The sequence below is a fragment of the Phaseolus vulgaris genome, chromosome 3 (assembly GCF_051622355.1).
Source record: "Phaseolus vulgaris cultivar YP4 chromosome 3, ASM5162235v1, whole genome shotgun sequence".
In the NCBI taxonomy this organism is placed as follows: Eukaryota; Viridiplantae; Streptophyta; class Magnoliopsida; order Fabales; family Fabaceae; genus Phaseolus; species Phaseolus vulgaris.
The window spans coordinates 5,580,997-5,632,778 of NC_143500.1; the positions used below are offsets into that span (position 1 = coordinate 5,580,997).

The following is a 51,782-nucleotide window of genomic DNA, read 5'->3' on the forward strand; positions in this document are numbered from 1 at the left end:
TTCAACTAATTAAAAAGTTATTTTCATATTAAAAAAATAAAAATTGTATTAGATTGTCTAATCTTATAAAGTCTATTATGAACTGTAGTTTCATACAACATTTGTTAGAATATTAAAATGATTATCAGTGACTCATAAAACATCGAACACTTAAAAATATTTTATTATCATTAAAACTAGAGGGATGTAGATCGTCTATATGATCTTAGACTATTTGGAATTCAATAATTTCCATTTCTAATGACAAAATCCTATAAGCATGTGTAAAACAAACTATGAAAGAAATGATGATGCATGAGGGATATTAGTTTAAAAAGAGAAACTATTGCAAGATGGAAACGCATACAGACACTGATGCGATATGGACACAGAGATACGTATAATCTCTAAAATGTAGGACACGGGAACACGAATCTATATATTATATATTTATGAATTATATAAATTGACAATAAAGATTTATGTGCACAAGTATGTTCCAGATTATTTTTTGGAGCAGAAATATATTTTTCATGACTGGTTCAAAATAATTTATTTATTATTTTTATAATCATAATTAAAACGTATACAATAAGTTTGAGTTTTTAAAAATTAATGTATATTTCCTTTTTAAAATTAGGTTAGAACCGTACTAGAATTGTCAGAAATCCAACAAATACTTTTTGAATTGTAAACTTTACGAATACGTGTCCTACAAGTGTCATACAAGTGTCGGTGTCCGATACGAGTATCCGACACTGACACACCATTTAAGAGGAGTGTCCGAAGTTCATATATATTCAATTTTTTTTCAATGATAGTTTTATTTTGTATTACTTTCTACTAAATTTTACTTTTTAGTTAAGTATTTTTCATGCAACATTAAATTTTAAAAGTTTCAAAATAGTTTATGTTTTTTAAAGTTTATTTTAGCTTTTTTAATTAAAACATTAAATAAGTTAATAAAATTCATTGACATGTTCCGTAATAAATTTTTAAAAATTTCAGTTTGATATTCTAAGTTTTTTTCTTAAGTTTGATTTTGATATTTTATGTTTGAAAAAAATTAGTTATAGTTCTTCGGTTAAATAGATTAACAAGAACATAATGTAACCTTGATAACAAAAATAAAAAAAAAACATAAAAGACTTAATAGTAATATTAGCATATTTATTAATTTTATTGATGATTACTTCATTATATTAATTATTTTAATATATATATATATATATATATATATATATTTATACTCCAAAAGAATTATATTCTATAGAATAGATAATCAAGATTAATTTGTCTAGTATCTTTTATGTTATAGAATAGATAATCAAGATTAATTTGTCTAGTATCTTTTATGTTTGTGTTTCTCTTTTCATGTTATTGTCACGCTTTTTACCATGAAATAATTATATAAGGATGATGATGTATTTTGAGATTTGCACCCTAGGTCTTCTTCCTCCTTCGGTCGGGCAAGTTGCTGGGTGTTTGTTTGGGATCCTTCTCGTCTTCGTGTTTCTCCTTCGGCTCTCGATCTCAGTCTGCGAAGGCACTCCAACGCTCAAGTCAGTAAAGCGGGTGATCAGTATTCGGGTAGGTGCACAGTAATAAATGACATACCTTTCTCCTTGGGATTTGTGTTATTTATATTATTTTAATAGGCTTACCTTATAGGGCCTTATGAATGAATCTCACTTATGCGTGTATTACCTAATCCTTAATGACAGATTAACTTCACTGACCTTGGTTTGAACGTTAATGGATTTATGTATCGGTCGATCAGGCCGTCCGTAGTTGTTTCCCTTGTCTCGACCGGGTTCCCTTGTCTCGACCAGGTTTCCCTTGTCTCGACCAGGTTCTCTGGTCTCAGCAGAATTCCCTTATCTCGGTCAGGTAAATCACATTTCGATCAGACAGATCCATAAATTTAAATCCGTTAAAGCAGTTTCTCTAAAATATTCCATGCATACTTCCTCTTATATGTGAATTTTGGATGATATTTTAGGTGGGTAGGGGTAATGATGGTTGTTAAAAAGGGTTGAGTTGTTGCACTTTCCTGCATCACTCATCTGCCTCCTATCTTTGTACGTTTGCTTGTTTTTTTCTTTTTCCTTCACACTTGTTTCTCATGTGGTGCTGTTTTTAGGATTGATTCCATAACTTCAAACAAACTCAATTATATTTAGTTTCTCTCTCCAAATAAACAAAGTTATACCAAATGATCACGTGGAAGTCAAAACACAATCCACGTTGGCACTATATTTGCCATGTAAACAAAAGTTAACACAGTCTGTTTCCATTTTAATTATTTTCATATTACAAACATCTCATGATTAAAGTTTGGAACAAGGATAAAATTCAATTTTGTATTATGACAAAAAAAACATATTTAACCATTTTTGGAATCGTTGTCATTCCCTAATAGTATATGCATGCACACCCCAATGTCATTCCAGATTTGCAATTCCACAAACATTCCGAATTACCATTATAGGAAGCCAAAAAAAAAACTTACCTTTTTTTTCCAACGACCAGTGCTTCTAAAACTAATCGTAACCATCATAATGCCACAAAAAAGCACAAAGGTCTACCTCACTTGCTTTCCACAGTGCCAAAGTATATCACAAAAAACGAGGGAGGTTTGTGTTGGCCTAGGGTTTTTAAAATGTCAGTTAATTTTATCAAGTCACAGTAATGTAAGGGAGCAGGAAAATATAGCCTAGAAAATGAAGCCACGACATTGCACAAACACTTTTTAAGTGCAAAGCGCTTCTGTAAGTCTAAAATCACTTGTGTTTTATCTCAAACTAGCATTTTAAAATACAACCAAGGACTTAAAGAACCTCTCAACCCAAAAGTAACATAAGACTTGTTAAATGACATCACCATTAGTTACAATCCTAAGTGAAATGATCCATTATTAAATAACAGAACCATTAATTACAATTCTAAGAAAAATGATCCATTTTGATAGCAGTTAAACTTTAGAAATGAGGATAGTTAATAATTTGTTGTAACGATTGGCAGGTTCATTTTTAATCGAGCAGTGTTTCAATTTATACATAAGAGGACAGATATACCACAGTTTGAGAAAAATCACTCAATCTCGCAGGAACAAAATTAAATGTACTTCTTGAGTCTTGTTTTCTCCTGAAAAGAAAGGGGTTATTACAATGTGGGGAGAGAAAGAGAGAAATCATTACTGGAACCAATGGTTAACTCTAGACTGCAATAGTTTTTCAACAGCAAAAATATAAGCAGTTTTCTAACAGGGAATCGTAACAGTTTTCTAAAGGGAATAGTAACAAGCAGGAACCAATACAATTGAATTTTGCACCATTATGCTACCAACTGAAGTTTCTTCCTTTTCTTGAATAATCAACAAAATTGGTATACAAACAATATTTGGTCAATTATAGATGGGCAGAAACCAACTAAAAACAAAACATCACTAATACATACAATAACACATTCAATACAAAATTCAATAGACAAAAACGGGGGAACACTGCAGCAGAGGGAAAACACCTTTCAGAATTGCAGACCACCCCAACCTCAATATGGGAAAAATATTGGTTTCCAACCATATCTTTGTTTGATTCTTTGTAGTACTATCAACCCATCTTTGAGACAGCACACTTGATGATTACACACTAAATTTTCATCTCTTCAGTACCATTTGAATGGCATTTTGTTGAGACTGAGTCAAACTCTGCAGTGCAAGCCATGATAAATTACCGAAGTTAAGCAACAATCGTCTATACTACAAGGTGAACTAAATGAAAATTATTACTGTGATAACCTCGCAGATGTGATCTAAGAGCTGTCTGTCAGATTGAGAAAAGCTAACAAAGAAATCAACAAGGTAATTTGCCAGATTTATCTGTCACTTGCAACCATAATTGTAAATTGTTAACAAATACATATGCAAGTTAGAGCATCACATTGAATAAATAAAACAGACTCTGGATCACAGACCTGATTGAGAGGATCAGCAACACTAAAAAGGTTATCCTCATACTGATCATCTCGATCCTTGTAATTGTGAAACAAGTTTAGCCAAATAAAATAAGAATATATCAAAAATCAGTATAAAACTACAATATAAGTGCATAGTACAGAAATTAAGATAGGTGACAACTGCTGTAACTCAACCAAACCTCATTAAATACTTTTGCCATTGCTTCAAGATGTTCATCAGTAGCTTTTCCCGAAGGTGAAGACACCGAATAAAGAAAATCTCTATCATTTTCAATACCATCTGCTTTAACTTCTTCCCAGTCACTATCCTGAACAAATTTTATACATTAGGTAACAACTTTACTAATTAGTGTATAATTAGAGTACACATCAATATGCATTAAATACCACATCATCAGCTTCCAAAACTTGTTCTTGTATTTCAGTTAATGCATCCGCCAACAAAGCGACTATCTGCAAGATATTCAAAAAAGAGAAAACATACTCAGTTTATGATACAATATCAATACATTCAACTTACAAATAATCTCGTTTTACAGCTAACCATAAATTTTAATCAGGATGTTAACACAGTAACATTGTTGCAATTCATCGTAGAAACTGCACTGAGTTTTAAAAAATAATTTTGATACAAGTGCAAGAGAAGTAATATGAAACCATTCCTGTATTTTTACCTAATAATAAGCATTGGAATAGTTGACCTAGGGTGCGTTTGGGTAAGCATCTTAAGGGAAAAGAGAATAAACTTTGGGATAGTTGACCTAATACTATTGAATAAGGATCTGTTTAGATAAATCTGTGCAGAAGCACTTAAAGGAGTTCAATATAGTATGCACTACCATGAGAACTCAAGGTCTGTCTGAAGATCACATGAAGCTCAAAGCATTTTTATTTTCTCTACATGAGAACAAAGGATTGGCTGTACTATTTTCCATCCTGTTCCATTACTGGTTAGGAGGCTTGAAGAGTTTGTTCTTGGAGAAATACTTTCAGCCTCAAAAAGCCACTCCACTTCATAAGAAAATATTTTTCATTTTCTTATGGACTGGTTGTCTGTATCACATATAGGTCAAAGCATTTTCATTTTCTCAACATGGGAGCAGAGGATTGGTTGTACTATTTTCCATCCGGTTCCATTACTGGTTGGGAGAGATTGAAGAGGTTGTTCTTGGAGAAATATTTTCCAGCCTCAAAATGCCACTTCATAAGAAAATAAATTTGTGCCATTAGGCAACTTGATACAGAGACTCTTTGTGAGTACTGGGAGAGGTTTAAAAGATTGTTTGCAAGTTGCCCCCACCATGAAATTAGTAAGCAGTTCCTAATCCAATATTTCTGAGGGATTAACCATTATGGATGGGAGTATGATAGATGCAACAAGTGGTGCTCTTGTGAACAAAACCCCAACTTTGGCAAGGAATTTGATAGACCCTTTATTAATGTGTATTCCCATAGGCCCAAACCAACAAAGACTAAAGAGGCTAGATAGGAATGTGGTAGTGGAAGTTTGTTAGAGGATGGAGAATTGGGAAATAGAAATGGAAGTCTGATTTTGGGCAATTACTACATGAATTGAATTCAGGTTTATATGGTTGCTTCTCTTATGTTTAATTCATGACTGTAGATAGAATTGATATGATGAATCAATTCTAACTAGTTAATTGGAATAAGAATGTTTACAAATAAAGTTAGAAATCAATAATATTTCATAGAACTTTAATTGTACTGTTCTGCTAGTAATTGGAACTCCAAAATCATGTAAAATCCCTCAAACCTGATTCTGAAATTGTGATATTAAAATTAGAATAATGATCAATGTTCCTTGTCAACATGACTTAGGTTAAACCCCAGTTACATGTTTTTCATGAATTTGTTTATGTGTTTAAGCGGAAAAGCATTCATCACTAAGCAATTCATTGTGAAGTACATCCTTAGCCTATGTCAGTGACCTGATCTCTTATCTAAACTCCTTTTCATCCTACTAGATTTTCATTTCTCAGGGATAAAGCTTAAGTTGGTTGATTAACCAGTTGTCTGTCACCCACCTTTATCTTGAGGAGGGTGTTAGAGATAGATATTTCTCTTGAATATTTTCTTTGTTAGTTTGCTTGCACTCCTGTTTGTCAGTTATAACTATTGAACAGTATAACTAGTAGACATCTATAACTGACATCTGCCAGTAATGATCCTCTGACCTATACATAGATCTGTTGTAGCTTGATCATAATTTTTGTTCAGATATTGATCGATAAAACTTTGGTTCAGTATTCTCTGCAGTCAATTCTTAATATAATTTGACGTCAACATAACATGTGCAAACAACTATATATAAAGAAAAAGAATTACCTTGGTAGGAAGTGGCAACATTACCCATTGATTCGGAGCAGATTTAGATTTTGATCTTGTGGTTATTCCCTCGCCAGACTTCATGAAGCAATAAGCTTGGGAAATCAGCAAAAGTACTCCCATCCTCCCGGGTGAAGAAAAAAGAGAGCAAATAGATAAATCATATAACAGTAATACCTTAATTAGATGGCCTTGGACATGTATTTTTCCCAATTCATTGTGCCTACTGGTTAGCAACAAGGCCAGGGCACTTGTGGTTACTTTTATTTGATATGCTCCCTGTATCTCGCCTGCAATCATATATCACATGGAAGAAAATTGATTTTGTTTATGCACATCTCAGCATTCCTTTTTGATCATTCTCATGTTTGACAGAAATAAAAGTTACATAAACATGAGTTTCACCCAAAAAAAAGTAAAGACTATTCACACGCACTAGGAAGGGGGAAGGAGTTAGCATGGTTAGATATTAGAATTTTTAGTCAGTGACAAACAAAATCTTTCAACAATTCATGCAAGATATTAGAATTTTTAGTCAGTTACAGACACATCTTTCAGTTCTATGGACAAACTACATGACAAACTCATAATTTGCAAAATGGAAAATACCAAATAAATCACATTCCTAAATATTTAACAAACAGAATAGTAGAAGGATGATCACCTTGCTGCTTGGTCCATTCTGAAATTACATAAGCAAAGGAATTACTATGTCCTTCCGCAGGAATTGAGATCAGCAAATCAATAAATTGTCCAACATTAGGAACGCTCATGTGTACCTGAATTTTAAGTAATACTTTGGAAAATTATCCATGTGGACAAAGGAAAAGCAACAGACATTAGAATAATTCATTTGACTGTCTCTAGAACTTTTTGCTTTCAACCTCCGAAGTTATTTATAAAAAATAGAGAGATTTGACCGTTAACCATTACCAACAAAAAACTGACAAAAGAATCATTCAAATTCAATCAGAAAAATTGGCTATATTACCAATCTAGCAAAAACAATAAGCAATGAGCTTTGCAGGAGAGCGTTTTCAGCAGACTGCATACGTTTGACAAGTGCTGCAACCAAGTCTCGAATATGTACCGCCATCTGTGATGGTAAATGCAAAATAAGTTGAAGAATGTAACTCCCAACAAAGAGAGACCCAGAGCTTTCCAATTTCGGGTCTAGTAGTCTGTTCCAAAATAAAAGAAATCACATAACAAATCAGAAACAGAAATTAAGATATACACCCACATGCACACATAAGCAGAAAACCTAAAAATGTTCCTACTTGTTACTGTAATGGAGGTTGGAGAGTTCAGATGAACAAGATGTAGTAAAGAGAATATCTTACAATTTAGACTTGGAACCTAACTCGATGCCATAACTTACTTATAAGGTGACTTGCCCAAGATTTATAAGTTCTATTCGTTGAGATATAACACATTTCTGTTATGATATGTCGCGGATTTGGGAGATATGATCTAACTTGAGATAAATGAAAAGACAATGTTATTTTGAGAGCTTAATTTTCCTCTCATAGGTTTTGATATTTATACTGACTGTAACTGTATGAGAAGAGCAAAGAGTAAAAAACAAGTAAAGGCATATCAAGGATCCTAGGTAGAGATATATGTACAGCACAAAACAGCATTTTAATGAAGCCTATTTAAGGCCTATTCTAACCATGCTATTCACATTGCTTTCAATCCTATATTTCATGAGAAAACCAAACATATAGAGATTGATTGTCATTTTGTTCAAGAGAAGTTGTCCAAGGAATTTTTAACGAAACTTGTCAACTCCAATGTTCAACTTCCAAATATTTAAACCAAGTCCTTGCACGTTTCCAACTTGGGGAGTTTTAGACTTGTTTAACTTATTTGAATGGTTGGTTAACTTGTTAAAATAGGTTAACTTATCTTTTTTATTTCCTAGATGTTACCTATGTGTAGGTTGCTCATACCTTTTTTTTTAGTATCTCTAATTTAAGGGTCATCCTTAAAAATATACGAATCAGCTAGATGCAATATCTCTTAAGCATTCTTTCTATTTACACTATCAAATCTAGGAAAGTGGGTTGAATTGGGGACCTATAGGAACATATCACATGATTTTGCTTAATCATTTCCTCTTTTAGCCTATATTGCATCTATATATTTTAATATCCTTTTTACAAAACGAATCAATAAGAAATAAACATTCGTTCAGTCCTGTCCCTTGATTTCAACTATTAAATTCGTGTCTTTAGTCAATGTGCAACTAAACACCACCCTTGAGGCTTCAGTTATGGAAACTCCCAAAGAGGATGTAATAAAGGTAGGTTTCTGGGTAATCTCATCTAAAGCCATTTTCCAAAACACCTCTTTATGCCCAAGGCTATCAGCCTAGAGCATGGCGATGCAAATGGTCCAACAATTGATCTAAGATAAACTTTGATAGCATCTTGGAATTGGGACTTAGGAGACCTAATTCAACCAGAGAAAACTAACTTGTAAGGTGAGAATTAACCAAAGTTTACAAACATTATTTGTAACATCAATCTAGACTAGTCAATGTGAGACTAAACACCTCTCTTGAAGTTGCACCTAATGCAGTCCCCAATGAGGCTGCAATTAAGGTAGGATAGGGTTTACCGCAACTAAATTAAGAAGGTTTGCAACAGAATGGACAATAGCAAAGCAATAGGACAGAACAAAATACTAAATGAGTTACTGAATGGTCTAGAAGAGAGATATTAGTGTCAAAAAGTTGTTTAATTAGATTGTATAATGGAAGAAGTTGGATGAGTAGAGAAGCACATTAATCCCTCCCATCAAGAACAAAGGAAATATACAAAACTGCACAAACACTAGGGTATGAATAAATGATCCACACTATGAAGCCATAGATTCAACTTGAAACTGGACATATGGCCAGTCCGATCAAGCTGTTCCATCAATAAACTAAGACCAGTGATGACATCTCAAAACCAACTAGAAACCATTATAAACTTGATAGAACCAGTAAAATTGACTCACCAACTCTGAACAGTCACCACGCTTTCATATATTTAATATACTAAATCGAGTGATTCAATTCAACTAACGACTTAAAAGTTTAACTATTGACCAGTTGACCAGCAATAGTAGAGCTGATGACCAGTTCAGTTTTAATAATACTAGTGTGAACAGACAATAAGGGCATAGCAGATTTGCCTATTGGTATAGAGATAAATAAGGATCAATTTAACCCTTATCTTTATATCATGATACATGATGTGCTTACTAAAGCATAATCAAGGCTCTAGGTTATGCATGTCTTTCGTTGATGATATAGTTCATTAGCGATTTTCCAGAGGAACAAAATTAGAAGCTAGAAATATGAAAGGTAGCTTTAGAAGTTCAAGTTTTCAATTTGAGCAGAAGATGGAGTATAAGATTGTAAGTATAACAGGAGATAATAATCCTAGTTTAGTGTTCAATCTTGGAAACCATACCTTACCACAAGTCACACAGTTTTACTATCATGGGTCGTTGGTACAAAATGACACTGAAACAAGCGATGATGTAAACCATAGACTTCAGGTTGGGTAAGTCAAATGAAAGAGTGCCTTGGGTTTGTCTTTAAGTATGATCCATAATAGTACATTCGATCCAAGCAGCCAACTCTACCCGGAGGGTGGGAGGCTTAGTTTGTTTGTTTTTATTGTGGTTGAATCTTTCACTCGTTGTTAGCCACATAAATGGTATACACAATCATTTCAAATGATAGGTAACAATAAAATAAACTGAACGTTTTTCATAAAGCTATGTATAAACTCAGGGAACAGGTTGATTTTGCAGAAAATATAGAAACAGAAGTGACTGTCAGATCCATTTCCCATACTGGTTTTCTCCTTTTCCATATTCTAGAGGAAGGTTTAAAAGCAAAAACTTCAAGAAAAAACAAAATGAATAAAAAATTGTTTGAACTATTGTTGAAAGGTGCTTGAAGCAAAATGGTAGCCAATTTACTTAGAAATGTGAAAAAATTGCCAACTACCTTGAAACTATATCAAGTAAACTTCTCATAGTTGATCCAGAATCAGGTCCCCACGCAAGAATGTCTTGTCTTCCCCCAGATATAAATGCAGATAAACATTCCGTAGCATTCTGCTCATATGAAGTCAATGCATATATTTTAATTCTATGCTCCAATCAGAAATAGTTTAAAATATAAATAACAAAATAGGATGTGTATCTATAAAAAACCTGAATTTCACTATGGTCATCACTTTGAAGGATTATTTTGATAACAGCATTAAAAGAGACATCATATATTGCTTTCACTACATCAGCAGGGGCATTCTGCATATAGCTATAACGAACTGAGCTGAGAAAGTCAAAAGATAAAGTGCTCAAAGGTCAAGGATGACATGTTTCTAACTATACTTGCCTTCAGTAACATTGTTACCAAATCTAATGATCCAGCTACCAAGCCTTCAGTTTGCTCTTGGGGCTACAAGAACATTTACATGGTGTGTAAGTAACAGGTATTGTTCTAATATCACTAACCACTGACACTTGGTTAACTTTGAATAGTCATACTTTATTCAAAATTGGTCCAACATATGGCAAAATTCTGGAAACCAAAGGATGTATGCATCCAGGAATGCTTTTGATAGTCTGGAAAAAAGAATAAATATAATAAGATGACAAAAGAAATTATTTATAAGCAAGCATTAAAATAATTGTTTCCAAAGTCCACAGCAATTATGAACCTAGGAATCTATATATAGAGCTTGACAAATGATAGGTTCGGGCTAAATAACATCATAGAGAATAGCACATACATAAAGTACCAACATATATGTGTATTTCTGAGCATATATACAACAGAGCCTCTCAATCCATGTCAAATAACACCCAGCACACAATTAACTTCATACGCGTGTTTACTACTGAAAATTGCAGCATTTCCCTATGTTCAGGCCATCACAATGAAATGAAGGTATAAGATCACATACCACTCCCATTTCAGTTGTCCAACAATTTTTTGTTACTTTTACAATTTAACCCATATTCATCGCAACCAAGAGAGAAATGAGAATGTTATGTTACCAATGTTGGAAGCGGCAATCAAGGTGGAAGACTCAAAGTAAGGAACAAACTCAAATGGAGACATCAGCAAAAATAAAATACAGTTGCAAAACAGGAGAGAACTAAGGATAACTCTTCTTCCCCATTTTTAAACACTAAAACCCATTGGGAGAATTTTGGTTGTAGTTCCTAAACACTAAATTTGAGAGACTAAAAAGATCTCTTCAAACTATTTTGGCTAAAATACCTATTTGGTCCTATTATTTATTATTTTGTTCAATTTGGTCTCTCTATTAATAAAAGATTCAATAGTCCCTCAATTTTAAAAATGCAACAATGTGACCCTCTCAAAGTTCAATAAAATCCCTCAACTTTTAAAAATGCAACAATGTGACTATGAAGTTGTTACCTATTTGGATGCAACAACAAAAAAAATAGCTGTTACATAAGAATAAGAATCTATGAAGTTGAAAGGGAAAAAAATTGCTGGGAAATAATCATAAACTACACTTTTCATATTCATGATAAATAACTTAGTTTTAAGGGAAAAGGTTTTCTATTAAATTTCAAGTGATGTCCCAAACATCCAGTTTATTTAATTAACATATTTTTCATAAAAAATAGCTTATGGGAAGAAAAAAACTTTTTTCAAAAGATGCTCTTAAATAATAATAATAATAATAATATGTTACATAAAGCATAACACAAAATATAATAAATAATAATTGTAAAAAATAGCATAATGTATCCTGAGTTCTGCTATGCTATCCCTCTTTAGTGGTTTTGGGATTGACCACTACAAACCCCTACCTAAGATTAAAACAAAACTGATTTTTTATATAAACTTTGGCCTGTAATTGGTTGGATAGAACATTCCACGTTAAAACCTCTTGTTTTAGAGTCCTACCTCAAGGTAATGTTTGACAACATCAGTCATGACTAATGTAAGATGCTAAGAAAAACAACCAAGTAACTCTGAAGATAATAATATATACAAAAATAAAACCATTACCTCAAGAATTTCAAGTGCATCAATACTGATAAAAGGATCCGAAACATGTGATGCCCACACATTAAGGATTACAGGAGCAATCATGTTTTCAACTACTGTTGATGATTCACGACCTATTATAAGCAACGATGAGGGAATAAATACATTTGAAATGGAAACGATATAGATTTAAGTAAAAACTTGTTTGAAAAAACTTCTCAGCCCAATGATTAATAAATTATAATACATATTCTGCACAGGCGAATCTAATAAAACAAGAGTACGGCATATGTACCTATTATAAATATGAAAATATAATTAAGCTAGTATCAAGAAATACATTATATACACACACTTGTGTGTTTGTGTGTGTCTGTCAATATCTGAGCAATATACAACCTAACCTGCTTTTACTGCAGCAAGTAATGTATCAAGTACCATGTGCAAGGTTTCCTCAGAGGCCTGGAAATCATATTTTGGTAATTATTACATGCAACAATAGTAGAAGATATATAGTAAAAGATATATAACAAAAAGGATTTATATTGTGGGGTACATGATTAAGAAGATCAGTGAGGGATGAAAATAAACCCAACAACTGCGATTGGACAATTTCATTTGTTGCTTCAGGAAGGAGGCTAGAAAGTGCTCTGCAGGCACCTACTTTTACAGGTGGGGGCCTGTTATATTCAAAGTTAGACGAGTATATTTTAGAAAGATTAAAAACTGAGACAACTGTTCTTACACATCAATTGTAACTGCCTTCATTGCTAAATAGAGATAATGCTCTAGTAAGCCACTGCTTATCTGTAAAATATTAAAGATACAAGTTAAGAGAGAGAGAGGGAGAGAGAAATGAAATCTAAAAAGTTCGGACAGGATCATTCACCAAAGAGGAAAATTTAGCAACTGAAGTAAAAATGCGGGCATATAAAAAAGGACATTCAAGAGGACCTGGCACAAAAGTCAAAAAATAAGATAAAAAATATGTATCACAGACACAGCTGCATTCATTGATTCAGAATGGAAGCTTAAAAGAGGCAAGGGAAGAGTTGAAATCAACCTATTAGAGAGTCGACTGCAAAAATCTTCTCAACCAGGTGCTTCAAGTCGCGTGTATAAACCCCGGTTTCCTGTATCAATAACAAGATATATCATAGTCCACCCAACTTCAAAATGAAAACAAAAGTTACTGAGGCTGGAAATGAAAACTTCTAATTCAACATATCAGAATTCACAACTGAAATAGGATTCCCGAACCTCTGTCTCAAATAGTTGTTCTGAAAGAGATGATAGGGCAAAAAGAGTAGCTTCTCTTATCTGCCAAAAATTAACAGTTTAGACTTCACAACAGAGAAATAAAATGGAAGCAATCAATGCATAAGAAAACTCTTACGAAATAATCAATGCATAAGAAAACTCTTAGGAAATAATCAATGCATAAGAAAAAGGCTGCATTTGTGTATATATGCTCTCAGGCTATACATGTGCAGGTTCTCCTAGTCTGAACATGTCCATTCTTCCTTTTTTTCTAGTACTCATTTTGTTCCTTTACACTACAGTTGAGTGAACTCAAGTAATTCAAGCGAATCCTAATGCTTAGTTTCTGAACATGGTAGAGTGGGTTCAGTCCCACTCTATTGTCTCCAGTTAAGTCGTCACCAGCCACCACTGCTTGTCAATGACAATGGTTCAAAGTGCCAACAGAGTTTATAATTTGAGTGGCTTCCGTGAGCACAACCAAACCCACAAGTCTCAAAAGGCAGAAATCTCTAGATCCAAGAAGAATAGAAATTTTGTATTTACCCTCCACCAGCTTGCATTGCCAGCTGCCTTTCTGGTTTCAGACTCATTGAACCATTGCTTTGTACCATCTATGATGGCCGAAATTCCTTCATCATCAAAAGAATTTACAACCTCTTCCAGGAAAAGCACACCTAACAAAAAGCATTTTCTGATGAAGCATTTGAAAATATGTAAAAAGAAACAAACTCAATTGAAAAAATAACTGAAGAATTGAAATCTGTCAGCAATCATATTTTATTAGACCGTGGTTGACTCTGCATTCCACATGTCTCCTCTCAAGACAACTTTGCACATCTTCTAACAATGGGAATGAATAGCAACAACTCCGAAAGGATTGTTTCAAGGAATGGAAAATGCATATTCACCAGCTTTACAGGCATCAGCAATCATATTTTATTATTCCATATTTAGCATATTATAATGGGTAAATATATAACAAGAATTAACATATTTTAGTTTTAGTACAATAAGAAAAAAGTTACAGTTTTAGTACAACTTCAACTCCGTTAATTTTGTTTGAATTCCGTTAATGTTTTAACATAATTGAACATGTACGTTTGTTTATTAAAGGGAAAACTACCGTTAATGTGCAATTGAAACCTTTCCCCTTTGCCTTTTGCTTTGTAATTTAAAATCTCTAGTGGTTCCTTTAAGATTAATTGCATATTAACATTAATGTTCCTTTTAACAAACACATAGGACAATTATTAAAGACCAAATGCATGTTCATTTGATTGTACTAACCATTTAGTTCAATAAAAAACTAACAGAATTAAAATTGTGCTAAGACTATAATTTTTTTCTTATTGTACTAAAAACAAAATATGTCAATATTTGTTGTACTAGACCAACTATTTATCCTAATATAATTAAAGTTTATAGGAAATATCCCTGAATCATAGGGATCTGATTATATCCCTGAATCATAGCTATCTGATTACAATAAGTGTTGTTATTATATTTCCTAGATTGGTTTAATATATATCTGATGTACTGCTAATATTTGAGAAAATCATACAAAAGCAAGGGTGGCAATTGGATCCATTCAGTTAGCCCATCCACATATATGTCTAGTTCAGTCACACAATTATAACAATAAATTTAATCAAATAGATAGCTAATGTATTATCAAGTTTTAATGTATGGTTAATAAACCAACAAAAATATCTTACAAATAAAAAATGGAGATTGTTAGCGCATGCTAAATGCACTGATGGATTACAAATATCCATCCATAGTGATCCAATCCAAAATCCCTCCAGTCCATCCTTTTGAAAACATGATAGAGTGATATGTTGTTTAGCATTCTTCAAGGATAAAACACATCAAAATTTAAAAGTGTTATTATAAGGACAAGAATTAAAATCATTATCTTAATAAGCACCAAAATAATTAAGATGAAGGAAAGTAACTCAACATAGGAAACTATCAGCCAATGTGAAATAAATTATCAGTCAAAGTTAAATTGGGAAATAAAATCTCAAGAAGTGAAGTATAGAAGGTTTACAGTTGCAATCACTTTAGTATTTGTTGTAACTAACTGTAGTCAGCAAACTCAGCTGTCCGTTAGTTAGATGAATTGTAGTCTACTCAGCTCAGCTTGCTATGCAAATTATTCTGCTAGTTAGTTACACTAAGTTGTAGTCTAGTCAGCGTAGCTTACGGTGCAAGCTACTTAGTTTGTATGAATTCCTGTTTTAGTACTTCAACATTAGTAATGCAAATTCATTTTCAGTTTACGGAAACCTCTCTCTCAGCTTAGTTCTAGTTTCTTCAAGGGAGATACTGACCAGAGATGCGGCAGCTATAAGTGGCATCCTCTTCATCAGCAATGAACTGGTTAGCGTCTGCAGACCATGTATGAACCTAAAAATAGAATGCACAATTCTTGGTAATAAAAATAGTAAAATAATTCAATTGCAGGAAATTATGAGGAAAAAGGAGACAGGTAGATCATCAAAGGCACTTCAATAGATTGTCCTATTTGCACTAATATAAGACACACGGCCAAATACATCTTCTAGACAAAACCACAATGAAAATTGATCGCATATGCTTATTTTATATTTAAATAATATCTTCTAAGATTTTACAAATGTCATATTTTGAATAGAAAAAAAATAAAATCCTTAAAGTAATAGTATGGTTGCTACATGGTTATCAAACTCGCAAGTTGACAAGTAAACTCGTTTTTTCAAGCAAACTAGGTAGACTCACAAACAAACTCGGTGAACTCAGCCAAACTCGCGAGTCTACAACAAAGTTGGTGAGAGTCTAGAGGGATTTTTTTTAAACTTAAATGATGTTGTTTGCTTTGCGAAAATTAGAAAAACCCACTCGATTCGTGCTTCTCCTCCAATGCTATGCATGAGGGTTTCATCTTCATCGTTGATGGTCACTGACTGTCATTTTCCGCATCGTGGTCATCTCTACTTTCCACGCCATCATTCTTGTTGTTCATCGATCTTTGTTGTTGGTTGTGTGACGTCTTGCGGTGTCGTCCGTCCCGCGACATTATTGTTATTGTGTGATGTGATTCCAGTAGTTCACTGCGCCACTATGTGGTGGTGCATCGTCGTCTACGACGATGGTTTGTGTTGTCGTCGTTGTGTTGTCATCCAGTAGGGAATATGAATTTTTTTATTATGACAAAATTAGGGCAAGAAGGGGATTAAATTAGGGTTTTTGAATTCTAGTTTTGATTACAAAAAAAAATATTTTTTAAAAACATGTTTTTGTTAGATATGTCTATGAGTGGATCAAATTCAATTGAGCACAATCCATGTGCATTCTTATCTATTAAAATTAGAAGTAAAGATGGTCCAGCAACTCAAATTGGATGGTAAAAAAATGAAATGTAACTATTGTTCAAAGATTGTGAGTGGATGTATATTTAGATTCAAGCATCATCTTGCTAGTATAAAAAAAAAATTCACATAAAGTAAACTCTTACAAGTTTACAAGTCGAGTTAATGGAGCTCCCACAAGTTTACGTAGATTCTCAAGTTTGATAACCTTAGTTGCTAGGTTGGGACCTGATTAACACAGGTTATAATCATGCAAACAACCTCTCTAACTATCAGGTTATGGCTTCATATATATGATACATTGCAGGTCCACAGTCATGGGAACCTCATCAATTGAGTAAACCTTTTTTCATATTATGGAATCAAGGTATTTGAGTTGGTTATTTTCTTTGAGACTCATAATGTTGATAAAAAACTAATATTTGCCATTCTTACGCAAAACTCAAAATTTCCAACAATGCAAAATCTTGAAAAAAAAATAAACAAAGAATTTCATTAACAAGATATAAATACAAAATTAGAATATGTCACTGACAGAAAACACAAAGCCTCAACCACTTGCAACATCGCAACAAATTTTAAATTCCAAAAAAAATGTAGGAAATGGAATATATTTCAATCACTATGTCACAAATAACTTGAAATTCTGACCTTTATGTTGTAATATAACTTCAATGATATACAAATCATGCTTGAACCTCTAGTGGATAGCTTAAGCTAGAGAAGATTAACTAGTGAATCACTCCATGACATTGGTAAAATGGGTTCATGCGGGTAAAAAGTAGTGACAAAAACTTCCAAAGAAAAATGTAAAAATCCAAAATCCATTGGTGCAACACCAAGCATGATTAGGGATGGCAAATAAAACTGTACACATAAGTATTGTTTGAACCCGTCCCAACACTTACAAGGAAAACCCAGATTGACCAAGCATGGGTATGAGTATAATGAATATAAATTAATGAATGGGGATGGGTATGTATTAGCTCCAACACTGTCCTTGTCTCCATACTTTTTCCCGTTTTAAATTACTAACACACCATTAGTTTATTTAATACTCTATTTTGAAATTTTTACAATTACAATTTACTCATTATTATTTGGCAATGAAGAGAAGAAAAAATAAGTATTCTTTTGGTATTGAATTCTTGATAATTTCATGTTTCCTTTGATTTTACTTTTATTTTTGGTAAAAAATTATTTAATAAACATTTGAACAGGTACAAGCAACGGTACATGTATACCCATTACACAACGGGGATAAGGATAAGATACAAATTTCATACCCATTTGGGTATCAAGGATAGGGATAATTATGGGCTTTTACTTTGGGAGGGGGCAGGGACGAGGACGAGTATAGTCAAACCCACACTCACCTCGCCCGTCGTCATCCCTATGCAGGATGGAATACATGAGAAGACTCCAATACACCATTTCCTTTCCTTCTATCTAACATAAACATGCACATGTGCTGTAAAGTGATATATGAAGCAGTAAGGAATTGGCATTCATTTTATGCCTGATATAACAAAATAAAAATAATAAATGGGTACAGAAAATATCCACCTGCACCCATCTCAAGTAAGCTACAGTTTTTCATTCAAATGAGAAGCACCACATTTAAATAGCATACGAAATTAGAAAGTGAATCTGCAGAAAGCCAATAGATGCTACTAAGCAAAATGAGGGCAAATATGAACAAGTGCAATGAGAATAGTAAAAATGTTATACCTGCTGTTCTGTCATTTGAAGAAAAGCAATAGTATAGTACACCAATTCTCTGATATTAGCCACAACCATCTATAGAAGTGCAAACCACAGATCAAAGCAATGGTATAATAGAACACAATCAGCAATAAAAGATAGCAAGAATAGTCTGAACCAAACCTTTCTCAGTCTTGAATTACCCACAATGGTCAACATGAGTTCAAAGAGCTGTAAATAAAATAAAATAGATGAAAATAATAATTCAAAAGTTAGGCTGATTCTCCCTGCACCATTCAATTCAAATCCGCATCAAACACACTAACGTGAAATGTCCGTTTTGCCCTTAGTGATTTAAAAAATTCTGCCTTCCAGATATCCATATCCGTAAGTCAAATCACAAAGTTCCGGATCTACAAATCCAGAACTAATATGTCACTTCCGAATTTCGCCATCTGGAAGTTTACTTGGACAGCATAAATGACCTTCCGGATGTCAAGATCCAGGAGCAAACATAAATGAGTTCCGAATCTCGATCCTCATCACCATTTACAGCATACTATTCCAGATATGAAAATCCAGAACTCATAACTCACTTCCGAATATAGTCATCCGGAAACTTAAATGAAGTACGAAAATGACCTTCTGGATATCGAAATCTGGGATATATAACAATCACTTCCGGATTTCTACATCCGTAAGCAAAAATTAAGCCAAGAGCAATGTTGGGTTTTAAATTTTGTATTGGGTGCATGTCTTAAATGATATGGTGCATGGAGAAATTGCCCAAAAGTTATTATAAAAAATCACTATGCTTATTGCAAACAAACTAACAGAAAATAAATTTTATACTGATTATTCTGAGGTATACATGTTATGAGCTTCTGTTTACAGGAGCCATATATAGACTATTGAAGTTCATTCAGTTGAGTGGATTATTTATAACAACTTGGCAGTGACAGCTGTATGAAACTACTCTAACAGAATACAACTATAATGATGGTTGTAACTGACTAACAATGCAAACCTCAGCCAGCTGATTACTTAAAAGTCTATAATTATAACTTTTGACATTTTCCATACAATTCAGCAAAAAATATAAAACACTCATAAAAGGTATAAATCAAACAAAGAGGTTCCTTTACGTTTTACGTTAATAAGCTAATGAAGCCACAATATTAAATAATGAAAAAAGGTTTCCATTGCAGTGGCTGCTGTATCCACTTTGGAGTTTGACCAATTTAATAAAGGGTATCCTCCTTGCCAAATAACAAGCTAAAGGAGACCATCCAAAGTCAGTAAGTTAACTCTGACATTGAAATATGTCAAACAGAATAATATCATTTTATGCAATATAAAATTATCCACATGAAAAACTGGGCTGCTATCATCACCTGGATAACAAATGAATCAAGGCTTTTCTCTGACCCATCAGAATCGTATCTTCCATCATATGAATCTTCAGTTGCTTCAATAGATGCTTTCTCATAAACTCTCAAAGAAGAGACAAATGTATTCCACAGAGGTCCTAATATAACTACAGTGGAAAGCCTTTTGTAAACAAATAAATCAAAGAACTAAACAAAAGCCTAGAAGCTCAACTTGGGGAGAAGAAAACATACCCTCAAATTCACTTTTAAAGAGACCTGAAAAATTCTGAATGAACTGATTCAAGCACTTCATAACCTTGACAAAGAAAAATGCAACATCATGTTACTACATGGGAAAGATATACATGTACGTGTGCTTGTATAGTATACATGACACATGAATATAACTATATATAAACACACATAGATAGACTAACCTCCATTTTGATACTCCAATCATCAGGATTTTCAGATTGAACTGGAATTGCTAGAATAGAAGAGAATTGGTCCATCCATGGTTTAAGCAAAGGAGCTATCAAAGAACTTGTTTCTGCCTAAACAGAATATCTTGATCTGTTAATAGTTTAAAAGAAAACACACTAACCTAACAATCCACTCGAACAGTTTGTAGTCACTTAGTGACAAATACCTTGTAGACACCACTCATTGTCCCCAGCATAGATGTACAGGAATAGATTATTGAAAGGGCCTTTGATCGAATGTATGGGTCATATATCTGAATGGCAATAAGACAATAGGAAATATGTTCTAGGTGAGACAAAAGAGACTCAGTTCACCATATATAAACAAAAAAGTGGTAAATTTCCATTATTTTCTTCATTTTTTCATTGAAGAATTTAGAGATTTTAGAAAAGTATTTAAATGAATTATCAAAAAAGTTACAGTATTTCAATTTTACTTCAAAAACATGCACTAACAAAATGGAAAAATCTCTTTACAATGAAAATCGACAACTAATATGCAAAATGCAGGTAGACAGAAAGGACTTGTGAATTCCTATAATATGCTCTCTTCCTTTCTGAAGTTGAAAGTTAAGACTACGCCATAATAGAGATAATGTAGGGGTAAAGAAATAATGTAAATTTTTGATAATGAATAAATCCTCTCCAGACTTTTTGTGTAGCTAATTTAGTTCAGAAAGATATACAAAATACAACCTGAGGAGATGATACAATTGTCAGCAAACTCGGGAACAGAGCAGGTATTAATGTTGGAACCATTTTATCGTCCAAGTCCGCAGAGAGAAGAACCAAGCATCTCATAGCTCCATGCCCTAGAATAAAATTATTAAAGATAAACAAAATAATAAATCTCATTAACATATTGAAATTCCATAAACATTACAAACCCCAAAACGGTGCAATTATTGATAATAAGATTATTTCCAGAAAACCTAATAGAGAATGTAAATGAATCAACTAGTAGCCAGCATGAAAGGAAAACATCAAGCAATCCATTTACAATTCAGGGATATAAAACTGATCATACCATACCATAAATGTTTGGTCTCTACTCTATAAAATGGAGCGCTTGGTACAGTGAAGGCTTTTTCTCAATCATTCACACATAGAAAATCCCAAAAATCACCAACTCAAACAAAAATGCTTACCTCCATTCAAGTTGGCTTGGTTATTGATCAAATTTAGGAGAAATGGTAACAAATCTGGCCATAACTCTGGCCAGTCATGCACTGCAATAGATGCAACAGCCATACCAATGGCCGTGCAAATTTTCCTATGAGGGTCATCCAATGTCAATAGAAGCATTCTTCGGATGACTTCCTGAAAATGTAACAAACTTTAGTTAGCATCAAAAAAGTGACTTTAGTAATCAGTTTAATTCAATGGCCTTTTACAAAAGGAAAAACAATTAAGATTGACACGGAACTACAAAAGACTAATCAGTAGTGTAAACCTATCATTTAATATTCCAGAAATTAAGATTCAGAAAACTAATATTATTTTCCATATATGAGATCCACGAGCAAGACTTTGAACCCATTGTAATTAAGTCAAAAGGCATAGAAACCTTATCCAATAAAAGAGAAATCCATCAGACCTAAAGCTCAATGGAGAGAAGATAAAGCAGCACACGGACAGCTTTGACAACAGATGTTTTTATGATAGTTTTTAGAGCTTATTTATACTACTCTTTCTTACTAATCAGACAAAAAACAATAGAAATTGGTTTCTGCTGCTTTTCATATTTAAAAAAAAAATTGTCCAATTATCTTAATCTTTTACTTTCTTATTTAAAAAGATATTTTCTATATATAAAAGCCAATGAACAATTCATCCAGTAAAATGCCAAGACAGCAGCAGTCTAGACCCCTGGAAGAAGGTTAATACCAAATAAATTGGTATTATCATATACTAGAAACACTCTTCTGCAAATAATTAAATGCAAGGAAATATATGGCATTGATAACAGCAACTGACGAAACTAAATTAGTCCAATTTCAGCACCATATTATACGTTGTGATTTCAGGGCATCCAATGACTGGCTAAATTAGTATATATATATATAAACCAAAGGTGAGGTACCTAAACCACAAATCACAATCAAATACAAGTTAGGATTCCAGCCAGCAAGATCACAGTGAAATATTATATAGTGGCCCATAGTAATCAATAGCAAACAGAGCAACAACCCTCCAAAACCACTATAGCAGGATAGCAGCAGCAGAATGGTCATTTTGGCAATTGGGTTCACTCCTTTGGGTTCGTCATTCTGATTGGCAACTCAGTTTGCTTCCTCTGGATTGCTCATTCTCCTCTACGAAGAGGTAAAGCTCTTTGTGGGTTCTTCGAGGGAAGACACCAAGGAGATTTAGCATTAATAAGTCATGAACCAGTGAGTACAAGGAAGAGTAAAGATCAAAAGTAGAGCCCTTGGTACAACTCATAGGTATAGCATATAACAGTTTTCCAATACAACTACTTCCTACCTATATTTAATACCTACTCTAACACTTCCCCTCAAGCTGGAGCATACACTTGTATATACCAAGCTTGGAACAAATAAATTCAATTTTAGGTCCCCTAAAGGATTTTGTTAACACATCTGCAAGTTGATCATTGGATCCAAAAAACTCAGTACAAATTTCCTTAGACAACAACTTTTCCCGAACAAAGTCGCAGTCAATTTCTATGTGTTTAGTCCTCTCATGGAACACTGGATAGAGACAGTGTCTTGGTTATCACAATACATCTTAATTCACTGAATCTCATAGGAATTCAATTCTTGAAGGAATTGTTTCACCCATACAAAATCACAAGTAAGAGACGTCATTGCCCTATATTCTGCTTCAGCTATTAATTGTGCAACTACATTATGTTTCTTACTTTTCCAAGAAATAAAATTTCCTCTAAAGAAAACACAATATACTATAGTAGAGGGTCTATCCTACCCATCGGCATCACAATACCCAGATTTGAGTATTCCCTTTATCTTCATATAGCAAACCTTGTAGTAGGCTTTTTTTTAGATATCTTAGAATACAGATAAAGCATTCCAATGGTCAATACAAGGAGCCTGCATGAACTAACTAACAACACCAACTACAAAAAATAGATCAAGTCAAGTAGTGGTAAGATAAATAAGTTTTCCAACCAATTTTCTATATCTTACAATATCAAAAAAATATTCACCTTGTACTATCATTAATTTCTGATTTGGGTCCATATGACTATCTACTGGTCTACAATCTATCATATCTGTCTCTTTTACGATATCTAAAGCATATTTCCTTTGAGAGATTACAAAACCATTTGTTTGAGCTACTTCAATGGGGACTTGGTTGGTTTGGTTCTATTCTTTTGTTTTTGATCATGCAAGTTGGACTTGGTTTGGTTCTATTCATTCTTTTCCAGTCCCAAAGTTGGACTTGGTTTCATTCCATTTTACTTCAAAAATTTATCTCTTAAAACTTGTGTTTATACCTGTACCATGTTCAGTTCCTGAAAATTTAAAATGTGTGGAAGGTGGGATGGTGATGAAGATGATTATAGTGGTAGTGGAGATGATGTCATTAGAGGATTAAAAATAAACTTTTTCTTAGTTATTTAATTTTTATCCCTTTTAGCAACTTATGTTTTGTAATTGAACTTATTTATTGGTGTAGTTTGAACTTATAAAGTAGTTATGCACCACTAAACTTAAAATTTAGTATTGTGGAATTATAGTTTGATTACTTTGCTTAATCATGGTGTTTAACTATTGAATTGGTATTGTTATTTATGAGTTTAACATATGAAGTAGACTCTGACGAATCTACAAGTTGAGTCCCACGAGTTTTTGTAGACTCAAATTTGATAACCTTGGGTACAGCAGGAAGCTAGTTACAGTTGGTTATAACTGCCAGTTTGTTTTCTTATCCTTGTGTTGTTATAAATAGTTGAGTCTTACTATAGAAATGTAAGTCTTTGTGCTCTTTCAATATAATGAAAGCAATTTTTTCTTCTACTCTTTTTTCTAATACAACCTGGGCCCTAAATGGTACCACAACTACTAGGACGGGAAGGCGCTATGTTCCTTAGGAGCAGCAAGGTCTGCAATGCTACCCCATGATTACGTGCAATTGACTACTATGTAGCTCTAGCACAATGGTAAATTGTACCTTGACCAATTTAGTCATGTGTTTGAATCACGAATCAGCCTATTTGCAACATGCAAGTGTAATATTGCATAACCATTTCATAGTGAGAAGCCATCTGGCATGGCACCGGTGTACAACAAATAATATTTTATTAAAACAATGAAAAATTGTCTGAGTTAGACTTTTCAATATACAATAAACAAAGAAAGTACGGATTGTAGAAAATATAAAGGAAAATGCAGAGTAGCTATGAAATGCTATCTCTTGCTCAACCCAATCCAAGCTTTCTAGTCTCTAACTCATAACAACCTCCAACTTTGCGCACCTCCTTCTAGACCTCACTCACACGTCCACATGGCATAACAGCCTCTCCTTCTGTTTCTTCTTCACAAATCCCTCTTTTACCTTTTCTGGAATACACCTTTCATATTTCAAGACCATGGCATAACTACCACACTACTGGGTCCATTATATTGGGTTCAAAGGTGTCTTCAGTTTCTGTATATTTAACTCTTAACTAAAACAGCTCAGAAGCACTTATCAATAATATTCAATAGAAACAAAAGCATATTTACCTTTTCATCACTAGAGACAACAGGAGGTTCAAAAGTGTCGTCATCCTCCTGCCAATGCTTTTTAACAAACTGCTTAAGAAGGACAGCAGCTAAGTACGAGAAGGTTAAGTTATCCAAGTTCCCAATAAATGGAAGAAAGAAAATAAATAATTTCCTGGCACAAACATTGGAATTATAATCCTAGTATAATTTTTCAGATGTGAATGGAAAAAAGGAACACATAAGAAAGCATAAAACATGTTTTATCCAAAAGGAAAAAAGGGGGCATTTAGTAAGAGAAAACTTTTTTCCTATTTTTACTTTTACTAACAAAAAATGTCATCATCTTCACTTTGTCTCCTGTTTTCAAAAGTTCGATTACAAAACATGAAGATGATAAAACGTTGTTGTCACTATTTCATATACAAATATTTTACATCAGGAAACAGATAGAAAACAGAAAACATTTCCTTTAACCAAATGACCCAAAAAATATCTAAAGGATGGAAAAAACACAGCGCAAGTGTCCTTGTCAGATTACTCAAAAGATTAGATGATTTGATGACAAGGAAAAATTCAACTCTAGCATTATTGCATATAACAGCAAATGTCACAAAATCTTTATTTCTTTAAGAAAAACAATGAAAGATAGCAGGAAATATTTTGGTTCTCAATAAAAATTCAGAATATGTGATCATTATGAAATAGGATATCTGACGCAGTCCCACCGTGACCTCCTTGTTTGCAGAAACTTTTGATAATGCACTGCCAAAACCTTCAGGGCAATTCAACATTCAAAAATAACATAAAAAATCATGATTGAGCGGTATTGAGAAATTTAGTCAAATGAAAACAGTAGTGAATGAGCACTCCAAGTTATGTTCTTCATCTCCATAGCCAAGCTAAAGGAATATACACATTACAGAAGAAGATAAAGCCAAACAGCAAACATGCTTCACTAAAATAAATGAAGCATATAAGCCCCATTCAAGTATGAAAATACAACTTCCAATTACAAATGACAACTTTCAAGCCAACACAAGACTGAGGCATAACATCATTGTCACATATTCACGCTCAGCAAGCTGCCACTCCACTGAACATCCTCATTTCCTAGTTACATGCTATTGCACATGCCCCCACCTCCTAAATACCATAAACCACTCCCCCTCTCGTCTTTTTAGTCACACAATAAAAACAAAAAAACAACAGCATTATCGAACAAACTCAATTTTCCAAACCCATTACCCCCTCAAGTCCTCAACTGCAAAACACTCACTCCCACGCTACCACCACACCACATAAACAGCAAGCATAACGTCTAACAAACCAGCCAAAACAAGCGTTAATTTGGCTCGGCCACCACAATCGCTCGTCTTCGAGAAGAAAAGAAAACAAAAACAGTCCAAGCCAGACACTCTACAAGGTTTTAACATCACAGAGCAAAATCCACATTCAATTAGGTTTCCGGCGATGAAAATTGAAATGATAAACAAAACCTGGTTGGCGAGAGGCCTGATCGAGGGAAGCTTCGGCGAAACAGCGAACCTCTGGATTGGGATCGAGTGTGGCAGACAAGCAATTGAGTAGCCATTGCTGATCTTGATCCATTAACGTAAAACCCTAAACCACGATGGAACGGCGACGTTAGAGGTTTGTCGCTGCTTGGCACTTCAATGGAGCTGCTTTTTCCCGCTCAGCTGAAGAAGAAGGATATATATAGAAAGAGATGGGAGAGAAGAGTATTGAGCAGTGGCAGAAATGAAATTTTGTTCACGTGTATATATTTTAATAAATGGAATTAATATAAAATATTAAATTTTTATATATGAAAGTGGCAGAAATTAAATTTTTTTAATTGTTGCTTTGTGAATATGCTATTCTTTCATTTCATTTATTGCTAACATTTTAATTAATTTAAACAAAGGAATTTCATTTCATTTTGAGTTAAATGTTTTGTATATTAATAATTATTTTCTGGTATATATTATTTTAATAAATTAAAACAATATAAGATATTAAATTCCAAATAATAAACTATTTTAAGATTCAGTAATAATGTATTATAAAACATTTTTCCACTATTTTATCACATAAAAATGTTAATATATCATGTTAAAGTCAAGATACACAAATCTCCTCCCTTGGAACATTATTAAAAAAAAAACATGAAAATAATCATATAGAATATCATATGCTAGAGAAAAGACAACATTTATACAAACAAATTTGGAAAAATAGGTTATGTCATGAAGAAAAGTTGTGGTACCAAAATAAATCATTCTATGAAATAATCGATTAATATTTACTTCTGGTAAAAACATTACAAAATGAATAAATATGTGCATTTAATCATTATTTGACTGTTTAATTCATTATATCATCAAACTAATAGATTTTTCTTATTTTAACATATTATTAAAATATAAAGTATATGAAAAAATAACATTAAAATTGAGAATCATACAAACACAAATGTTCCTATCACTCCAATATCATCTGGACTCATCTCTTACTTTCTCTTTAGTTATCCAACCTCAAGTGGTGATGGAAGTTTTGGAGTTGTAGGAACATTTCCTCTCTTCATAGCAACATTTGATTATTTATTTTTTTTGTTGAGAAGAAGTTGTTGAAAGGGAGTTGGTGAGAGTGCAAAGGAGATGAATATGGATCAAAAATATTTCAATCTATCAAATAGTGAAGATTTATTTAACCTTTTGAAAATATATTTATGAGTAAAAATATAGCCATTTTGAACAAATAAAAATGAAGTTATCTCAATCAAAATAACTAGAATTTTGTGATATTTTTATATATAGTAATAGATGATCTAACAATAAGATTTTTATAAGATATTCTAATAGTAAAGTCTTTATAAGATCTTCTAATAGTTAGGATTTTATAAGACCATGTAAGTGTTTAACCAAAATGTTTTTATAAGACTCTCTAATAAGGAATCTAATAGTTTGTTAGACGCTTAGACGGCATAAACCACAATTAGAATAAATAAATATTTGATTTGATTTTTGTTATCCTCAAAACATAAACTCATGTGGTTTTCAAATCAAGAGATCCTCTAATTTCCTAAGATTGAGAACTCTCATAAAACAAAGGAATAGAACTCTCACACAAAACATAATGAAAACTCATTGGATATAATGATTAGACACTTAATATATATATATATATATATATATATATATATATATATACACACGTATATACATATCGATAAAATGATTTAATTTTTGTTTGGCTTATGTTTACCCCGTTTTACTCCTTCAAATTCTTTAAATAAGTGTTGAACATGTTTTATACCTCTTAAAATTAATAATTTTTTTTTTTTGTAATATTTCCAAAACTTCATCTCCTTAATACTAAACGCTCAAAATCTTTTTTTTTTTTGAAACATGATTTGTAATCACCTATATGAGATATTCAAATTCTTCAAATTTAGATGTTTAAAAAAATCAGAGATATTCACAATATGTTAGAAAAACATTAACAAAACTTAATTTGAACAAATTTGCTAAAGGAAAACATATTTTAGAATTGCAAAAAAACAAGGACAAACAAAGCATATTCGAATTGCAGTTTATTTCAAGAACATTTACAATCTATCTTAGTATGTTAGAATTGGTTCAAAACAATGTTTCTAAAAAATATAATAAAAAATATTTTGCTTCCTAGAAACATTCATTGTTATTGCTTATTGTTTAAATCACTTAAAGTCAATTTTGATACATTCAAATTACACAAAGAACATATTAGAAGCTTTGACCGTCTAATGCTCTTTGATCGGCTAGTAGGCCATAAACCTTTTAGAATCTTAACAAAATATATACACATATACATATACAATAGTTATAAAGAGATTTTATCTCATCAAGGAAGATATAAGTCTGGTAAGTGTAAAAAAAATCTATGATAATAAATACGGTAGATAAAACAAAATTGATTAAGAAAGACTTAAGTCAATGCATTAATTACCTTCTTATCTTTTACCAAGTCATCTTAACATTTATCATGCCACCTCATTTTTTATAAAATGGAATATACTTGGATCCCAACTAAAAAGTTCAAATGAAACTAGAGATGATGATGTAAAACAATGAGAAAAAAAGGAGAAAGAAAGTTGAACAAGAAGAATAAAATATAATTTGTTATCAATCTTCAAAGGTAAGGGGAAGGGAATATATATATATATATATATATATATATATATATATATATATATATATGCTATCAAATTTGTTTTTTTAATGATGTTACTATTTTTACTGTAATTTTTTTATGGTTGGTTTTTACTGTAATCATGTCTTATGGTCGCTTCTCCTTAAAGTTTACATATCCTTTGCCAAATACTTTTATGCTTTGAATTCCTTTTATCTTTTAAAATATCAAACGACAAAATACTCCTTTCTAGAGAATTTTTCAAACATCTAAAAAAAAACACTTTAACTTGTTCTTATGCTTTATTGTGTTTTACATTTAGTTATTCAATTATTATTTTTACATTAGCTTCGATAAATTCAAAATTTGTTTATTGTACATGCAAAATATTCTATAGGATTATTCCAATGAACATCGTATATAGTTGACCCATTATTGCAAACACATGCTTACTCAATGAATTGATTTTAGTCCATTCAAAGTTCAAACTATTTTTTTACATTAGAGTATAAGAGGACAAAGTATTTTATATTAGATGGGTAAACAACACATATATAATTAAATATTTATTTTCTGTACAAGGAGAATATTCTATTGGAATATAGTAATATATAGTTGAACCATTATTGCCAAAACCAAGTCTACTGAGAGGCTCTTAAATGAATTTGACTTTGATCCACACACGAAACCAGAAACAATCAACTATAGGTAGCTACTACTTGTTAAGCAGCTGAAAAAGATCAGTGTGAGAAGAAAATGTATGTGACAAGACCCCTTTCCATGTACAAAAGGAACCCTGGTGCTCTTTCAGAGCCTCCTCCAACAGGGCCAAATTCAGGTTATCTTGTAATCTTTGATGAAGAAGCTCAGACATACTCATGTTTTGGTTTGTGCAAGGACTCTGCTATCAGGGACCTTCCTTTTCCCCAGGACAAAAACTTAACCATCAACTATGGAAGTGATGATGAAGATGCCTTGTTTGTTCCAGTGTTGAATCAACCACTTTCTTCAAACCGGTACTATGTGATAAGAAGGAGGGGGAAGCATCAAGGGTATGAATTATTATCACTTTTCAATATCTATTAAAAAAATTGCTTTAAGCCTAACTCATTTATAAAATCTACTTGTAGAATAACATTTGCACCAAATTAAAGTTCAAAGAACTGTTTTTAGAACACAGTTTTGACAACATAACTGGTTTCAGGATAGGTCAAATATTTCCCAACTACTCTTTCTGCAGGAGAATTGAAAAATGAGCTCCATGAATTTAAGAATCCAATGGATAAACTTTTAAGTATTAAACACACTTTAGTACTATGTAGTTCTCTAGTTCAACTCATTTTGAGAAACTTTGACAAAAGAAGCATGCATAAACATGTTTTTACATCACAAACAAAACAGAAAAACTAAAGTATCTATCAGTTTAAGTCTAATATATCTGAACATTTGGGATAGTATTGCATCTCTGAAACTTGAAAACTACTGCGTTCACACACTCTTATATAGTTCTCACTGACTCCTCAAATTGACAAGTGTAGTTTCAAACACCATTTTAAAACTTGAATTGATTTCAGTAAAGCTAGCACGAGTTCAAAGAAAGAGGACATGGACACTTGTTTATGTTGCAGTTTTGTCCACGATGTAAAACCAAGACCTTTGGATCCCTCTGATGTTTATCAGCAGGTTGAAATCATCAAAAAGAGCCATGGTTTCCATGCAAAGTCGGTTGCCTCAGATGGAATTCCTCATGGTTTGTTGCGGAATAAAGGATGGGGAGTTAATGTTCGCACTCCCAGCAATTACCATTTGCGTGAAGCTTCAGGCTGTAATGATTCCTTGCGTGCCAAGCTTCCTGATGTCAACTTCCCACTGTCCAATGATAGGTCTGCATCAGTGGTTGTTGGAAAGTGGTACTCCCCTTTTATGTTTGTGAAAGAAGGAAAAGGGCTGAAGGAGCAGATGAAGAAGTCAGTGTTCTATGAGTTGACACTGGAGCAAAGATGGGAAAAGATATTTTGGAAGGAAAATAATGAAGACAGTGGTGAGAACCATGGTGTGCTTATAGATGTTGTTGTTCAAACAGAAGTTGCCAAGGTTGCAGGAATGGAAGCTGTTTGGGATGAGCATTGTGTGAATAATGAGAAAGTGGTGTGGTTTAAGAGTTTTGGTGATGGAGAGTCTGAAAGAAGTGTTGGACTGAGTTTGGAAATTGTTGATGGAATGAAATGGGAGCAAGAAAGAGTTGGGTGGATTGCTGGGAATGAAAGGCAAGTGAGAGTGGAAAGGGTGGAGGAGTTTCAAGGAATAACAAACAAGTGGATGAAATTTGGTTGCTATGTGCTGGTAGAAACTTTTGTATTAAAGGCAATGGATAGAAGATTGGTGCTATCTTATGAATTCAGACACAAACATCAAATTAGGTGCAAATGGGAGTGATTATTTTCTTTTCTGCATATTTGTGTTATTTAATGTTTGGTTAGTTATTGTTATTTTAAGTTATACTGTAATCAAAGTTACAAACTATAGCAATTCACCCAACTCTTTCTTCCTCCCATCTCATTCCATCAGCATTTTCAATAAAATATAAACAAATTTACTAAATGATTTGGTAGTGACACTTCATTGAAGAAAGAATTGAACATCTGATAGGTTGAGAAATGACTTTACCGTTGAGAAAGAATATGAAGATTATAACATTCACTCATTCATAATTAAGATAATTTTACACCGGACCAATGTATACATATACATTCTGCATAAAACTTCTAACATTCTCTGCTATATGCCCAAACTAAAAGGGCCAAACTCGCTTTTAACAATAAAATTACACATAAAATATGTATATAACAAGTATTGTTCTTGAGTATACAAAGCATTCATATGAAGCAAACAAAACATATATTCAAAGCATATGGGAAAGGTAAATTATTTCCCCTGCAAATAGCAAATAGAACTTGGAATTCAAACTGTTAAAGCTCAACATATGGTAACTAGATTGTAATAACCCTCATTCCCATTTGCACATAATTTGATGTGGATGCCTGAAATCATAAGTCAGCACCAAACTTCCATCCATTCTCCTAAAAACAAAACTCTCTACCAACATATAACAACCAAATTTCTCCCACTTGTTCATTCCTCTAAACTCCTCTACTCTCATCACACTCTCTTGCCTTCCATCACTTGCTTTCCACCCAACTCTTTTTTGCTCCCATTTCATTCTCTCAACCACTTCCAAACTCAGTCCAACACTCATCTCTCTTCCAACTTCATCAACACTCTTAAACCACAACACCTTGTCAACCACACCACTTTCATCCCAAACAGCATCCCTTCCTGCAACCTTCACAACTTCTGTTTGAATAACAACATCAACAAGCACACCATCTTCACTGTTTGCAAATTCCTTTGAAAATATTTTTTCCCATCTTTGCTCTAGTGTGACCTCATAGAACATGGACATTTTCATCTGCTCCTTTAATCTCATTCTTTCCTTCAGAAACATAAAAGGGCAGTACCACTTTCCAACCACCACTGATTCAGAACTATCATTAGACAATGGGAAGTTGAAATCTGGAAGCTTGGAACGTAGAGAGTCATTGGAGCCTAAAGCTTCATCCAAATGGTAATTGCGAGGAGTGGTGGCCTTTACACGCCAACCTTTGCTCCTCAAGAAGTCAGGAGGAATTCCATCTGGGGCAACAGACTTCGCATGAAAACCATTATGCTTCTTGCTTATTTCAACCTTTTGATAATCATCCGAGGGAACCAAAGGTCTTGGTTTAACATCTTTGACAAAGCTGAAGCATAAGCAAGTGGCTTTTTCTTCTTCTTTTGAACTTGTGCTTGCTTCGCTGAAATAAATTCACCTAGAGATTACATATAAAGAAATAATGCTTCTGTTTTTTCAAAACTCTTTATATATACATAATACTTCCAAAAGCTGAAAATAAATGTCCAAATCACCTTAAACACAAATTGGATAAAGAATATATAACAGTTAAGTTGGAAACTAGATACTTGATTCAAGATAAACTTTTCAAATTTTGTGCATAATTCATTCTGATGGTCTAATCTAAAAGTTAAAAGCATATTAAGGTACTGATATAGAAAAATTTGATTCATACCCTTGATATTTGCCGTCCCTTCTTATGGCATAGTAGCGGTTTGAAGACAGTGGTTGATTCAATACTGGGATGAACAAGAGCTTGTCCCAGTATGTGATGGTTTGGTTGGGAGGTTGATTTTGTTGAGCTGAATGGCTAGTGTATGTGTCTGTGATGATTAAGTTCTTGTCCTGAGGAAAAGGAAGATGCTTGATTTCTGGGTCCTCACGTAATCCCAAACAAGTGTAAGCTGGGGGTTCATCCCATATTACAAGATAACCTGAATTTGGTCCTAATGGAGGATCTGAAACAGCCTCAGGGTTCTTCTTGTACATAGAAACTGGTCTTGTCACATACATTTTTCTCTCACCTTTCTCATGTATTTCCTTACAATTCAATCTTTGCTTTCTTATGAATATACATATATATAAGCTAAATTGCTAAATGCTATGTGTTATCAGGAAAAGTGAAATGATAATGTTTATCTGTTGCAGCTAGAGAGATATTTTGTTCGGTTTTTGGATTTGGATTTAGATTACACTCAAATAGGTGACTTTCTAATATTGTATGTTACAAAGATGACTCATTGCATGGATATCGAACACAACACCAACACAGTTATTCTGATACAGTTTATGTTTATTAAAATATAACATACAAAAATATTATGTAATTAACCTTAAATATAAAATATTATGTATACAAATTTTATAAAGCAAGTGTTCTTCTCATAAAATAAACAGATTTTTGGTTTTTTATGTATTTATCTAATTTGTTCAATTTAAAAATAAGCAGTTTTTTACTTGTTTATTAATAAGCAAATGATATGCAGTTCTTAAATAAATGGTTATTTTAAAAAATACTTATTTTATCAATAATTATTTTAAGTTTAAACAAATTAGTTTTGTATCTTATTCAAACTTATTTATAAATTGGTTATCTAGTTAATAATATTAAATTTATCTACAATAGTATTATTTTTAAATAACTAATATACAGAAAAAAAATCAAAATCAATTTTTCAATTCTTTTATAAAATAGAAAGAAAACAAAATAATGAGACAATTAGAAAATAATCTTATGAAAACAGAAAAATATAAATTAATAATATTTTTAAAAAAAATATTTTTAATTAAACACTTAATATGTCATGTATATATTTATTATTTTATGTATAAAAAAATATATTTATTATTTTCTTGGAAATGGGATTCGGCTTGGAGGTGACTAAGACATATATCGGTTTGTAACTATCACTGTTATAGATATATTCCATATTTTAATGATGAATCCGAATCTATAATTATGATAAAATAAACGTTTAATAGTTTTTATTCTATTTTATATATATGGAGAACACGATGTATATATTATATAATTTTGAATTATATAAATTAAAAATAAATATTTAGATATAAAATATGTTTTAGATTCTTTTAAAAATAGAAAAATATTTTTTATGACTGGTTTAAAAGAATTTGTTTCTTATTTTTATAATTATAATAAAAATTTATACCATAAATTTGAGTTTTTAAAAAATTATTGTATTTATATATTTTAAAATTGTGTTAGAACTGTGTTAGAAATTTTAAAAATCCAACAATTTTTTTTTTTTAAATTGAACACTTCATCGATAAGTGTCGTATGAGTGTCGACACTGATACGTGTGTCCGACACTATTTAAAAGAAGTATCCAAAATTTATAAATTCTATTAATGTAAACATTCTTCAGTTAAATAGATGCAACGAAAAATGAATAATAAATGAGAACTAATATCGATTCGTTAACAGAAATAATATGCAAAATCATCAACAAATATCAAATATCACTATAGCATAATTATCATTTGAGTAAAAGAATTACAATAACTCGTTTAAAAACATTAAATTAACCTTAAAACATTTAAAATAATAAGATAAAATTACAAAAACATTATAATAGAAAAAAACACCCATTAAACCTCAAATAAAATAAAGAAATATAACTTTTCTCTGATGTCCAACCTCCTTAATATATATATATATATATATATATATATATATATTCTTCTATAAACCGATTAAAAGAGAATTTTTAGATTTTGGAGTAATTTTTTTGTTGGTTTTGGAAACTTATTTGGAGACAAATTCTTGATAAAAGAGAAGCTACCTGTACGGTAATTGAATAAATTTTAAAATACAATTTGAAATAAATAAATTTGAGTAATTGGAAATGTTAGTGTTGAAGATTACACATTGACTAGAGATTAGGACATTTCATTGTATATAAGTGGGTGCAAATCTCAACCTTATGAGTTGTTTTTATGGGGTTGAGTTAGACTTAAAGTCCACCTACTAACATAGTATCAGAGTCACAGGTTGGTACTCTTATTCTCAAATCTGCTTACTGTTTTTTCTTGTTTAATTTATTTTTGATAAATAAGGGATTTGTGAATTGAAAGAAATTAAGATAATGATAATTAGATTAAGATAATTAATAAAAAAATTGAAAAATAAATTTTAAATCTGGATTAAAATATTAGTTTTATACTTACAAATATTTAAATCACAATTCAGAATAATCAAATTTAAATTTTATAAGAAAAACTAATTTTTCCAAAGTACAAATAGATTAACTATATTTAAACTCAATCAAATACATTAGAAACACAATAATCATAAATTAAATAATTAATTTACACCAAAATTTTAGAGTGCTAAATTCAATTTCAATCTCTAATTGTAGAACTTGATTTTGAGAAGAAGATTTCACTCAATAGGTCATTGTATTCCGTTTTCAAGTTTGTCACTGAATACATATGTATGGTACTTCCTGCACCATATCACTGCACTCAATACTCAATTGCAGGGAAAAGACAAAAATACCTTTAAAAAATGTATATATAAAATTACATTCTAAACCTCTTTTTTTCTGTAACAAAATAATCTCTTTCGATAAATTTTGCTATAATGTATTATTTTTAATTCCGGATTTTTTTTATTCAGAACACAATAATCTCTTCTGAATTTACTTTTGTGGAATTTTAATTCTAAATTTTTATTTTCGAAATAAAGAGTATTTTTGAAATTTTTTAAATTATGTTGGGTACAGATTCAAAAGTGTTGGTTGCAGCAAGCAATTGCCCATATGTATATGTAGTTAAGGCTCATGGCCCAATATAGGTATATCTCTATGAGGGTATTTCTTCATGCACCCTATCAAAAATCAAAATTCTTCCTCCATCCATCAATTTTCGAAAAGACTATTTTACCCTTTTTATTAATGATTTCTAAATTAATTTTTCCAAAAGCTTTTTCAGAACATACTTTCTAAAATTCATGGAATGTATTTTGTTTCCAGAACAAATTTTTTGGAATAAACTTCCTGAAAGGTATATATAATACATTTTGGAATATTTTTTTTTTGAATATTTTTTCTAAAATGTATTATGGAATTTTTTTTTAGAATGATGACGAATTAGATTGGTCCTTTGGTCATTCACCTATTTGATAAAGTGCAGAAAATTTTTTGATGGGTCCAAAAGAAACAATCTCACTACTAAGCGACTGTTTCTTTCTGCACCTCCATACTTTTTTTTCTCACCTCCATAAATTTTTGAATTTCCAAAAATGTCCCTTTATAATATTTTAAATTACATAATCTGGAACTCATTTTTCAAATTTATAATTAGCTTATGGATTATGTAATCCGAAAGCCTTTTTTGAGATGCATTATTACTTTCTGGATTACATAATCCGAAAGTTTTATTTAGCTTCCAGATTATGTAATCCGAAAGTCTTTTTTCAAATGTATTCCGGATTACATAAGTCGAAAACTAGTTTATGAGGGTGACAAAAAAGTATAAAAATGTATTTTCATAATATGTATGGAGGTGGTAGAAGAAGATATGGATCTACAGGAAGAAACAGTCCTACTGCACATGATTCAATAGACGATCCAAGGAGAAAGAATATGGTTTATTCTTACAATATGTAAACAATGTCGAAATGATTACAATGAAACTAGATGAATGAACAAACATAGTCAATAAAATCTCACAAAATTGAAAGTAAACTACAAAACCAGTGATTCTTTTCTTCCACTGGTGCTTGGGTGAGTTTGGCATATACATAGTCTTAAACCAATACCAAAAATCTTCATCATTCCCATTTACTTCTAAGTTCATCATGGTGTTTGAAAGCATAGGTGAGTAATGTGCTTCCATCCAATGCTTTTAGTACAAAAGTCTCCACCAACACATAACATCCAAATTTTTTCCACCCCTTAGCCCCCTTAAATTCTTCCACTTTCTTCACTCTAATTTGCTTCTCTTTTCCCCCATTCCACCCTACTCTTTTCTGCTCCCACTCCATTCTCTCAACCACTGCACTGCTCAATCCCACACTTCTCTTTTCTCCAACATTGTTCAAACTATGGAACCACACAAAACCTTCAGCAGTATCCATTTCATGCATCTCCCAGCCGCCAATTACAACCACTTCCTTTTGAACCACAGCATCCACAATCACAGTCTTTGCTGCTTCATTCTCATTCCCACATGAAAAAATTTGCTCCCACTTCTGCTCCAGAGTCATCTCATAAAACATTGGCTTTCTCATTTCTTCCTTCAATGTTTTGTGAGCTCCTTCCTTGATAAACATGAAGGGGCAATACCATTTTCCCACAGCAACAGCGTCTGAACTCTTTTTTTCCAAGGAGAATTTGAATTCAGGCTTGCTGGCACGGAGGGTTTCATTCAAACCTGATGCTTCGCTTAGACTTGAAGCACTTGAAGCACCCACTTTCCATCTTCTACTCAAAAATCTTGGAGGGTAACCACACGGGGCAACAGACTTAGCAGAAAAACCACTCCTGAAAGTAACTTTGCTTCTTCTGGGATATATCTCAAACTCTTGGTGTGTGTCACTGATATCTATTGGATGTAGTGCTTCATCAGTTACACCGTTGTAGAAACAGAATGTGTCCAAATCCTCCTCCTTTGAGTTAATGTATGCTTCCCTGCACAACCAAAAGCAAATTACATCAGTATAATCCTTAACCTTAAACCTGTCAAGAACATAAAACCTTAAATTTGCATTTGAATCACCCTCATCTTATATAATTGCTGTTCAGGTTAGAAAGTGAAGAATAAAGGGTCAACAAAGCAAGGAAAATCTAACTTGCTTAATGAAATGAAGGCTTACCCTCTTTTTTTCTTATTTAGATTTATCACATAGTATTTGTTGGAAGACAGTGGCTGGTTGAGAACTGGGATGAAGGCAACATGGTGGTAGTGAGTGGTTCTATTCACTGAAATACCTGATCTATAGAACAACTCAAGGTTTAAATTTTGAGGGAAAGGCAACTCCTTCACCTCATGGAATTCTCCTAAACCAAAACAAGAGATTGGCTCCATATCTTCTTCATCTTGGATCACCAAAATGCCAGAATTGGGACCTTCTGGTGGAGGCCATGATAGAGCATCTAAAGACTTCTTGAACAGAGACAAAGGCCTAGTCACATACATTCTCTCACCCTAATCTTGATTCTAAGAATAACTTGTTGAATGTGGATATTGGAGAATGTCCACATGAACTTATATATATATATATATATATGAGATGAAAGTTTATGTTGATATGGTTCATGATGACCAAGTATTACATTACTAAACGTGTTCAATTGACCAAGTGAGTATTGCAGTTGTAATAGTGAAAGTTGAAATTTTCAACATGTGGGACCCACATGAGAACAAAATATTGATGCTGGGTAGTGGCCATGAGATGGTCCAATTTGGTCAGCCTTGTTGGCTTTGGCTTTGTCTATTTGGAAGTTTCAGCCTAAAAGGATGCAAAGGGAGATTTGGGGATCAGTGTACACTGCTGAGATGTAAAGTTTGAAGAGATTAGACCATACTTTTAAAGAACAAAATATATTATTAATAGTTTTTTTCTCACATCATTTCATTTAATTTTATCAACAAATAATGTGTATTCAATCAAGACTGCAGGCATGATAGAAATAACAACTACATTAATATATTATTATATATCTTTATATAAAGGGATTTTTTTTATGTAAATAAATTTATTTTTATTAATATTTTATTTTAGATATTTTAGTTATTTTTTTATTTTGCAAGTATTTATTAAATAATTAATTATTTTTATAATTAATTAAAACTGCTTTTTTATTTTATATTTAAGATTAATATACTGTCATTTTATAAAATAGTTATAATTCTAAATTTTAAATATGGAGTAGTTTTTAAATTAAATGCGAAACGAAGTAGTTTATTAAACATAAAACAGTTTATTAAAACATGCAACAGTATGATGGTGAAACCCTTTTTTTTCATATTTTCATATTATAGTTTTTATATCTTCTTATCATTTGTTTTTAAGTTGTTATCCATTATTAACATTTTATTTTTTAAAAATATAAAATTAAATAAATAGATATTTAAATATTAAATATAAATATATATCAATATATTAATAATAAAAATAAAAAGTACAGATTGTGTCATTTATGTTCCTACTAGTAGTAATAACATCCTTAACTGAAAAAGTAAACAAAAAAAATCAAATTAAAAATTGGTAATGTTAGGTATGTTTTGCAGGATTTAGTTGTTTATTCTATTCATGACCTAGCTGTCTTTCAATTCCTAGTCAACTTTTTTAATGATTAATAAATTGAGTGTTGATATAATAAATTAGGGTGTTCTGTGTTCTGTTTAGAACTGCGGTTGATACTACAAAGACTTAAAATTCTCTTGCTTAAGAAGCCCGTGACTTTTTTCAATAACTAAGAAAAAATAAAAGTTAACCTCAATAATGAATCCCTCATGTTATTTACTTAAACAACACAAATTATAATTCACACTCAAAAATGAGTTGAGAAATAACTTATTTCTCAATACCAAATTTCAGTTTTTTTTTAAAGTGTTCAATGCATAATTTTTATTAATTAAAAAATTTTACGGTAAAATTAGAAAAAATAAAAAATTGAAATAATTTTAGAGCATGCGTGAAGTTAAGTTATGATATTTTGAATAATCTGAAAATTTAAAACATATTTAACAAAATTAAATGACATTGTAACAAAATTGGGGATGTTGATAAAAAAAATAGGAAATTGTGTATGTTTTAAAAATTGTATTGTATTATAATTGAAAATGCATAATTTGGAACATTTTAATAAATGAATAGATTATTATAATAAAGGTTAGAAATTTTTAATAATGATAATCCATAGTTAGATTATAATATGATGAGTTTTAATTAATTTTGAGAATTTGAAAATTGTGTAAGCTGTTATTAAAATTGATATTATTGTTTAATTTGAAATATAATTGATGATAAAAATAGATTTTATAATAGTTAACTTTTATAATAGTTATTTTACAAGTAGCTTAATTATTTGTTAAATTTTATAATAGTTGTCCTTATATATTGCTAAATTTTATAATATGAGTATAAGTTGTTAAATTTGAATCATGAATTGTTATACTTATGATTTAAAAATAAAATAAAAGTGTGCATGTGTCAAATGTTAATGTTTATAGTCAGAGTAATTTTATAAAAGTTAATTAATCAATTTCTATATAATTAAGGTAACAAGTTTGAGTTAATCTCTTTATATAATCAGAATGCATTTAATTTGGAACAATAAAATAGTTTTTACCAAACTGTTTTTAATTTTAAAAACAAAATCTAGAAATGTAAAAAGTATTTTTTTTTAAATTGAGAAATTAATAAATTTTTCTAGCGGTCGAATCAAATCTATAATCACTCCTAATCAAGAACTAAACTAAAACATAATTAATCTAAAAAAAATTAAAGTGAGTAAAATTAACTTGGTTATAAGATTGATGAAATTTTTAAATAGACACATTTACTTCGCAAGTAATTTACTCTATTATTCAAATCAAATTAATTCTTATAAATTATTTTGGGACTAAAAGTGTTATTAAAACGCCATTAAATATTAAATAATCTAAACAAATACTTATTATTAATTAAAATTTATTAAAAACAAAAAATTATATAATTCCTACCTTTTATTTATGATTCTGTAGTTGTTAACACACTTATCTTGAGAAATTCATTTTTAAATACAAAATGAGTTTTTACATTGATTTTTAGTAAATTATTATGTACATGTTGTTAATCAATCCTACTAAAATTTGAAATATGACGAATGGTAATTAGTTTTAATTGCCTTTTTTTTTAAATGGTAGAAACACATTGAACTGAAACATATAAATGTTTGGTATTGCAAGAATCCTACAGAAATACATATAGTTAAAAATTTGTACATATATATTACATTTTTTTAATCAACAATAAAAAATAATATAAATTTACATTTTTTTAATCAACAATAAAAAATAATATAAATTTACATTTTTTTAATCAACAATAAAAAATAATATAAATGAAAATATTTGGAATACTCCAACCCAGATACAATACGCCTAGTTCTTAGCCAAAATTCGTACATATCCAGCTTACTATAATACAAAAAAATAAGACAACAACATAACTCATGTCAAGGATATAAGATATGATATCTCCAGAAATGTATGATATATCCAGAAATGTATGTTGATTAACTAGTATCCTAGTTTGTGTGTTTTAATTAAAGTAGTTGAAAATTTGAAGTACTGAATATATTAATTGTTGTGTGAATTGAAGATTTATGAGGATATTAGAATTGAGCTGCCATGATGAAGAATTTGTAACAGTGGCATGATTATAAAACAATTGGCTATTACATTCAGAAGAAGTGTTCCTGAGAATAGTTGTGTTTGTAGAAAAGATTAGTAAAGTTGGAAGTAGGAAATGGACAAGTCAAAAGAGAATCCCCACATCTCAGTTTCCTGGCCCTTTCTTTCAATAATGCAGATGAGTTAGCTTTAAAGATAAGCTGTTGCCACAGTAATGAGTTGAGTCTCACTTGTGAAGGCTTAATAAATGCATTTGAATTCTATGTCATATGGATATGTGATAGCAACAGGTCAAGTGTCAAATTTGGCAACCACTTAGGTTGTAGAGATTGCAATCATTTGTCTATTACCTTACCCTATTGCATACTTTTCTAAACTGCAAAATTTGTGACCATTTCTTTCATAATTAAGGACTGTTATTGTTGTTGCCAGGAATTTTCCTTTGATTCTTCTTCCCTAAAGTTTGATGGAATAAGAAATATTTGGCAAGGACCTTTCCAAGAAGTATGAAGTTTCCTCATTTACTGAAAAACCATTAGTACACATGAAAGATAATGGCTAATGACCAAACTACAGATAATTTAAACCACAGACTAAGACTACCCTTATGAAGCTACCAGGAAGATGTTTTCTTCTTCTTTTTTTGCATATGTATTTGATGGTGCTACTTACTATATCTCAGGCTTTGAACATGAACTCTTCATCTCTTTTCCTTGAGCTTCCCCAATTTGAATGGTATCTGAAAATCCACCTCCAACCCTTCATGCTTTTCCTTCCCCTTTTGATTCCTCTGTCATTCACAGTGATTCTACATGACCCTCCATTGGTTAAAACTCCATCGCCTACCAAGCCCCCATAAGAGCCTCCCCCATCATGTGCCATGAAATTGCCACCTCTAAAAGAAGAGAAGGCGTCACCAAGGTTTCTCATCTTTGAACCAGAAAACTCATGCTTGGATTCTGCTGAGTAATCAAGCTTCAAGTCAATAAAGCTAGATTCATCCATGCCTTTGAAATCACTCTCCCTGAGTGAAAACACACGCCTATTTGCCCCATAGAACCCCCCATCACCATCCATTAGGCCACCACTCTTCTTCCCACCACCCTTGAGATTGAGATCATTGCCACTTTCATAATCAAACAAGAAATCCCTCCTCTCCCCATCAAAACCACTCCTTCTTGGCTCAGCTTCACTGTATCCACTTCTTCTCCCAGATTCCAACATCAAACCCCCATTAACCCCAGAACTCCTAGCTGCAGAAATTGAGCTTCTGGCACCTGACAACACTGAATCCCCACCGTCCTCAGATCCAAATAGTCCTCCCCCTCTGAAGCTGCATAGTGACCTGGACCTAGACACACCCCCTTGATCCAGCATCCACATCTCATTCCTTTCATCAAACCCAACAACACTTCTCCCACAATCCTTCTCCTTTTTCTTCCTAAACAACTTCCCAATTCTCCAAAATCCACCATGCCTCTTGATCTCAACACAGCTGCTGCTGCTCCTCCTCAGCACCACAACCTCCTCCTCCTTATCTTTGGCCTTACTGGGATTCAAATGCTGGAGAACTGGGGTCTCATTCTTCTCATTCTCAATGAGAAACGATACCCTTCCAACGCTTCCCACCTCAACAGTGCATGAATTGCGGTGGGAGATCATCTCATCAGAGCAAGAACAAGAAGAAAGCCTTTGCTCTCCACAGTCAGAACACACAAGCTTGACCAAACGGTCCTTGAGACAATATGCACATATACCAACAGAAGAAGAAGAAGGGTGTTTCTTACATGGGAGTTCTGAGGAGGAGGAGTAGTAGCAATCCATGTCATTGGCGTAAGCTTCCACACCTTTGTTCCTCTCCTTCATGGCTTCAGATGGAGCCTCAAAAGTAAAGTGAAAAAATGGCAAGGGGCTAGCTAAGGTCTATGAAAGAAAGAGAAAAACAAGAAAAGGGACCAAATACTTGGCTTGTAGAAGCAGCCTCCCCTTTGAAGCTATGAGTAAAAGGTAGAGAATTTGAATGTGAATGAATAAAGGGGTGATGTTTAGAGTGAGTGAGTGAGAGAGAGAGAGAGAGGAAGCACAGAGGCGTTTCCTTTACGTTTTCTTTGCAGGAAAAACAGTGATAGGAAGGAAGAGAAAAAGGGTGATGCAAGAAAAGAAAAGAAAAAATAAAGCACTAGCTCCTGCAGGCATTATTATGTAGGGAAGAGAGTGAAACAGCAAAATTGAGTGAAGAAGTGAACAAACTCTTTTCATCACTTAATACACTTGCATGCATTGCATATGTTGATAAATAACTATGTGTGTATGTTTCTTTGAGTGTGAATATCAAACACTATATCTCCATTCCCCACCGTACCACTTTGAAGTGCCACTTCAGAGACCCTCTTTCTCACTCCCTCCCTAACAAAATTCAAAAAAAGTGCATTGGAATCATCTGCTCTTGAAAACCCATCAATCTTTCATATGAACTGTCAACAACATTTTCCCAAGGAGTTCCTCTCTTCCCCTGACTTTTGCATGCCATTGGCATAGATGGCATAGAGCTTTGACAATAAATCCTACACCCCAATACCCACTTTGCATGTGTCCCCTTGGATTAGTGGGTTCAGAAAGCAACCCTTCATAGTAACATCAGTGTGGCACGCATATTCATTTCTCCACTCTCTTTTTTGCTCCCTACCATCATTCCTTCTATTCTATTCTATTCATTTCATTTCATTTCATTTCTCCCAAACCAAACCATACTTCCTCGATCATAACCACGTGTCCCACCCACGTATCTACCTTCTGCCTCTCTCCCTCTCTCAATAACATTCACAACCACCTTGTTTTCTTTCCTCAAATTCATTTTACAACATTATGATTCAATTCAACATAAATTTATCATCTATAACCATAACTATTAAAAGTGTCAATAAATAGTGTAAACAATTCTTAATTTAGATTATGTTATAAATGATCTCATGCTACTTAAGTAAAAAATAATATTTTCTTTAATTTTAAAAAAACTAAATAAAAAGAAAAATAAACTAATATATTTATGACACAATAATTAATATATATATATATATATAATATTTTTTATTATATTCAAAATGCATGAGTGTTGAGAATACATGAGTGTTGTGTTTGTATAGTCCAACCAAAATCAAAAGAAAGTAATGATGAGAAAACGCACGCGGAAGCAACACACACAATCACGAATCAATTGCAGAAAAATAAACGACACAAGATTTAACGTGGTTCGGTCGTCAACTGCAACCTACATCCACACGGGCAACTATTAAATTTTCATTCTATCTTGTTGCGCACCAATTACAAGTACAATGATCTCTTTAAGTAGAGATAAATAAAGATAATAAAAGGGACACAATGATTAAGCCCACCCACTAAAACATGGTGTCTACTCAACCCAACCCAATTGGTCATGACTTCATACCCAACAAGTAAGTGATTCAAGAATATCAATTACAATATCAACACAAATTTGTCATCCATTACAATATCAATATATAATTTAATTGTGTAAGAAATTCTTAATTAATTTAGATTATGTAGTCACCGTCACCACCTTCTGTATGAATCAAGATAAAAAATAATTTAAATATATTTTTCTCTTTCTTAAAACTGTAATAGAGATCAAAACTTCAAACTAACAATATCTAAAATGTGTTAACTAAAATCATTTAAATGGATTTGAGATTGAAAATAGAGGATTCGTTCCCTTATTCCCAATAAACTTGTCATTGAAAAATTCCAATCATAAAAATTTACTAATCACTCATAAAAGTTAAGTGATTGTCATTCTCATTCTCTTTCCTATGTCTAATTTGCTTCTTGAAAAAAATCTTGTAAACATGTTTTTCATTTATTTCATATATGTATAACGTGTTTTTAATTAAATATTTCCCTAATCAAGAGATGAGTGGTGTGAATAAATGGTTTTGAAGCATGAGATTGAGAATGAATGGTGAGCAATTTGAAGCATGAGTTGATTGAGGTAAGAGACTAAGTTGATCCATGATTGGGCAAGAGATGAGAGAGGCTTGGCGTGCCGTATTCATTCAATTCTCTATCTTGTCTTTTCCACATAAGGACTCCTTCATTTCTATGAGCATAGCAAGTGATCATAACATGTGGGGAGTGGAACAAAGAGCCACCATTTTAACAACAATAAACTTCAAAAGGTAGTGTAGTTGTTAATTTAATTGTCCCATTTATTTCTTTATCTATTACCATTATTATTGCATCACAATAATTTTTCTTTTGGGAGGAGGATCTATTTCCATGGCCCATTGGAACTTCAAATGTGTGATATCAATGCCATAAAGAGTTGGATGGACAGAGACCACTTTAATCACTAAACTTATTGCTACAAAAAGTATTTGACAAGAACTTATTTCCTTTTTTTAATTTTTTATTTGGGTAGCTGCATATTTAATTGCAATATTGTTTATGTTTTATATGAAACCAAAATCATTATTCCAACTCATTTACATTTGAAATTTAAACCAGTTAAACTATCTCTTTTAATTGAATCATTGATCATTTGCAAAAAAAAAAAATTACTTATAACTTTAAAATATCACAAATTATATTTCGGTTTAATAACTCCTTTTCAATTTCTTTTATTCTATGTTTTTAAAAGCTAATTAGCATAGTTAGTTCCATCAAATTAATGGTAATGAACAGTAACACAGACATGAACAATAAGAGTCGTGTTAAGTGAGATGTGATATGAATAAGTGATATCTTCATCTTTTAAAAAAGTGGGATAAATTGATAATATTAAAAAAATAGAGCAAAGTTAAAAAATATTATAATGATAAAAAATCTAATAAACCCTTATTTGAGTTAAATTTGTTGGGTATCAGAACGAATTGGGTTGGGCTGATTAGACACCATGTTTAGTGAGTGATTTAATATTTTTTCTTTTATTATCTTTACTTAAAGAGATTGCCTGTATTTTTGTACGCAACAAGAAATAAATAAAACTTAATAATTGCTCGTGTGGACGTAAATTGTTGTTAACGATTGAACCATGTTAAATCTTGTGTCATTTATTTTTTTTAGTTGATTCGTGATTGTGTGTTCTTGTGTTTCTATTAAAATTGTTTTGAAAAAGTATTGATAATTTAACCTAAATTATACCCTGGATTCAAATCTGATAGAAAGTGTTTTGTATAGGCATAGCAAAGTGACAACACGAAAAAGCAGTTTCCACTCTCTTTGTCTCACCAAAACAGGTACTATTATGGCTGTTTGGCAACATCCTTCTACACATTCTTCACTTTTTTCCCCTAAAATCTTCAACTGGACCCATCTTTTTTATCAACACTAAGACATTTAAATTTTAAATCTTAAAATTATAAATTAATTTTTAATCTCACTTAGTCTTGTACTTACTTTGTTTGTTTGGATTAAATAATGGATGTGAGTGAAAAAGAAAAAAAGGAAAGTAGAAAGTGAGATGATTTAGATGAAGAGAAATAGGATGGAAAATAAAAATAAGATTTGTGAAAAATTGTGAATTATTTGATAGTTATAATAAAATTTAAAAAATTATAAAATAATCTTTTAGAAATGTAGATTAGAATTAAAAATTAATATTAAATATTAATAAAAATACATATTAATAATTCAATTTAAATTAATTTGTTGTTTATTTATTTTATTATAATATAAAAATATATATTAATAATTTAATAAACAAATTATAAATATTATATATGTATATTAAAACATATTTTTTTATACATAATCAACATATATAATTTATTAATTTGTATAAAAAAATAACGCATAATCAAACTTTTCTTCCAAATCTCTTCAAAAATACGAAGAAAATTTCAGATAAGTCTCCTAAAGTCTCTTGAAATTTTTAACATAACTTCATATTTAGGCTATTATTCTTTATGAATTGTTAATATAGTGATTGACTCTTTCAATAGATTTAGAATAACCTCTGTTCTTATAACAATTTAGAAAATAAACTTTAAATTTCACAATTCTATCAAGAAAATACCTTATAAAATGAGTTCACATTCAACAATTATATATTATAATTTAAAAATCAATATTTAAAGAAAAAAAATTATAAATAAAACACATTATGTAGAATGTTGTGATTTAGTCAATATTAATATTAGGCCAAGTTTGAATTGGTGGTCACAATAAGTATATGTATATATTTTTCAATCCCATATTGTTTAATCACTTACACATCAGAAAAAGTCAAATTTGATTAAAGCATTTTTCTCATGAGATAGGCATATATACGTCGCATCATATTATTAATTTTATGTCATACACGTTTTTTTAAAATTAAATTATAACAATATTTCTTAAGATGTTTTTTAAATTAGGTTAAAAATCTCACATTAATTAGATATAAGAATATTTCACTGTATATAACTGGGTGCAAATCTCATTTCATGAGCCGATTTTATGAAATTGAATTAGGCTTAAAGTACATATATTCTAATTCAAAATCTCATTTAATTAAAACCAAATACAACTCTTTGGCATGCTAATTACTTTTGTGTTTGATTCATAGAATATAATTATTTTTATTGGTTATGTAATAAAAAATTTAGAATCAAATAATGGTTACTAACGAAGCAAGAGTGACCCAAAACATGTTTTATAATGAACATAAATACTATATTATACGCTTTAATTTTACCAATAAGATGTGATTTGAAAAGGATAAATAATCACTTCTCATTACGTGAAAGATCGTAAAGAGGTCATAAAAATGAACATGGCTTACTCAGATTCTTCATTTTCAGTAACATCTTGTTGTGCCATTAATTCGGGTGTTGGGGAAGATGCATTCATAAGAAAATAATCATTGATGAACAAAAGTCAATGCATTTTATTCTTCCTTGAGTGCCTTCAAAATGGTCACCAATCCCAACGTCACAAATAGTACCATGTAAATTATAATTTTTATTTTAATGGGTACACATTAAATACATCTTCTTTATCTATCTTGAGTCATAATTTCAAAATTTTAAATTTTATAAAAAAATTCTTTAAGAATTAAATAAAATTATATTAAGAAGTGAAATTTAAGTTTAACTCAACTTTATGTGAAATTTGCACTTATGCTCTTATTTATAGTCAATATAGGATCTTCAACACACTTCTCTCACGTCGATGTTGTCAATTTATTCATGCAACTATATATTTACAAATGGTCCGATAGTGGATAACCTCTTAAATCCAACAAATTTTCGTTAAGATAAATTATAATTATGATATCATATTAACAACTGAACCTTAACTTAAATCAACCTTCAAAAATCGGTTTATAAGATAAGATTTGCTTCCGCTCATATATTATGAAATGTTTTTATCTTTAGTCGATGTAAAATCTAACGAATTATAAAATATTTATATTAGACTAAAAATTGAAAAAAAAAATCTTAAAATAATATAATGAAGTGGGAACTATAGAAATAAACTAAAACGTGATGTCACTACTCTTATATAAATCACAAATCTATTATTTATAAAAATCTAATTATAGTTTAACTTTTAAGTTTTCTAACATTTAACAATTTTCTACAATATTAATCTCATTGTTAGTAGTGATCTACTTATACATAAATTAAATGTGTAATTAAATTGTTGTAAGAACTAAACAAAAACAAAAAAAAGTGAATTTAAGTTTTGTTTATAAGATTTTGTTGTATAGAAAGTGTGGCATGAGAATGAGACACATAATGGTGGTGGTGGCACGCTCCCTAGCATGCACAATCCTATTGAATCATTGGGACAAAGAGGCAGAATAGTATATTGCTTAAGCAATGCTGCATTGTCTCACCCTTTTTTTCCTTTTTTTCTTTCACTTTTTTCTTCTTCTTCTTCTTCTTTATATTCTCTATGGTAAATCTCTTGAGTTTGTCGTAATTTATAAATATTAGGGTAATCATGATGTTTCCTTGGTCTTTGCTCACTAATTATTTTGTTGTGTTTGCAATCAATTAAGGTATAAATGATTTGGGATCCTAGTAATAAAATACACTTACATCGAGCCATCCAACAAAAAAAGTGAAAGAGACCCAAAAAAGATAAAAGAAAAAATAAAATAAAGAAAAGAAAGAGATTTGTCTATGTGCTTTCTTTTCAATCATAAATGATTAAATGCAATTAACCTACTAAGTTATGCCCATGTTGCCTGTCTGACATGCACCCTAATGGGCCCCATCTTAGTCCTATAGCTCCTCACTTATTTATAATAATCTACCAATTAATTAACAATAACAATAGTATTTATTTCAACTTTAAATTTATTAAGATAATATATTATTATTGTATTCGAAGTATTGTTGATTTATAATTTTTTTTATGATAAATTAAATTTATTGAGATAAAATATTCTATTACAGGATGGTCGAGAGGCTGAATAGTCAACAAGGCCGAATAAATCTAAGAATAAACAATAAATACATGATTGACTGTAATTAAAACAATTTAGGTATAAATTATGATTAAGTCACAATTGGGTCCTCGTCTGAAATCCAAGAGCAGACCCATTATAATTGAGACTCATTCCAAAGTTATAAATATTAGAGAAGACTCAACGTCAAAGGTAATCTTTCACTCTTAACTAATCGACATATTGTACTCAGACTAACTTGAGCGTCGGAGCACCTTCGCGGATACCCCACTCCACTTTTTTGTTGAAAAAGGACTTACAAGACGGAAAGACGTGAGAACGAAGCTACAAGAGTCATTCTGAAAAGGAAATATTATTATTATAATTCATTGTTTAATTTGAGATACTATACATTTTCAAATTAAGCATTTTTGTGAAGAATTATTAACAACAGCACATAGAAAATATCAACCTATATGTCAATACAATATATTTTGTAAAGTTATACAAAATATTTGTTTCAGGCTTTTAATAACTTACTATTTTAAACCTTTTTATTAACTTGTTTGATTATTTTAGTTATAAAAACAGTTAATATAATACTCACATGCAAGTGGTGCTAAGATATTAAAACGAATTTAATTTTTTTTACAGCAAGACATTAAAATTGTTTTCTAATGCTAAGTGAATATTTTATAACATAAAAATGTATAACTTGTATTTATTTAAAAAGTTAAATTACTCCATAAGTTAATAAAATATCACACATCTTTTTAAATTTTATTTTGAATTGAGTTTTTGAACTTTATTAGGTTCTTCTATCCAACAACTCTTATGAAAAAATAATTAATCTATAAAATTTGCATGCTCATTAACTTAAATATTTTCTTTTCACAAGTGTATTCAGATTAAACCATACATCAACATTGTTCTAACTTGTACAATTGACTTGGTCAGTTAATTAATTTTGTATTACAACAATTAGATAGACAAAAGGGTCTAAGTAAAACAAATAAAGGTTTAAAAGCTCCTCAATTAAAAAAAAAAGTGCAAGAACCCAATTACAAATATTATCAAATAATTCAGAAACTTATAAAGTAATTTAGTCTATTTTAAATTATGTTTTCGTGAAGTTTTAAGTATCTATCTTCGATTTTAGAATATATAATTACCTTATCAAATTTTAGGCTTCGCAAT

At 31.4% G+C, this 51,782-nt stretch overlaps 5 protein-coding genes across 8 annotated transcripts; 1 reads left to right on the top strand and 4 right to left on the bottom strand.

Annotated features, from left to right (window-relative positions):
• Positions 1–3,318: 3,318 nt before the first annotated feature.
• LOC137806301 (ARM repeat superfamily protein) lies at positions 3,319–26,966 on the bottom strand. Of its 4 annotated transcripts, none has more exons than XR_016519483.1 (33): positions 26,703–26,957; positions 25,917–25,978; positions 25,225–25,317; positions 21,661–21,832; positions 21,209–21,324; positions 20,680–20,766; positions 20,468–20,584; positions 20,283–20,346; positions 20,055–20,197; positions 18,844–18,891; positions 18,688–18,756; positions 15,940–16,015; positions 14,150–14,280; positions 13,604–13,663; positions 13,407–13,476; positions 13,233–13,297; positions 13,089–13,150; positions 12,900–13,023; positions 12,748–12,805; positions 12,365–12,477; positions 10,861–10,938; positions 10,709–10,771; positions 10,525–10,630; positions 10,316–10,425; positions 7,295–7,484; positions 6,968–7,082; positions 6,481–6,593; positions 6,304–6,381; positions 4,345–4,410; positions 4,137–4,265; positions 3,955–4,011; positions 3,779–3,859; positions 3,319–3,688 (listed from the first exon to the last, which is right to left on the bottom strand). XR_016519483.1 is itself a non-coding variant. In XM_068606333.2 (33 exons), exons 1-33 carry the CDS (start codon positions 26,812–26,814, stop codon positions 3,638–3,640), a joined length of 3,069 nt encoding a protein of 1,022 aa, XP_068462434.1. In that variant the 5' UTR covers positions 26,815–26,966; the 3' UTR covers positions 3,319–3,637. The 4 variants fall into 4 exon arrangements, 3 of the variants coding, with proteins under 3 accessions (XP_068462434.1, XP_090156422.1, XP_090156423.1); XM_068606333.2 differs by having other exon boundaries at positions 10,525–10,620; positions 26,703–26,966; XM_090300296.1 differs by having other exon boundaries at positions 10,525–10,620; positions 20,468–20,580; positions 26,703–26,891.
• Positions 26,967–30,022: 3,056 nt separating this feature from the next.
• Positions 30,023–31,930, top strand: LOC137806304 (uncharacterized). Its single transcript, XM_068606335.2, has 2 exons — positions 30,023–30,428; positions 30,951–31,930. The coding sequence occupies exons 1-2, from the start codon at positions 30,133–30,135 to the stop codon at positions 31,810–31,812; spliced, it is 1,158 nt and encodes a 385-aa protein (XP_068462436.1). The 5' UTR covers positions 30,023–30,132; the 3' UTR covers positions 31,813–31,930.
• A 115-nt stretch (positions 31,931–32,045) lies between these two features.
• On the bottom strand, positions 32,046–33,879 carry LOC137806303 (uncharacterized). The gene is made up of 2 exons (XM_068606334.2): positions 33,504–33,879; positions 32,046–33,230 (listed from the first exon to the last, which is right to left on the bottom strand). The coding sequence occupies exons 1-2, from the start codon at positions 33,839–33,841 to the stop codon at positions 32,384–32,386; spliced, it is 1,185 nt and encodes a 394-aa protein (XP_068462435.1). The 5' UTR covers positions 33,842–33,879; the 3' UTR covers positions 32,046–32,383.
• Positions 33,880–37,411: 3,532 nt separating this feature from the next.
• LOC137806305 (uncharacterized) lies at positions 37,412–39,046 on the bottom strand. The gene is made up of 2 exons (XM_068606336.2): positions 38,667–39,046; positions 37,412–38,481 (listed from the first exon to the last, which is right to left on the bottom strand). The coding sequence occupies exons 1-2, from the start codon at positions 38,987–38,989 to the stop codon at positions 37,623–37,625; spliced, it is 1,182 nt and encodes a 393-aa protein (XP_068462437.1). The 5' UTR covers positions 38,990–39,046; the 3' UTR covers positions 37,412–37,622.
• A 3,641-nt stretch (positions 39,047–42,687) lies between these two features.
• LOC137806306 (micronuclear linker histone polyprotein-like protein) lies at positions 42,688–45,359 on the bottom strand. Its single transcript, XM_068606338.1, has one exon. The coding sequence runs from the start codon at positions 44,057–44,059 to the stop codon at positions 42,872–42,874; it is 1,188 nt and encodes a 395-aa protein (XP_068462439.1). The 5' UTR covers positions 44,060–45,359; the 3' UTR covers positions 42,688–42,871.
• Between the last annotated feature and the right edge of the window lie 6,423 nt (positions 45,360–51,782).

Bases quoted from the DNA above. Each gene is read 5' to 3' on its own strand.
- LOC137806301 (XM_068606333.2), bottom strand. From the start codon at position 26,814: ATGGATCAAGATCAGCAATGGCTACTCAATTGCTTGTCTGCCACACTC. The intron at 10,772-10,860 runs GTATGACTATTC...ATGTTCTTGTAG, and splicing joins TTGGACCAATTTTGAATAAA to CCCCAAGAGCAAACTGAAGG. The intron at 4,411-6,303 runs GTAATTCTTTTT...AATATCTTGCAG, and splicing joins TGTTGCCACTTCCTACCAAG to ATAGTCGCTTTGTTGGCGGA.
- LOC137806304 (XM_068606335.2), top strand. From the start codon at position 30,133: ATGTATGTGACAAGACCCCTTTCCATGTACAAAAGGAACCCTGGTGCT. The intron at 30,429-30,950 runs GTATGAATTATT...AATTGATTTCAG, and splicing joins AGGAGGGGGAAGCATCAAGG to TAAAGCTAGCACGAGTTCAA.
- LOC137806303 (XM_068606334.2), bottom strand. From the start codon at position 33,841: ATGTATGTGACAAGACCAGTTTCTATGTACAAGAAGAACCCTGAGGCT. The intron at 33,231-33,503 runs GTATGAATCAAA...AATTTATTTCAG, and splicing joins AGGGACGGCAAATATCAAGG to CGAAGCAAGCACAAGTTCAA.
- LOC137806305 (XM_068606336.2), bottom strand. From the start codon at position 38,989: ATGTATGTGACTAGGCCTTTGTCTCTGTTCAAGAAGTCTTTAGATGCT. The intron at 38,482-38,666 runs GTAAGCCTTCAT...TTGGTTGTGCAG, and splicing joins CTAAATAAGAAAAAAAGAGG to GGAAGCATACATTAACTCAA.
- LOC137806306 (XM_068606338.1), bottom strand. From the start codon at position 44,059: ATGAAGGAGAGGAACAAAGGTGTGGAAGCTTACGCCAATGACATGGAT.